The sequence below is a fragment of the Capra hircus genome, unplaced genomic scaffold, assembly GCF_001704415.2.
Source record: "Capra hircus breed San Clemente unplaced genomic scaffold, ASM170441v1, whole genome shotgun sequence".
NCBI classification, from domain to species: domain Eukaryota; kingdom Metazoa; phylum Chordata; class Mammalia; order Artiodactyla; family Bovidae; genus Capra; species Capra hircus.
In genome coordinates, this window is record NW_017190147.1 from 189,150 (window position 1) to 259,582 (window position 70,433).

The following is a 70,433-nucleotide window of genomic DNA, read 5'->3' on the forward strand; positions in this document are numbered from 1 at the left end:
GTAGGCCAGTTAAATTGAAGTCGTGTTTGTTTTTGTTTTAAAGCAGCTGTGTCTAGAGGCTTTGCCATAAAACTCCTCTAGGCGTCTTCTTGAGGCCGGGTGTGTGCATTTCTGGGGAGGAGGACTTGGGGTGAACAATGGGCCTGCAGTGCAGGAGATTTGGGTTCAGTCCCTGGGTGGGGAAGACCCCCTGGAGGAGGGCATGGCAACCCACTCCAGTGTTCTTGCCTGGAGAATCCCACAGACAGCAAAGCCTGGTGGGGCTATAGTTCAAGGGGTCGCAGAGAGTCAGACAGGACTGAGCGACTTAAACTTCCACCTTCCCCTCCACGGGGGGGAGTGCTCTGCAAACAGCTGACCACATGCACCCACCTTCCCCTCCACGGCGGGGAGTGCCCCGCAAACAGCTGACCACATGCACCCACCTTCCCCTCCACGGCGGGGAGTGCCCCGCAAACAGCTGACCACATGCACCCACCTTCCCCTCCACGGCGGGGAGTGCCCCGCAAACAGCTGACCACATGCACCCACCTGCAGGGGCGGCTGGGGCCAGGTTAGGTTGGCCACGACGGGGACCCTTCTTAATGCACCAAACAGCCTGCTCCTAGACACGCCCCCTGACACCCGGGACCCAAAAGCACGTTCACGGAAAACAGTGCATCTCACAGACCCTGGCTTGGGTGCTTATCTGCGGGCAGATACAGAAATCCACAAACAGGGTCTGCTTCTGAAGTAGTCACACACATTTTTAATCTACCCATGTTTAAAAATCAGGCGAGCAAGCGTGTTTTAAAAGCGAGCGCGTCACATTGAGCAGACGGGCCGCCGGGATGGGAGGGGAGTCTGGGGAAGAATGAATCCATGTGTGTGGACTGAGTCCCTTCACTGTCCCTCTGAAACCATCACAACATTGTTAATCACTGATAGTCTGGTAGATACTAAAGTTGTTTTTTTTTAAAGGCTGTAATTGATCCATATACATTATTGATACTATGTATAAAATAGATAACTAAAGAGAACCTGCTGTCCAGCACCGGGAACTCTGCTCAATACTCTGTGATAACCTTATGGTCCCCAGGGGGAAGGATGGGGGGGGATAGTCAGGGAGTCTGGGATGGACGTGGAGACACTGCTGTGTTTAACATGGAGAACCAGCAAGGACCTGCTGCCCAGCACCGGGAACTCTGCTCAATACTCTGGGATAACCTTATGGTTCCCAGGTGAAGGGTGGGGGAGGGGATAGTCAGGGAGCCTGGGATGGACATGGACACACTGCTGGATTTCACACGGAGAACCAGCAAGGACCTGCTGCCCAGCACAGGGGACTCTGCTCAGTGTCACGTGGCCGCCTGGATGGGAGGGGAGTTTAGGGGAGAGTGGGTCCATGTACATGTAAGGCTGAGTCCCCTCTCTGTCTGTCTGACACCATCCCAACACAGTTACTCAGCTAAACCCGAATACAAAATAAAGTCTAAAAAACTGGGCACATGGGTATAGATATTCCATGCTCACACACCTCACTCTCATGAAAATCTCTCTGCTTTGAGATTGCATCGACTATGGACAACCCTCAAGATCAGCCCAGCATTCATTTTCTGTCTCCATCGGTGGTTTTTCCGGGAGACACACAACTGCTGTTGCTCTGTGTGAATGAAGTGCAAACCCCTCGGTGTTTGTAAACTCTGGGGCTGCTACCCGCTTCCCCGGGGAGGCAAGAATATGTCCTTTTGAAAATGAGTTTAAAAGTACGAACATCACGACGATGCGTTATGAGCTCACTTCTTATGAATTCTGCTATTTCTCTCTTAAAGGGGAGGGTGTGGAAGGTTCCAGGGTGTGGAGTGCATAAAATATTCGTGTCATTCCTTGAACCACCAAAGAGAGGCCCAGGACCCCAGCAATGCCCAGGGGAAGTACATTTAGAGACACGTCTGTGGGCAGGAGGCCCTAAGAGCTTTCTCCTCTGGGCTGAAATGTATTAGGCACTGTGCTTGTGATTCTGGAGAAGGGAATGGCAACCCACTCCAGGATTCTTACTGGAGAACCCCACGGACAGAGGAGCCTGGCGGGCTATAGTCCACGGGGTCGCAAAGGGTCGGACACGACTGAGCGACTGAACACTTCACGCTTCTAACATCTCCTGGACAGCTGAGCCGACTGTGCCGCTTTGAGCAAACACCTCAGTAATTCCTCGCATCAGGGGGCCAACATACCAGAGCTTCAGCTTCAGCACCGGTCCTTTATAAATATTCAGGACTGACTTCCTTTAGGATTGACTTGTTGGATGTCCTTGCAGTGCGAAGAGCTGACTCACTGGAAAAGACCCCGATGCTGGGAAAGATTGAAGGCAGGAGGAGAAGGGGACGACAGAGGATGAGATGGCTGGATGGCATCGCCGACTCAAAGGACATGAATCTGGGTGGACTCTGGGAGTTGGTGATGGACAGGGAGGCCTGGCGTGGTGCAGTCCACAGGGTCACAAGGAGTCAGACACGACTGAGGGACTGAACTTACTGAGTTTCTTTCAGGCGATTCTTTTTCCGGTGATTCCCACCCCCTTGTCAGGCGTCAGAGGGGCCAACCAAGACGATGATGACGATGTCGGTGACTGACTGACATCCGAGGGTAGCGGTCCTCAGGCCAGGAGGGGCCAGGAGGGATCAGGGGCCCGTCACGGACAGAGAGCGGGGAGGCGCGGGGCAGGGAACGGCGATGCCGCGTGCAGGCGCCGAGGCTTCCGTCTCCCAGAACTGTCACTTCGGGCGCCTCCAACGCGCCTGGGACTCAGGCCGGTCGGAAGCGCGCCTGCCGCAGGGCCCCGAAATGAAGAGGGAGGAATTAGAGCAATTATCCATCTCTACGAGCCCCGCGTCTCTTGTGTTGCCATTCATGAGGTGCAAAATATGCAGGCGGGATTTTCTGCCTGTGGCGTTTTCTTAAACAGGATTTCACAGGCAAATAAAAATAGATCCCCACGAACAGGCTTGTTTGGGGGAAGCTTTCGGTTGTGGGAGGCAGGGCAGAGGAGGCGTTCAAACAGAGTGGACAGAGACAGGGAGGGTGGGTTTCCGCGACTCTGAGCCCCCCCCCCCGGTGTGTTTTCCAGGCACCGCCAGAAGCGGCTTATCTGCGTCCAGTCTCTGCGTCTCGCAGGGGGGCGGCCGGGCAGCCACGCGTCTTCTCGGCCACGTGTGGTCAGCACACAGCTTCTGCCTGGCTCTTCCTCAGCTGTCTCTTTGTCCAGCCGCCAGTGGGTCACAGAGACAGCTGTCGCCACACTTGTCATTTCATCCAGCTCTGAGATTGTCAACCGTGACTCAGGACATGGCGGGGTTATTGTTGTTGTTGTTGTTGTTGTTAAACTTTTTATTTTGTATTGGGGTGTAGGCAATTAACAACCTATGACGGCCTCAGGTGGGTAACAGAGGGACTCAGTCATCCATACACACATACGCACTCTCCCCCAAACTCCCCTCCCAGCCAGGCTGCCACGTGACACTGAGCAGAGTCCCCTGTGCTGGACAGCAGGTCCTTGCAGGTTCTCCATGTGAAATGCAGCAGAGTGCCCATGTCCATCCCAGCCTCCCGGACTGTCCCTCCCCCCACCCTCCCCCACCTCTGCCACCGTAAGCCCCTTCTCCGAGTCTGCGAGTCTCTTTCTGTTTTGTGCGCAAGTTCACTGGTATCTTTTCTTTTCAGACTCCACATGCGAGGGATCTCATGCGATATTTCTTGTCTGTCTTGACTTCACTCAGTAGAACGTGGCAAAATTGGATGAGGGGGAGATGGCTGTGTGAGCAACATGTTGGAAGAGTTTATTACAGCTCAAGTTCTCAAATGAACAAGCCCGGCAGAAGCACGTGAGTCCCTCAGCTGCTCCGGCCACTCTGCTGCTGCTGCCGCCCAGGCGTGTCCGACTCTCTGCGACCCCGCGGACTGCAGCACGCCTGCGTGACAGGCCTCCCTGTCCATCACCACCTCCCAGAGCTTATTCAAACTCACGTCCATCGAGTCGGCCACGCCATCCCGCCATCTCACCCTCTGTCGTCCCCTTCTCCTCCCGCCTTCAGTCTGTCCGAGCATCACGGTCTTTCCCAGTGCGTGAGTTCTTCCCATCAGGTGGACAGAGTACGGGAGCTTCAGCTTCAGCCCTTCCACTGCTCACCACAGACTGATGACCTTCAGGGTGACTTCCCGGTGGGCTTAAAAATAGGAAGGGGCTCAGAAGCCATCCCCGGCCTGCAAAGCACCTGTTGCTTGTAGCACGAGCTGCTTTTGACTTGATGATGTCATCGGTCAGGGGGCAAATCGCAGGATGGCTGAGCCAAGCGACGATCAGGGTCCTTTCGTGAACAAAGAGTTATGATCCGCAAAGTGCAGTTTTGAGAATTGCTTTAAACTGTCCCAAGGAGGCCCCAAGCCCCGCATTCATCTCCGTCTCTTCCTATAACCTCAGATTCTCCTGAGTCACCGAGCTTGCCCCGAGGGGAACACTGACTCTCTGCTCCCCTGTCTGCAGCTGGGGCTTTGTGCTAACCACCAGCTTCCCTCAAGACAGTGCCCTCCCCACCCCACCTAAGGTCACATCTGGCCTCAGGGCCAGTCTTCCCGTTCTCCAATGAGAAAAACGAAAGAAAAATCCTTCCTGTCTTTCTTGCCTGAAATGTACGCAATTAGCACACGTTCCACGAGCAGAAATTTGCTATTTCTTTTGCTTGGAGAGAGACTGTTTTTGAGAGGAGGGGTGTCTGCCTGCCTCTGGGGTGGATGAGTTTGCAGTTGGTGCCTGAAGGCTCTGTGCTAAAGACTCTCCCTGGTGCTGCAGTGCTGAGGGTTCTGTGCTCTGCCTGCTGATGGCCCAAGTTCAAACCCTCGTCAGGGAACTAAGACCCCGCAGGCTGCAAGGCCAAAAATAAGTGACATAAAGTTAAATGAAATGAAATAAAATCGTCTTCTTGTTGTAGCCACGCGTTCTGGAAACACGCTCACTCAGAAGGATGATGCAGATGGTGGAGTGTACCTGACTACACCGGCGGGCCCCAGGCAGACTCTCCTCTCAGCCAAGGACCCCGACCAGCGTGTGTGGAAACCTTCTATACCCTAAGTGTACGTGCCCAAACCCACCTCCCCAAACTCCCTGAAACGAGCCTGAACCAAGGGAAAAGAAAGATACAATCAAAGTTAAGCCGTGATCTTGTGCCTTAAGCCTAGGTAGTTACCAGTGGACAATCACCAATAGGCCTGTAGTCATGCCCCAATAAGCATGATACAATGTATGATACTATCCACTTACTCAGAGAATTAGGGTATTCTTTTAGGCGATGGAGAGCCCCGGGGCTCTTCCACGGGGTGGGGTGGGGGGCTGGTTTTCCAGTCGGTAGGTCGTTTCCATAGATACTGGGCACAGAGCGCGAAGTCCACAGTCTGGCCCAATACGGAGCTCTGCTTTCAAGACGGAGCGTGTTCTGTCTGTTTCCTCCTTCATCCTGGGACACATTTGGGACACACGAAAAGATAATACCGAGCTGGTGGTGAGAGGTGGACCATAAAGAAAGCTGAGCACAGAAGAATTGATGCTTTGAACTGTGTTGTTGGAGGAGACTCTTGAGAGTCCCTTGGACTGCAAGGAGATCCAACCAGTCCATCCTAAAGGACATCAGTCCTGAATATTCACTGGAAGGACCGATGCTGAAATTGAAGCTCCAATACTTTGGCCACCTGATGCAAGGAGCTGACTCATTGGAAAAGACGCTGATGCTGGGAAAGATTGAGGGCAGGAGGAGAAGGGGACGACAGAGGATGAGATGGTTGGATGGCATCACCGACTCAACGGACATGAGTTTTAGCAAGCTCTGGGGGTTGGTCATGGACAGGGAGGCCTGGTGTAGTGCAGTCCATTGGGTCGCAAAGAGTCAGACACGGCAGAGCGACTGGACTGAACTGAACCAAGCTGGTAAAAGGTCTTCAAAGTGTTGAGTATGTGAGGGAGAAAAAGAATTGGAAAAGTGTGTGGCTGAAACCATCTCTCCCGTATTCTTGTAGGAGCTTCTCTGAAGCCCGCAAAAGCAGCTCTTGGAATGTGGGAAGGACTGGATCCGTTTTTCTGACATCTGGTTAGAAATTCATAGTTTTCCCTCCCTTTTTTTTTTCTTCTTCTTCTTCTTCTATTAACATGTGGCATGCCTTGGTTAACTGTCAAATATTAACCCAACCTTGCCTTTCTGGGATAAACCACTTTTGGCCATGGCGTGTCATCCTTTTAATGCATACACTTTTGAATTCGACTTGCTGGTATATTTTGTTAAGGATTTCTGTATGATTCTGTATATTGGTCTGTAATTATGGTGGTTTTTTTTTTTTTTTGGTAACATCTTTGTCTGATTTTGTATTCACAGTGATTCAAGCCTCACGAAACAAGTGAGGAGTTGTCCCATCTGCGTTATCACTGAAAGAGTGTGTGAAGGTCATTTTTCTTCCCTGTGGTAGACTTCGCAAGGCAGTATGGGCCTGGAGGTTCCTTTATGGCCACGCTATTATTTATGACACCAATGTCTTCACGATGTCTGTCTATTAATATATAACTATCCACATTTTCGAGTTTCCCTTCTGTTAGCTTTGGTAACTTACATCTTTCAAGGATGTATTTCACCTCAGTGATTGCGTTCATTAGTAAAAACGTTGATACTGTTCCCTTGCGGTCCTTTTTTTTAAAAAAGAATTTTTATTGGCTTATAGTTAATTTAAAATGTTGCATTAGTTTCTGCTGTACAGCAAATGAATCAGATATATATACATACATATATAAACTCTTTTTGAGGTTGTCTTCCCATATAGATCATTAGAGAGTAGGGGCTAGAGTTTCCTGTGCTATAGAGCAGGTCCTTACTCAGTTCAGTTCAGTAGCCCAGTCGTGTCCCTCCCTTCCTGAACCCATGGACTGCAGCACGCAAGGCTTCCCTGTCCATCACCAACTCCCAAAGCTTGCTCAAACCCACGTCCATTGAGTTGGGGATGCCATCCAACCATCTCATCCTCTGTCGTCCCCTTCTCCTCCTGCCCCCAATCTTTCCCAAAATCAGAGTTTTCAAATGAGTCAGTTCTTCGCATCAGGTGAGCAAAGTATTGGAGCTTCAATTTCAGCATCAGTCCTTCCAGTGAATATTCAGGACTGATCCCCTTCAGTATGGACTGGCTGGATCTCCTTGCAGTCCAAGGGACTCTCAAGAGTCTTCTCCAACACCACAGTCCAAAAGCATCAATTCTTCAGCGCCCAGCTTTCTTCACAGTCCACCTCTCACTTCCATACATGACCACTGGAAAAACCATGGCTTTGACTAGATGGACCTTTGTCAGCAAAGTAATGTCTCTGCTTTTGAATATGCTATCTAGGTTGGTCATAACTTTACTTCCAAGGAGCAAGCGTCTTAATTTCATGGCTGCAGTCACCATCTGCAGTGAATTTGGAGCCCCCCAAAAATTAAGTCTGACACTGTTTCCACTGTTTCCCCATCTCTTTGCCATGACGTGATGGGACCGGATGCCATGATCTTCGTTTTCTGAACGTTGAGCTTTAAGCCAGCTTGTTCACTCTCCTCCTTCACTCCCATCAAGCGGGCCTGAGAGTCGTCTCTCTTACACACAGCAGTGTGCATGACAATCCCAACCTAGAGTGCATCACTCCCCGTCTCTCATCCCTGGTGACCGCAGCTTTTTTTCCTGCCTCTGTGACTCTGCTCCTGTTGTGTAACCAAGTCCGTTGGTGCCACTTTTTAGGTTCGACATGGAAGAGGCACCATGTGACATGTGTCTCTGTCTGACTTACTTCACTTTGGAGGGCAGTGTCTAGGCCCACCCGTGCAATACTCCATTCTTTTTCCTGGCTGCATAGTATTCCATTGTACACATGTACATCTTCTTTACACAACTCAAAGAGCACACACACACGCACACATAGAAACACACACACACATACACACATACACACATGCATAGACACACACACACAGACACACACACCTGCACACAAAAACACACATATATACATGCAGACACACAGACACACACATGCACACAGACATATACACACACAGACACACACACACACATATACACATGCAGACGCACAGACACACACACAAAAGCACCCACATACCCACATGCATATACATACACACACACAAACACACACACACCACATATATGCATACACATACACACACCACACACAAACACACATACACACACACACACAGACACACACACATACACACATAGACACACACACCACACACACAAACAGACACACACACCACACACAAACACACCCACATACACAAGCACACACACACATACACATACACACCCACACCACACACAAACACACCCACATACACACACAAACACACACACCACATATATGCATACGCATACACACACACACCACACACAAACACACCCACATACACACATACAAACACACATACACACACACACAGACACATGCACACACACACATACACACACACACCACACACACGAACACACACACAGACACACAGACACACCTCACACAAACACACCCACATACACAACTACACACACACATACACATACACACACATACACACACAGACACATACACACACAGACACACACACAGACACACACACAGACACACACACCACACACACAAACACACACACAGACACACACACAGAGCATCTTCTCATCAAAGTCTGGGTCAAGCGTGCAGCCCTGCACTTCCTCCAGAGGGAGGAGATGGCCCTGGCCTCTGACGCCCCTCCTGTCTTTCACCAGCTGTTCCTGCAGCCTTGAAAGTGAAAGCCACTCAGTCCTGTCTGACCCTCTGTAGTCCATGGGATCCTCCAGGCAAGAATCCTGGAGTGGGTAGCCTTTCCCTCCTCCAGGGGACCTTCCCAACCCAGGGATGGAACCCAGGTCTCCTGCACTGCAGGCGGGTTCTTTACCAGCTGAGCGCCTTGGGGGTGCTCTAACTCTCTTGCCCCCCTTCCCTGAACTGTATGCCGAGAGAACAAACCCCGGTGTCAGAAAGACAGAATCCAGGCTCTGCTCCCAACAGGAGGACCTGGGAGGATCCTATCCAGTGAGTTGTGCCCTGAAGCCACAGGGACGCAAACTGCCCCCCTTCTGCTCTGCCCTGGGGCATCCCTCTTCACTTGCACCCCGAAAAGCTGCCTTTCTGATCCTCACAGAAGCCCCAAGAGTCTGGGAAATAAAGGGCAATTTAGAATTGGAGGGGGTGGTGATGGTGGGGGGCGGTGCTCTTCCCTGTCCACATTCCTCTAGCCACCCCCCACCAATCTCCTTCCTTCTCACCATCAGAGTGACAGCGGAGAGGAGGAGGAACAGACCCAGGGGCCACAAGCCAGGTCCAGGGCCACGTCAGCGGTGCAGGGCTGTGCCTCTCAAGCCAAGGCCCTGGCACAGATGGGGTAACCAAGTGTTCACTGCTCAGTTGTGCCCGACTCCTTGTGACCCCATGAACTGCAGCCCAGCAGGCACCTCTGTCCATGGGACTCTCCAGGCAAGGATACTGCAGTGGGCTGCCATGCCCAAGAATGAATGAGTGACTGAGTGAAGAAGTGAACGAGTGAGTGCATCAATGAGTGAGTGAATGAATGAATGAGGGAATGGATGAATAAATAAGTGCAGGAATGAGTGAGTGAGTGGGTGAGTGAGTGAGTGGGTGAATGAGTGAATAGGTGAATGAGTGAATAGGTGAATGAGTGAATAAGTGAATGAGTGAATAAGTGAATGAGTGAATAAATGAATGAGTGGTGAATGAGTGAATGGATGAACAAATAAGGGCAGGGATGAATGAATGAATGAGTGAGTGAATGAATGAGTGAGTGAGTGAATGAATGAGTGAGTGAATGAATGAATAAGCAAATGAATGAATGAGTGAGTGAGTGAAATGAATGAATGAGTGAATGAATGAGTGAATGAATGAATGAGTGAGTGAATGAATGAATGAGTGAGTGAATGAATGAATGACTGAATGAATGAGTGAGTGAGTGACTGAATGAATGAATGAATGAGTGAGTGAGTGAATGAGTGAGTGAGAGAATGAGTGAGTGAGTGAATGAATGAATGAGTGGGTGAATGAGTGAATGAATGAATGAGTGAGTGAATGAATGACTGAATGAATGAATGACTGAATGAATGAATGAGTGAATGAGTGAATGAATGAATGAGTGAGTGAAAGAATGAATGACTGAATGAATGAATGAATGAGTGAGTGAGTGAATGAGAGCGTGAATGAATGAATGAGTGAGTGAATGAGTGAGTGAGTGAGTGAATGAATGAATGAATGAATGAGTGAGTGAATGAGTGAGTGAATGAATGAATGAGGGAGCGGATGAATGAATGACTGAATGAATGAATGAGTGAGTGAATGAATGAATGAGTGAGTGAATGAATGAGTGAGTGAATGAATGAGTGAGTGAGTGAATGAATGAATGACTGAATGAATGAGTGAATGAATGAATGAGTGAGTGAATGAATGAATGAATGAGGGAGCGGATGAACAAGTAAGGGCAGGGATGAGTGAGTGAGTGAAAGAAATGGATGAGTGACCGAGGGAAGGACGAGGCAGCCCAGGGCAGGCCTTTGCCTGCAACAGGGGGAAAGCCCAGCTCCGCACACACCCTTCCGGGCTGGGAAGCGCCAGTGGTGGGGAGGGGGCGGTTAGGGACCCGGGTGCAGGCCCACCCAGGACCCCCAGCTGACCGGCTGGTGCCCAGGCCTGCAACGTGGCGTTTTCGGCCCAGTGGGCCAGCCTGCGGGTACCCTGATCGCGGACACAATGGCCACCCTCCCTCTCTGGACCCCTCCTTCCCCCCGGACCGCGCCTCCACCCGGCCAGCCCGCGGCCCCGGCACCTCCCCAACCCCTTGGCCCCTCCCCCGCGGCCAGCGCCGGAGTGGAGGGGGCCCCTGCCCAGGTGGGCTCCGGGCTGGCGTCCAGCGGGCGCTCAGGCCTCTAGCCCCGGGCTTCGCCGCAGGCCAGGAGGCTGAGCTGCGCTGGAGACGCGCGCGGCCCACGGGCAGTCTCTCTCCCTTCCCGTCCGGGGCCGCCCGCCGCCCCTCCGTGTTTGCCCGGGCCTGTGACTCTGCTCCGCAATTAGCAAGCCCCCCCCTCCACCAAATCTCCGACCCTGCCGCTCCTGGCTTGTCCCTTCCCCTCTGGCCCCCAACCTACTCCCCCCACCCCCGCGATGGCCGACAGGTTCCCCGACCCCAACAGGAAACCCTGGGCGCTCAGCACAAGCTTCTCATTAGTGGGGTGTGGGGGTCGCCTGCTCAGGCCGCCCAAAGCCAGTCCTCACTAAGGCCCTGGTGAGGGATGAGACGCACTCCCACAGGGCGGGCGAACCTGGGGCTGGGAGAAGCCAGTCCAGATCCTGTCCAGACTCAGTCCTGTCCCACTCTCTGCGACCCCATGGACTGTAGCCCGCCGGGCTCCGCTGTGCATGGGGTTCTCCAGGCCAGAATACTGCAGTGGGTAGCCTTTCCCTCCTCCGGGGGATCTTCCCCACCCAGGAATCGAACCCAGGTCTCCAGCGCTGCAGGCGGGTTCTTCCCGTCTGAGCCGCCAGGGTGAGCTGGCTCATTTTTCTAGAGACAGAATCGTCTGAGTCGATGGCCGCCAGGAAGAAGTCTGTTGTTAGGGCACAGCCGCCCCCCGCCCACGGCCTCCCCGAGTTTGGGCCACTGCAGGGCCACTCTTGGTTTTCCTCCTGGGCCGGTGTGAATCGCACTTTGCTGATCCCCCTTTGCAAACTTTGTGGAGGTTGTCTGGAAGTCCGGGGAGCGCTCCAAGGCCTTTTCTGCCGGCACTGACAGTACCGACCGGTGCGTCACGTTCGCGGGCACCTTGGGGACGCCGCCGGCCGCGGAGCCGGGCTCCGGGCAGGCAGGGCCCGCGGGGACATCGCCCGCTGCACACTCCGCCTGCGGCCCGGGAAGGGCTGGACCGGCCATCCCCGCCTCACCCGGCGGTTTCGAGACTTTTTTTTCCTTCCAGCCTTCGGGCCGAAGCAGAGTTCTCGCAGGCGGTGGGTGTGGGACTGGGGTCCTTCTGCATTTTGAGGATGGAGAGAAAAGACCGGAGTTTTCTGAGCCGGTGTTTGGAGCGAGATGTTTGCAAAGCCCTCGGCGACCCGGAGAAGCCAGCCCGGGTGAGGGCGTGCCGGCGGGAAGGAGGTAGGGGCTTGCGTGGCCCGCGCCGAGGCCCTGGGCCACAATTCAGAGCGAAACCCGAAATCCAGCACCCCGCCCGGAGGTGGCTTCTTGCAACATTAATTACCGCAGAAACGCTTGCCTGGGACCGCCTAATGTATTCATCGCGACGGAGAGCCGCTCATTGTTTGTTTAGCGGTGGTCTCTTGGAAGGAAAAAAAAAAAAAAAGGCCCTCTTTAGACGCCCTCCCTAGTACACTGCTTTGCTCCCCGAAAAAATAATGTTTTTCTTCAATAAAACGTAGAGGACCGGGCCTGTGATTAAATCTGAAAGTAAAGAGTTTTAATGTCCACCATATGCTTGCAAAGTACATGGAGAGGAAAAGAGAGAATTCCACTGAAAAGCAAACAGCATTTCCTCCTACAAAATATGTTGTTAAAATTGCCTTTTTTTTTTTTTTTTTGCACTGAGGGTTATTTTAAAACATGTCCTGGCCCCAAGGTGGGATTTATAGCAAACATGAGATGGAAAAAAAATATATGTGTATATATACATTTTGGGGGATGTGTATCTTTGGCAGCTTAGAGGCAGCCCACACTCCAAATAGGTGCCGGAAACCCACCCTGCTCCCTCTTGCCCTTTATTAATATTATAGATGTCGAGTTTGTCGACAGGATCAATCTTATCCATTCAGGAGCTGGATTAACAGAGCCCCGTTGTAATGAAAATCTATTAGCCTCCTGTTTGAAACACGGATGTTTGCGTCAATCAATAAACAGCCTGCTGGAGAATACAAAAGCAAGTTTCTAAATTTGAAAGGGGTGGGGGGAGGAAGGAGAGCCAGCTAAGAAAAGTGTGAAGACCTCTGTAAAATCAAGCCTCTCTGATCGATACTTATAAATAGTTAATGTGTAGGGAGGGGTCGACTGTTGTTAAAAAAAGGGAAAAAAGAAAAAAAACCTCACTCTTAGGTGAAAACCATCAACACCTCCACTCTGTTATTATTTTTGATAGAAATTGTCTTTTGAATTAGGGGCTGAGAAATTGGGCCAAACGGAAGGGGCATTCCTTGAAAATTCCTGTTTTGTGGGCAGCGAAGATGACCCCCGGGGTGGCCGATGAGTCTGAAAGTTGCTGGGCCTTGGGAAGACCAAACTGAGCGGGTGACTCCCACCGCCCCTCCCCGGGGGGCATCGAAGCCACCCACACCCAGATGGCGGCTTCTTGTACTCCGCTCTTAAGCTCACAGCATGAAATTTCATTTCAAGTCAACCGGTTTGGGTCACAGGAGCTTCGTGTCCCTGGGCTGAACGTGAACACTCGGAGCTCTGCCCTGGAAGCCTCAGATGAAGCAAATATGAAACGTCTGAATATTCATCACCTTCCCCCGCCCCGTTGGCCTCCCAAATACAGGGAAACCGGCAGCTGTAGTTCAGCAAGATCCACCTAATTCACATCGGGAAAGTCAGATTATTTCCCAAGATCGAACGTGGCCAACGTCCAGCTCCTGCTGTCCGCAGTCTGTCCCTGAGTCCCTCGGACCACAGTGGTTGTGGGGGTGTTGGGGGGCGGTCAGCTGCGTCTACGGGCTCTTTCCCCAGATATCCCGGGACTCGGGGCTGGGTGGAGGAGCCTGGACATTCACGTTGAAGTTCAGATGAAGGCAGGGAAGTGCAGCTAAGAAGTCTGGGGGTCATTTCTTTTCTGCGGGTGATGGGAGAACAGAGAAGGGGCAGAAACCCCCCACCCCGGGCCACCCCCTGTCCGCCCCGCACCTTGCCCGCTTTGCTCCAAGGGTTCCAGGACGCACACGGGAGGCTGAATCTAGCCGTTTCTGCCCCTGGGGACCAGGGTGTCTGAGCTTTGTAGCTCAGCCTGGGTTCAGAGGGGAAGCCTGGGCGAGCTGGCTAACTGGGGTAACTGGGGGTAAGTGATGGGGTACAGAGTTCCAGCTCCGCACCAAGCCAGTGTGGTCCCTGGCCTGCGCTGGGGGGAGGGTCCTCAAGAATTCAGGAAATCTGACCTGGAAGAACAGGGCCCACATATAATGGTTCAGGTTGGGGACGAGGAGGGTTCGTCCCAGCCAGCCCCCCATCCCCCCTTAGCTCCTGCCAACTGTGGGGGGGGGATCCCGTGGCAGGCTGGCTGTGAACCTTTCTTGGGATATTCACTTCCCCCATCTACCCAGCAGGGGCCTGGGTCTGTGGGCACGCCTGGACCGACACAGACCTGGGGGCGTCTCCAGGCTGCAGAAAGACCCGGGTCCTCCTGCCTTTAGTCAGAGACCCTGCCCCCCTCCGCGGCACAAGGTACCCCTGGCGTTGTTGTTTTGTTCAATTGCATCTGTGTCTGCGTCTCTTCCCAGGGGGACCGAAGGCAGGGGTCGGACCCTGGGACCTGTGTTTGTGCTGTGTACACAGCGGAGGGGGGGATGGGGAACAGTTTCTGAGCAGCGGGTCTCGGATCCACAACCCAGGAGAGCCCCGGGGTGTGCTCCCAGCTTCTGGTGGAATCCACGTTGGAACTTCCGTCTTCTCCCAGAAACCAGATCCCCGACCTCTCCCCAGCCCAACCCAACCCATGGCGTCTTTTTCTTTTCTTTTTCTTTTTTTTAAAAGAAAGCAGCTATGGTTTCGTTTCTATCCACAAACTTTTCTGAAGCCTCTTTCAAAGCTGGCAGAATGCACTGGACACCTGGAAGCATCCACAACTTCCCAAGACAAGTTGAGATTTTTAAAAAGCTCTCTCTTTTCGGGCCCCTTCTTCTCTGGGGGAAGGTGGGGGGGAGTGGAGAGTCTGCAGAAACTGGAAACAAGAGCCCCTTATGCCCGAGAGGGTCTGAGCTCCGGGCAAACCGCCCCCCTCCGCTCCCCGAACCTTGCCCCGGCGGAAACGCAAATGTGACATTTCATAAACCATACCCACCCTGCGGCCTTGGGCACCGACTTGAATTAGCAAAAATATGTGTTCGAAAAAGTCCTTGCCCAGGCTGAAATATGAAAAATAACTCTGAGGGTGGGTTTGGCCACCTCTGGTTGAAAGGTGACAAGGTTAAGGAGCCATGTGTGTGTGTGTGTGTGTGTGTACGCACGTGTGTGTACACACGTGTGTGTGCGTGCCCCTGGCTAGGGACAGACGGGGAGGGGGTTCAGGGGACATCTGGCTCCTCACTCCTGAAAATTGAGAGGGTTTGCTCATCAAGCGAAACTGATTCTGTGAAAATCTTATCACAGGCACAGCCTTGGGACTGACGGAAGAAGCCGGTTGGATGGCTTCCTTCCTCCCAGGACGGGTTATTTCGGAACCAGGTGTCGACTGGGGATCAAATATGGGAATCAAAATTGGGAAGGGGGTGACTTTAACTCTCTCTTGGGCTCGAGGTTTTGGATACCCAGGGTCACCAGCTGGAGGGGACCCCTGGGAGCCGCCTGACCCTAACTCCCAGCGAGTTTCCTCTTGGGTGGGGTTCAAGGTCCCAGGGATGGGGGGCGGCCCTGTTTGGGGGCTTGGGACTTCTCACCCTCTGTTCCCTGCAAGTGAAACTCAGGCCCTGTAAGACCCAGCTGCTGTGTGCCCCCCAGGGGAGGCTGCGTCCCCGGGGAGGGGCCGGGAGGGTCGAGGAGGAGAGGCGCAGGCCGCACGCCGGGAGTCCCTGGGGAACCGGCCTCCTCACCTGAGGCCTGGAAGAGCCACCCTCCCCTCCGAAGCCTCCAGAAAGTGGTCAGGCTTGGGGCCCCGGCCGCTTTTACCCCGCTTCCGCTGCTGTCAGTCCACTGTTCTTGCAAATACCGAGCTCCCTGGTGGGCGGGCCGGGCCCCCTGACCGGGCCGACCTGGAAGACGCCCTCAGTGGGCCAAGTGACCGCGGGGGGAGACCCGGGGCGCGCGACGCGCCTGTGGCCAGGATCCGGAGCTCCTGGGGCCGGCCCGCACCCCCACCGCGCGCGCCCTCCAGCTCCGGCCGCGGCCTTCGGCGTCTCCCCCAACCCAGCGCAGACCCGCGAGGCGGCTGCATGTTTAATACATGACGGGCTATTTGTACTTCTGTGTGACAGGCGCGCGCCTCCGCTTTGATTAGAGCCGCGGCGGTGACAAAGCCCTGTTTGTCAAGTTGCGAGCTCCTCTTTGCCTCTGCGCTTTTGAAGTCCGCGGGGAGCAGGCCACGGGGCCCCCTCCCGCCCAGACTCCCCGCAAGTCTTCCCCACCCCCCAGCTCCGTCCGCCGCACGCGGGGCCGAGCCCACCCGGGGCCGCGCGCAGCGACCCTGCAGGGTGGACCGAGGGCGCGGAGGACCGGACGGAAGCCCGGGGGAGAGACAGGGCGCGAGGCAGGGCGGCGGGGAGGAAGGGCCTCGAAAGGACGGGACGGAAGAGAGAAAGAAGCTCTGCGTGTCTGCAACCCCTCTTCCCCGCCTTCCTGGCGTCCCACCCCCCAGATCGAGGTACCCTCCCCCCCTCGCGAACTCGACCTTGGCCCTGGGGCTTCGCTTTCTTTCCCACCGAAGGAAACGCTGGGCCCCCAGGGCGCCCCGGATCCTGGGTTCTGGCTCACCCGCGCTTCGCAGGATGAGGAACTGACTCAGAAAAATTGCAAAGCGAGCTCCTCCAAAACCCGTACCACCCCCCAGCCCGCCTTCCACCCTCCGTGACCCCTCGTCCCAACTCCCTGGCGGAGGGGAAGGGCAGGTGGAAGGGGCCGCCAGGAGAGATGACAGAAAGCAAAAAATAATAATAATAATAATTTTTAAGCGGGTAGGGGGCAGAAAAGTCACTTTATTTGCGGACGGAACTTTGCATTTTGCAGAACGGATAGCTCCTGTCGCTGCCGTGGTTGCCAAGTGCATTTCGCATTGCAGCTGAGAAAAGGGGGATCCTTTTAAAGCACGTTACAGCGTTCCGAGAGAGGTCAGCAGAACCAAGGCACAAGCAAAAAAAAAAAAAAAGAAAATAGATGTCTCCCCCCGCCCCCAATAAATCTCTCAGACACCAGGCTGACCGCACGGCTCGAACAAGAAGGCTGCGTCGGTCCGGCGCCCCCAAGGACCGCTGTGTACGAACCGGTTCTCCCAGAGAGGGAGCCGCCGGCTTCTCCGCGCCTAGACTCGCACGTCCCAGGCAGCCGAGGGCCGCAGGGTCCGTGTCTCCGGCCCCTCCGAGGTCTCGGAGCCGCTCTGCCCAGCCGCTGCCGCCGCCGCGGAGACTCGGACACCCACGTTCGCCCTTCCTCGCGCTTTCGGGGTTCTCCAACTGTTTCCCCGATCAGGCCGCGTGCGCGCGCACACCCTCTCCGGGGGGTGCTCTGGCGGGTCCAGCCACGCCGTGCCCAACCGCATCGCCAAGTTGGGAGTCAATTCTGCCCCGTGGGATGGCGCATCAGCGCCGCCGCCCCGGGATCCCCTCGGTGGCGGCTCGGCGCGGCCACACCCGGAAGCCGCATCCCGCGGGGAACAGATTCGAGGCGCGAGGCTGCGGCGCTCCTCCTGGTGCTGGGCCGCCGAGGACGTTCCTCACCATCCCCAAGCTCCTCGAGTTTCCTTTCCGCCGGCCATTGAGAGAAGACGGATACCTGTTCGCGGCGCTGGCTCTTTGCGCCCCTGCGCGCGCGCGCGCTCTCTCTCCATATCCGTCTCTCTCTCTCTCTCTCCCTTCAAAAACTTGATCTTTACCGCTCCAGACCAAGGTGCCACAGACGCCAAACAGTGATGAAATCAAAAGAAAACCAATTGCCGGACTGGAGGTGGGGGAGAGATAGCGCCTCCGCGTGCGCCCGCCGCCGCGCCGCGAGGTGTAATTGCTGCAGTCAGAGAGCGTGGGGGGCTGGGCGCAGAGGTAGCCGCGTATAAATAGTGAGATCTCAAATTGAAAGGCATAAATAACAGCAGGAGGGACCTGCCTTCACACGGACGGTCCTCTCCGCGCGCGGGAGGCGTGCGGACCACAGCCCGGCTCCTCGCCAGCCCCGCGGACCCCCGCGGCCCCCCCCCGTTCCCACCCCCAACACCCCCGGGCAGCTATGGAGGAACTCACGGCTTTTGTATCCAAATCTTTTGACCAGAAAAGCAAAGACGGCAGCGGCGGCGGCGGCGGCAGCGGCGGCGGCGGCGGCGGCAAGAAAGAGTCCATCACGTACAGGGAAGTTTTGGAGAGCGGACTGGCGCGCTCGCGGGAGCTGGGGGTTTCGGAGTCCAACCTCCACGACATAACGGAGGCCGGCGGCCACTGCCCGGCGCATCTCTTTAAGGACCACGTGGACACCGACAAGGACAAACTGAAAGAGTTCGGTTCGGGGAGGGCGGCGGAAGGTAAGCCGGGCCGGACGCAGGCTCCGGGCCCCTCCGGGGCGCGGCGCTTCTCGTGGCCACCGAGCCCGGCCGCCCGGCGTCTCGCTCTGCGCCACGCGGAGACCCCGGGGAGGGGGCGCCGCGGTGGGCGCTTCGTTTCACCCCCAAAAGCTGAACGTGACCGCCACGAATCGGACGCAGAAGGGCCCGGCCGCCACCCGTCGCCAGGCTTTTCGTAAGAAAGAAACCGGCCGGAGAACCGAGGAGGCAGGGGCGGATGGAGGCCCTGGATCCGAGGGCGGGCAGCGGCGCGGAGCCCGCGCGCATCGCGTCCCCGGGGGGCGCTGGCATTGGGTGCCAGCGGCGGGCCCCTTCCCCGGATGGAGCGCGAGCCGGGTGTTTGGGCTTGCCAAGGCCGGTCGAGGGTAAGGCTGGCGGCTGCGCGCCCGTATGCCTGCCGGGCTGTCTGTGTGCCCTGGGACGAGCCCCGGAGCTCTCTCCAGGCGCCCGTCGCCTGCCCGCTTCCCCCGCTAGAAATGGGCCGCGTTGGGGACCGCGCCGGCCGGCAGGCGTCGGCCCCCTCCCTCGCCTCTCAGCCCCGGGCGCTCTTAGGCAGAACTTTCCCTTGATGTTGGCTGCCGCGGGGCCCGTGAAACTAAAACCAGCCCTGTGCCCGCAGGTGGCCAGGGTTTGCGCGGGGGAGAAGGGCCCGGGGAGGCTCGGGAACCTCTCTCCCGCGCGCGGCGGCCCAAACCCCGGCCGGCAGGGCACAGCGGGCCCTCCTGCAGGACCTTCATCCTGCGGCTTTTCCTGAAATCTCCGAGGCGTTGGGCGCTGTCCTTGACTGCAGAGGCGGCCGGGAGGGGAGGCTTGTTTACAAGGGCTTTCTCAGCGGGGCGAGATGGTCCCCACCGGGGGCGGATTTCCATGCAAGCAGGGCAGCCGGCAGCTATAAATCACAGGAATAAAACTGGCTGGATTTCTCAGCAGGGAGCGTTTGAAAGCGTCCGAAGGTCTATATGTCTCATGACAAAGCGAGGGGAAACAGAAGCTTGCCATATGGGGCCTGGGTCCCCGTGTCTTCCTCTTGCAGTGTTGAGAGGGGTCGGCATTGGCGACCCCTGGGAAGCCCCTGGGTCCCACACTTCGCTGGGGGAGTCCCCGCACGCGGGGCTTCAAGGCTGGCCCAGACTGCCTTTGGAAAGCTTGACCTTAGGGGAGGCAGAAGGCTGGCGGAGGCTTAGTCCGGATACAACCGCGACCCCGTGAGAGTCCGCGCAGCCTGAGTTCGGATCGTCTTACCTCTGAGGCTCACCCCTTGGCGAGGCCTCACGCACCTGGCCTTGTAATTCCTACAAAGACAGTGTGCTTTGATGGAGGCGCGGCTGTCTGCCGGCCAGAGTCCCGGTCAGGGCCTACTTTTAATTTACAGCGCCTGGCGACTGACCTCCCGGGCCCCTTCAGGGCTTCCCCCATCCTCCTTAAAGGCTGAGTTCCCCCTCTGCCTACCTCGGCTCACCCCTGGACAATCAGGGCAGCAGAATCCTGGCAATCAGCAGCTGGAAAGAGGGCAGAGCACAATCGAAGCCTTTTTATTTTCTATCTTAAATAGGAAGAGAAAGACAGGGCTGTAACAAGTAGAAGCAAGAAAAATCCCAGTTGCTCCTTTCCTGTCTGGCTCTGGAGACCCCTCCCCCCTACCCCTCAGAAGGGCCAAGCCCCCCTGGCCGAATTGGCAGAATGGAGGGGTGGGAGACGCCTGGGGTGTGGAGAGACACGGAGGTGTTGAGTGCCCGATCGAGTGGAACCGCTGAGCCTGGGGTTTCTGCAGAGCCTGCCCTGGGTTCTGCAGAACTTCAAGGCCAGCTTCCCATTCTGGGGTCAAGTCCCTGGGGTTCAGGCTTAAGACACCTGCACGACGGAGTCAAGGCGGGGCTACCTCTGGGAAAGGATATTTTTCCCCGTGGCGAAGAAGTAGGGCATCCTTGGAAAGGCATTCGTCTCAGGAGGTGAGAGGGCATTGGGTGCCCAGTACGCAGGAGCCTTGAGGAGAGATGTTTCAAGACTTCAGTGCTAGAGAGCATCTTAGGAACCCCCGCTGGGGGACAGGCTGGTTTCACTGATTTTCCCCTGGACCCACGGAGAATTGGAGTCTTTCCCCCTTGGCGAGTCTTCGGGCTCATGGCTGAGGGCTTCTGCAGTGCTCCCGGACTCTTTTCAGAAGTTGTGGAAGCCCAGACTCTTTGGAGAGAGTTTACGGAAAGCCACTGTCTTCTCCTTGACCCAGAGGGGACATCTAATGAGGGCGTTGGGAGCCCTTTCTGCCTGCACCCCCGTAGCCCCTATGATCCGAGAACAAAGAGAAAAACAGCACAAGGGCTGCTAAGATGTTGTCACTCTTTGCGACCCCGTGGACCGCAGCGCGCCAGGCCTCCCTGTCCATCACCATCTCCCCGAGTTTGCTCAAACTCATGTCCATCGAGTCGGTGATGCCATCCAACCATCCCATCCTCTGTCGTCCCCTTCTCCTCCCACCTTCAATCTTTCAGCATCAGGGTCTTTTGGCTTCCACCAACTCTGCGACTGGGGAGCCAACTTGTATTTTCAATCCCTGAGTTTGGTGTGGGCCTGCATTTCCTGGAGGTGGAAAGGAGAGGCGTCTGGGTTAGAATCTGGTTGATCCTGACCTTACTGCCCCCACCCCCAGCAAATACAGATGCTCCTGTAATTTTTGGACCAAAGAGAGTTTGCACTCCTGACTTCCTGTTGGGGCGTCCAAGACGGAGGGGCAAAACAGGAAGTCAGGAACCTGTGCGGTTTTGGCTTTGGGGGGCGCTTCCCTGGTGGCTCAGACAGTAAAGAATCCACCTGCAATGCAGGAGACCCGGATTTGGTCCCTGGGTGGGGAAGATCCCCTGGAGGAGGGCATGGCAGCCCACTCCAGTATTCTTGCCTGGAGAATCCCATGGACAGAGGCGCCTGGCGGGCTACAGTCCACGGGCTTGCAAAGTCAGACACGACTGAGTGACTGACACTTTTCTTTTCTTCTTTGCTTTGTTGGTCAGAGGGAGATGAGGTCCCCCCACCCCATCGCCCAGCTCTGTGGCGACCTGGAGGAGGCTCTGGCCTGGCTGGAGCTGCCCCTGTCCTGCTGGGGTTGGTGGAGCGACAGGGGTTCTCCCTGGCCTGGACCCCTAGCCAGGCCTGGCCTCTCCCGGAGCTCCCGCCAGGGACCCCGCCATACTTGGGTGTCTCTGCCTATGCGTGTTTGACTTAATATTTAACACCCCATTCCCTTTCAAAAAAAAAAAAGAGAGAGAGAGAGACAGAGACAGAGGAGGGGGTGTGTGTTAGTTTCTGTCAGTATGTCAACAGAGGCGAAGTGGATAATTGAGGAAACTATTCGGAGATTAGGCCAAGATACACCAGCCGGGCCGGGAATCGGAGTCGTTACAAAAGAGCTCGCCTGGCCTGCGAGTTTGCTTTATCGGCTCCACGCAGCTCTGCGTCAGGGCGCGTTGTCCGCCGAGGCCCCGCGCCCCGTGGGCGCACCCGGCGCTCGGCCACGTGGAGCCAAAGCTTGCCGGGGCGCGGCCTGTTCGCCGCGCGCGGGGCCGGGGTTTCCAGCACGCAGGCCTGGCGGGCCGGCCCCGGGGCGGCGGGGGCCGGCGGAGGGGCTCTGCGCGGCCCGCGGGGGACTCGGGCCCGGGCGCGTGGGGGGGACCTCAGCGCTGTGCCCTCGGCCCGCCCGTAGGCCTGTACGACTGCAAGGAGAAGCGAGACGACGTGAAGTCGGAGGACGAGGACGGGCAGACCAAGCTGAAGCAGCGGCGCAGCCGCACCAACTTCACGCTGGAGCAGCTCAACGAGCTGGAGCGGCTCTTCGACGAGACGCACTACCCCGACGCCTTCATGCGCGAGGAGCTCAGCCAGCGCCTCGGGCTCTCGGAGGCGCGCGTGCAGGTGAGGCTCGCGGCCCCCGGAGCGCGCCGCCCCGGCCTTGGGGGCGCTTTCCGGGAGCGCGCGGCGCCCCGGGGCCGGGGTGGGCGTTCGGAGGCCTCCCCGGGGCCTCGCGCGCTCCGTGTCTGGCGCGCTCGCCCTCCACGTGGAGCGCACAGGGCGGGTGGCTGGGGCCGGTGGCTGGAGCTGGGCGTTCCGGGGCATCCCCGGGGTCTCGCGCGCGCCCTGCCTGGCATCGCCCTCCGCGTCTGGGTGGCTGAGGCTCCTGCCCGCGCGGAGCCGGATTAGCCGGGGCGCCGGGCGGGGACCGGGGAGGGGGCGCGCAGGGGCGGCGGCGCGGGCGCATGGAATTGGTGATGTCCCCATCTGGCGAGCCACCGGCTGCTGGGGGGTGGGGTGCGCCCGCACGTGCGCGGGGGAGGGGGCGCTCCCGGGTGGTTTTGTTGTCGTTTTTTTTTTTTAAACCCCGGGTTGTTGTAAACGTGGAAGTGAAAGGGACGACTTTATTGATGGGGGAGGGTGGTAGAGACCCCCTTCCAGACGCCCCCCCCCCACCCCGCAGGCGCTGTCGACAGTCGGCCCTGCCAGTCGTCCTGGGCTTTTCCGTCGGCGTTGACGGTTCGGGGCAGGACAGCAGAGCCCGAGAGAAGGAAAGGAGGGTCACGGTCCCTGGGCTCCGGGGACTGGTTATTTAAATAAATGGAATTAATGCAGCCAACGGGGGGGAGGGGACCGCGTGCAGCCGGGGCTTTGAAAGAACGGCCTTCTTGTAGCTTTAAACACGACTGGGCTAAGATTGTACGCACGAAACGAAAACACGGAAAGGGTTTTAGAGCCACTGTTTTACAGACGCTTTCGTTTGGGGAGCGCGGGGTGGGGGTCTGCATTCTGCGTCCTTGCCGTTCCCTGCCTGCCGCCGCGGTGACTGGGGTTTCTGAGGCGGGCATGCCGCAGTCCCGCAGCGAGTCCAGGCTCCGCCGCGGCCTGACGCGGTGATGCGGCCCGCATCCCTGGGACCGCGGGCCGGCTGGCTCTGGGGACCGCCTCCCCGAGCCCATTTGTCCCGGCGGCTGTGGCCGAGGCGAGGAGGGGCGCGAGGCGGTGAGGGGGGACTCCTGGCCACTTTTCTCCGTCAAGATGGATGGGGCTGCCCTATATGAATTAATGAAAAGATTAAACTTTTGCTGAAGGGGACATCAACTTTTATGTCATTTCACAGCCTTCCTGCCCGGGATCTGTAATATCTCCCAGGCCTTGATGTACTGTTCCTATAAAAATAAATTACTTGTAATTTAATTCCACACTATTTCTTTCAGTAGTCTATTACTGAATAGCACCTTCGCAGGAGAGACCGAGTTGGCAGAAAATTGCTTCTTGGGTGGCTACAGATCTTGAGAAAAGCCCTAAAAAAAAAAAAAAAAAAAGGTTGGGGTGGGGTGGGAGGTGGGAAAATGGGAAAAGTGAGGCACAGGCCTATTGATCCAGAGTTGGATTAAAATTTAACGATTGTAAATAATAATAAAAATAAACATGGGAATATAAGAAATGAAATAATTTCCGATTGGCCACGGGGAAAAAGCATCGCGTAATAAAGAGAAGGCAGAAAGTGGTCATAAAAACCAATTAGTTAAAACTCGGACCCTGCTGTGCGAAGCCAGTAAAGGGGGCGGGGGAAGGGGGACTCAGAAAGGAAGAGACGAAAATGCAGTATATTTTAATCCTGAGTCTGAACTGTTGGGTAATCCTTTTCCGTACAGGCTGTCCTGTGTTGTTAGAGGATAGTGTTTCAATTTAGAGTGGAAATTTGCTGTAAATAAATTGAAGACCCTTTGGAAGCTGGTCCTTATTAACCTTTTATTTTTAGTGTTGTACTGGAAAACTCATATCACCCAGCTGTCAGGGTTATAATCGAAAGTTATGAGACCACGGTGAGGCGCGGGCGGTAATTTAATTACGACAAATATCTTTGGGTTTATGGCGCAGAGCTAAATTAAATGTCATTATTCACTGTCTGTAATGGAAATCAAAAGGAAATCAGATTACAGCATTTGTGAGAGAAATCAGCGAGTGATCCTTAATGAAGAAATAACTGTCTAAAGCACTGTCGTGTGCTTTACTTAGCATATTCAGGACTAATTGGAATTGATCGTGAATCACCCCAAGACTGATTTATTATCGCCGAACGCAGCGGCTAATTCATCACTTTTATTCTCCGTAATCTTATTTTTTTTTCTTCTTTCCCCGTGCTGAAGGGAAAGTGAGTTTTCTTTCTTAGATTTAAATAGGATTCTGTTTTCAGAAAAAGATGCCCTTGGTGGTGGGGGGTGGGGTGGGGTGGTGGTGCAGAATTTCCGCATCTGGCTCCGAATTTTCACATCCCCTGCTGAGGCTGGCCGGGTACCGGACCCCAGGAAGGGTCGGAAACGGAGAGCGGTCCCAGTCCCAAGCTGAGTGCAAGGCAGCGGCGATTTGGGGCGGTTCACCTGTAGGCATGGAATCGGAGTGCAGGCTTTGGAAATGCAGTCAGGATTTGTGAACCTTCACACATCTTAAGAGGGGGCACGGTTTTGGGAAATTCTTTTTAGAGCAATGGGGCATCCAAATTTGCTAGGCTCCCTGCAGCCTGGTGGGTTGAGCTTTCCCCCGCTTGGGGGTCAGTTCTGTTAGAACAGGCGGGTCGTAAAGGTCAGCCTTGGATGGAAAACAGGCCCTTAAAAGAGGCTTCGAGGGAAAAGTCCTGAAGTCCAGGCTGTTTGCAGCCTCCGTGGGAGCCGAGGTTTCCTGGGCAGGCTGGGAGGCGGGAGCGGCCCCAGGCCCTGGGCTTGGAGCATCGCAGGGTCCCTGAGTTCCCCCCAGAGGTGGGGCATGGCCCGAGTTATCCTGGAGCACCACGGAGGGGATAGGGTGAGAGAGGCTGGAGGGGGCATTTCGGAGGTCAGGAAGGAAAAAACCAAGTGCTGAGGAACCCAGATGGCGGGGAAGCCCTGGATTCCATCTTCATGGGGCTGTTTGGAGGACAGGGGACCGTGAGCATGGGGGAGGACTGGACGGGGCACTGGAGGGGGGGCGTGGGGCCTTACACCCCGATCTTGTCGTCAGGCCTCTGATGCTCGTCGGCTTGGGGCTCAACACCCTTTCAGGAGATTCTGAGCCCCTCCAGTTACACTCCCTGCACCTGAAGTCCAGCGTCTGCATTTTGTGTGTGTGTGTGGCAGGGCCGTGGGGGGGGGGGCAGTGGGGGGCGGTGTGTGCACCAGTCCTTGGGAATCAAGAACGGTCCTGACTCTGGGATGTGTAGCTGGGACCCTCCAGGCTTCCAAGGAGTTGGGGGGATGCCTTGGAGGACTTGGAAGTTCCTGGACCCCAGAGCTTGACTAGGGAGGAGGCTGGTCAGGAGGTGGAAGGTCGGGCTGGAAGGTCAAGTTGGACCAGTGGCCTAATGGGGCTGGAGTGGGGACTGCCGGTACGAAACGATGGAAGGTTCTCCACGGCCACCCGAGGACCCTCTTGGGCCTCCCTGGGGGCTCAGATGGTAGAGAACCTGCCTGCCGATGCGGGAGACCTGGGTTCGATGCCTGGGTGGGGAAGAGCCCCTGGAGGAGGGCATGGCAACCCACTCCAGTATCCTTGCCTGGGGAATGCCACGGACACAGGAGGGTGGTGGGCTCGTCTACGGGGTCTCAGAGTCAGGCAGGACTGAGCGACTAAGCACGGCAGAGAGGACCCCCTGCTCGCATTCAGTCCGTGGGTGCTAAGGCTCTAGTCCCTCTTGGCTGAGGACACTTGTCAGCAGCTCCATGTGCCCAGTTGCGCTGGGGCTGGGGAGACAGGGGCAGGGGAGGGAGGCCTTGAGGGGGCCCACAGGCAGCTTTTATTTTGGGGGGGCCCTGGAACCCGAAGCGCCTTGCACAGCCTCTGGCGTCGTCTGGAAAGTAGGCTTTGCCTGCGCTCACGATGGGGGTGCACGTGTGTCCGCTTCACCCCAGGTATGGTTCCAGAACCGGAGAGCCAAATGCCGCAAACAGGAGAACCAGATGCACAAAGGTGGGTGCGGGGTGGGGGAAGGGGGAGGGCCGAGGATGGGGGTTGGGGCGGCGGGGAGGCCGCCGGGACGGTGGGGCAGGGGCGGGGGGGGGGCCAGGGCCGAGGATGGGGTGGGGGCGGGGGAGGCCGCAGGGAGGAAGGTTCACTTGTCCTGTGCTTGCTCGCAGGCGTAATCCTGGGCACAGCCAGCCACTTGGACGCCTGCAGGGTGGCCCCCTACGTGAACATGGGTGCACTGAGGATGCCCTTCCAACAGGTAGCTCGGTTTTGTATTTTTATTCCCCCCCCCCCCGAGGGGAGCCGCCGCCTCCTCTAACCCGCCTGCGGGGAAGAAAGGGGAATCACTTTTTCAACAGGGCGAGATTTATAATCCCACTGTGCTGTGTGCGTAGTTACACAATCCTGTCCGACTCTTTGCAACCCATGGACTGCAGCACGCCAGGCTCCGCTGTCCGTGGAACTTTTCCCAGGCAAGAACACTGGAGTGGGTTGCCATGCCCTCTTCCAGGGGATCTTCCCCCGCCAGGAATCGAACCCGGGTCTCCTGCATTGCAGGCGGGTTCTTTACCACTGAGCCACGAGGGAAGCCTTGTTAACCCGCTGGTGCATATTAACATCGCGCTATTAAAAAAAAAAAAAACCCGGAGAGTTCTGTTTGAGGGACGGCTAGGACAGAAAGCCAGACACAGGTTTTTTTTCTTTACCAAAGTCAGAGGGAAAACTTAAAAATGCTACCCACCCAGGAAGCGCCCACTCGCTGGGTGCCTGCTCGGGGACAGAGGGGGTATGTCTCCCACTCGTGCGTGAGGCCCTTTCCCTGCAGCCAGCCCGGCCTCTCTGCATCTCAGGGGGCGGAGAGGGGAGTGATCCTTGCCCCTGACCCTCAGAGTTGGGGGGCGGGGCGCGGAAGGGGCAGTCGGGCCCAGCTCGCAGCAGCGCAGGCAGTCCTGTGCAAGGAGGGGGGCGGCCGGGCTGTCGGAGGACACACAGAGGCCCTCGGAGGCCCAGGTATCCCAGGGGCCGCCCACCGCCCCTGGTCTGGAGCAGCCTCGGGTGGGTGGCGGGAGCAACGTGGCGGGACCTGCGGGGGCAGCTGGGCTAGAGGGGGCGCCCCCGCTGCTGCGGGAGGGGGCGGGGCCCATCGTGAGGGTGGCGGCGTGCACGCTGCTGGGACGGGCGTGGCGGGGCGGCGTCGGCCCAGCATGGGGGTGGGAGCGTGCACGCTGCTGGGACGGGCCTGGCGGGGCGGCGTCGGCCCAGCATGGGGGTGGGAGCGTGCACGCTGCTGGGACGGGCCTGGCGGGGCGGCGTCGGCCCAGCATGGGGGTGGGAGCGTGCACGCTGCTGGGACGGGCCTGGCGGGGCGGCGTCGGCCCAGCATGGGGGTGGGAGCGTGCACGCTGCTGGGACGGGCCTGGCGGGGCGGCGTCGGCCCAGCATGGGGGTGGGAGCGTGCACGCTGGGGGGCGGGGGCGGGGCGGGGCGGGCGCCCAGCATGGGGGGTGGGAGCGTGCACGCTGGGCGGCGGGCGTCGGGGTGGTCCCGCCGTAGGAGCAAGCGGGACATGCCTGGGGGCTGTCTCTGCGCCCGTGGGTGCTGAGGGCCGCGAGGTCTGAGGGTCTGACCTGGCCTGCAGCGTTGTCTAGGCGTGACAGCGTGGGGGGCCGTCTCACAGTGGAGGGTCGTCTAGCGGTGACACCGTGGGGGGCCGTCTCGCCATGGAGGGTCGTTTAGGGGGTGACACTGTGGTTTCGGCTGGGAACTCCCGCGGGGCTGAAGGCAGGGAGGGAGTCCGGGGCTGCGGGCCGGGGAGGGGTCGGCACCCTGCTCACTCGGACTCTTCCCCCAACCTCCAGGCCGGGCCCCTCGCCCCCCCCTCCAGCATCCCTGGGCCAATCCTGTAACGGCCCCTGGTTACTACAGGGGCCGCTGCCCAGGCGTGGGGTCAGCGTTGGGCCCTCTGAAATGAGACCATTGGGAGCTCAGAGACTTGGCTGTGCTCTTTCTGGAAGTGGGTGGTCATTTCCTCCTCCTGACCCAGGGATCGAACCCTGGTCTCCTGCGCTGCAGGCAGGTTCTTTACCATCTGAGGCACCACAGAAGCCCATATAAGTTGAAACTTTGGTCTGCATTTTTTACAAAATGCTGTGGCTCAGACGGTAAACGGTCTTTTGGAAGATTCTGACTCTGGCCCGTGGGAAGGGGCTGTGTGTGGGGAGGTGGGGAGGCGAGGGAGGGGGGCGGGGGGCGGGAGGGGGCGGGTGGGGGCGAGGCCTGAGCTATAGGCAGGACCCTGAGTCCAGGGGCACGTCAAACCATCAGCTGAGGGTGGGGTGAGGAGGGGGTACCAGCTGTAGACACCTTGATGCTGCGGTGGGCCCGGGGGATCTATGCAGATCCCCCAGCTCCTTGGCGGAGGGAAAGCCTCCCTCTCCAAAACAGCCAGTGACACCCATCCAGACATCAGGTGTCCAGAGAACAGTGGGTGGTGGTCCCCTGGTGTGTGTGTGGGTGGTCCCCTAGTCTGGGGGGTGGTCCTCCTGGCGGGAAAGCCCCCCAACCAGAACAGGCAACGACCCCCATCTGGACAGCGGGTGTCTAGAGGAGAGTGGGTAGTGGCCCGCTGGTGGTGGTGGTGGGGGTGATCCCCTGGTGGGGCAGTGGTCTCTGGTCTGGGGCGGTTTCCTCGGGTCAGGAAAGCACCCCTTAGAACAGCCAGTGACCTCCATCCAGATATCGGGTGTCCACAGGACAGCGGGTGGTGGTCCCCTGGTCTGGGGGGTGGTCCCCTGGTTAGGGGTGGTTCCCCGGTCTGGGGAGGGGTCCTCGAGGCAGGAAAGCGCCCCCCCTCCCCCAGAACACGCAGTGACTCCCATCCGGACACCGGGTGTCCGGAGGACAGTGGGAGGTGGTCCCCTGGTTTGGGGGGGGCGGTCCTCGGTGCGGGAGAGCCCGCCCCCCGCCCCCAGGTCCTGACTGAGCGCGATCTCCCACCCCAGGTTCAGGCGCAGCTGCAGCTGGAAGGCGTGGCGCACGCGCACCCCCACCTCCACCCGCACCTGGCTGCGCACGCGCCCTACCTGATGTTCCCGCCGCCGCCCTTCGGGCTGCCCATCGCCTCCCTGGCCGAGTCGGCCTCGGCCGCCGCCGTCGTGGCCGCCGCGGCGAAGAGCAACAGCAAGAACTCCAGCATCGCCGACCTCAGGCTGAAGGCGCGCAAGCACGCGGAGGCCCTGGGGCTCTGACCCGCCGGCCCGCCGCCCCGCGCGCGCCCCGGGCGCCGCCTCCCCGTGCGTCCCTCCGTCCGTCAGTCCGTCCGTCCGCGGCGTCCTGCACTCCGCCCCTCCGCTCCCCGCACCGCCCCCCACCCTCCGCCTCGACGGGCCGCACGGACACCCTGGAGCCAGGGGGCAGCGAACTCCCCGCCCCGGGGCCGCCCCGGGAGATCCCTCTCCACCCCCTGCAGGCCTCGGGACGGGGACCTCGGGCAGCGCACGGCACCTCCAGGGCCTCGCGGAGACCGTCGCGGGGCGGGAAGAGCGAGCGGGGGGCGGTTGGACCACCCCAACTGGGCCCCCTCTTCGGGCGGTCCGTGCGTCCTGGGACGACCCTCGGCCACGTGGAGCTGCCCTGCGACCTCGCCTGCGGCTGCCACTTCCCCACCCTGAGCATGCGGCCTGCGCCACGCGCCTTTCCGAGATCTCACAGTCTGGGAAACAAACAAAGATCTGGGGCTGGTCTCTGAAGCTGCCAGCGTTTGGGTGCGCGCGGTTTTCTTCACTGCCACGGACGGAAAAGTTTCATCGGAGGAGCTACGGGACGCCCCCGCCCCAGTCCCAGTGTGGATTTCAGCGTGGACGCGGGCATCCGGAAGCAGGGACTCCCTCCTGGGCCGGCCCGCGCACCCACCGTCCCCCTCCCCTTCGCCTGAAAGGTAGCAATAACGAAGCGCGTTTGACACGGCCTGGCCAAGGTGATGCTGCTCACCGGGGACCTCAGGGTGTCACGTCGAGACCGTCCCGGGGAGGACCGGCGGCCTGACCGCCCCCTGTCGTCCTGCCCGCTTCTGGCCCCCGCGCACCAGATTCAGGATTCCTTGGGCCGCACAACAGGCGACTTGATAACTTTCCCCCCAGTCTTTTCGATTCCCCCTCGAATGGACACTCTTTGGCTGTTCTGCAGAACTCAGATGCGGAAAGGACTTGCAATCGGGACAGAGGGGCACGGTGGTTTAAGGTATAATAATAACTGATGAAGCATCCCCGCTAGTGACATGCAATGACGTGCAGGAAAGTGCAATATTGTAAATATTATAGATTTAAAAAAAAAAAAAAAAGAAAGCTGTCCACTCTTGACCCTGTCACCTCCGGACTTTGAAGGGCATTGCCTCCGCGCCCCCCACCACCACTCTGCATGCTGCGGGCCCAGTGCCAGGATGGCCGGGGTAGGAGGGGAGTGCTCGCGGTGGTGGAAGTGAGTTGGGTGTGGCTTGAGATGAGAACCTGGATGGGGTGGGGGGTGGGGCGCCAGGAAGTGAGGGCGGGGAACGGGCTGAGCTGTTTCTGGGACGCCTCCTGCAGGCAGGCAGTTTTAAGAGATTTTTTTTTCTTCTTTTTTTTCTTTTTTAAGGTGTGGGGCTTTCCTAGCGCTCAGTTGGTAAAGAACCTCTCTGCCAGTGCAGGAGACCCGGGTTCGATCCCTGGGTGGGGAAGATCCCCTGGAGGAGGGCAAGGCAAACCCACTCCAGTATTCTTGTCTGGGGAATCCCATGGACAGAGGAGCCTGGTGGGGCTGCAGTCCATGGGGTCACTCAGAGTCCAAGATGACAGTGTGACTTTCACTTCCTTTCACTTTTCTAGGGGTAGCCAGGTCTAGCCTTTCTTTTTTTCCTTTTTATCCCCCTCTTGTCCACAGGTTTCCCCTCCCCACCTGTTGTGTGAACATCAGACAGCTCTCTGTCTTAGCAACAGGTCAGGGGCGGTGGGGCATAGTCGCTTGACACCGTGTATGCAAAGTGTTGAGGTTCCCAGGTTGAGGTGGGGCGGTGGGCTTTGCTCCTGCTGTGTGCGGTTGGGTTCAGGGGAGTGTGGTGGTGGCTGTGCACCCTGGCTGGGCTTGTCTACCTCGAAAATGTGCGTTTCTTTTTTTTCTTTTTTTGTCTGTTTGTTTGCCTTAGTCAACCCAGGTGTGCCCAGAGAGAACTTGCTACCTAGTTCCCCAGAGCCCAGCCGGTCCACTTTGTAAGCCAGCTTAACAGCTTTTCGGTCTTGCTGACTGTTTTCCCTTACTCCTTCATTTGGGTACATTTCTGTAAGAAAAAAAAAAACAACTTTTTTCCCTTCCGTGTAAGGGAAGACATTCTGCCCTTGCGTTGACCTGAGATGTAGATTCATTTACAACATCTGAAACTCTTTTAATCAAAAGGCCCCCTCAACACAGATTTTTTTTTCTAATTTTGAAATTTCAGCTAAAGCTCTGAGATGATGAAGAGAGAGGCAGGGTTAAAAAAAATTGCATATTTTTAAATCACTTGCAAGCGTCGCTCCCAGCATTCATGGCGTTATGGAATTTGCCTTGTACGTATGTGCAGATCTCCTGAAAGGTTGTGAATTCTTTTTTTTTTTTTTTTAAGGTCCTCTCCATGGGATTTTTCCAGCAAGAGTACTGGAGTGGCTTGCCATGTCCTTTTCCAGGAGATCTTCCCGACCCAGGGATGGAACCTGGGTCTCCTGCGTGGCAGGCGATTTCTTTAACAATTGAGCCAAAAAGCCCCTGGAAGTTGCAACTTTGCTTTACGTTGTTTACAAAATGCCGTGGCTCAGATGGTAAAGAATCTGCCTGCAATACAGGAGACCCAGGTTCAGTTCCTGGGTCAGGAAGACCCCCTGGAGGAGGGGATGGCAGCCCACTCCAGTATTCTTGCCTGGAGAATCCCATGGACAGAGGAGACTGGTGGGCTACGGTCCACGGGGTCACAAAGAGTGGGACACACCTAAGCAACGGACACTTTCAGATGAGCCTTGTCCGTCCTGGAATCGAAGGCAAAGTTTGGAGGTGAAATGTGTTTGTGCGATTTTTTTTCTTTTTGAAGGTTTATCATGCATCCGTTGTAGTTAAACACTGACTCCCCACACATGAGGGCTGGTCTGGCAGAAGGTGAAGTTTTAAAATAGAGCTGCCCGCTGGGAGGCTGGGAGGCCTGCCAGATGGGGATGTCATCTCGTCCTTGTCTCTGGCTTAAACGGAGTGAGCTGAGTGCGCCCCTTCCTGGATGGGGGGCCCCCATGACTGAACAGAGCCTGAGCTGTTTGAGGGGACGGGGGGCTGTGAGAGGAGCTGGCATGGCTTCTTTCTGGGCAGAAAGAAAGTCTGGGGGGTAGTGGATGACTGTTCAGGGTGCCCAGGGTGGACGGCAGCTCCTGGCCTCCTGTGTCTCCCAGAAATTCCAGGACAGAATCGAGCTAGGAGCCCCAGTTGTGGTCAGTTCTGCGCAGCCCAGATCATGTCTGCTTTCTCCCTGTCCAGCAGTAGGCAGGGTGTGCTGGGGTGGGCAGATGCTCTGTGTAGGTCCCGGTCTCCCCGGGACGGTTTTTGGACCATCCTGGTCTCTTCCCAGCGGCCGTGGGGCAGAAAATGTACCGAGGTGGACGTAGTTTGGTTGTTCTCCGTGTTTTCTGAGTAAACACAGGACCCCCTTCTCAAAGTCCTTCATAGCTACTTCAGAGGGAGCACACCAAGTGAGGAATATCGCTTAGAAAGCAAAGTGGACAGGTTTCCTCCTAACAGCACCAGACGTGGCATTTTTGGTTGTGAAAGCCACGTGCAAGCGGGCCCGTGTGTGCAAACGTGCTACCAGATCTCTGCGGTGTTGAGCCCACGGGCTGCAGGGCTGTGTTCTGCAGGATGGGCCCTGGTCCACGGAACCGGTTTCGTTTCCTGAGACTCTGGTCGGAGAGGTCTTTCTTGATGGAGACTCCCGGTTTAGCAAAAACTCTTGTTCTTCTCAGCTGGGTTGTTGTGGTTCCACGTCTTTCTTACAGAGTCGCTCTTGTTTTTGTTTTTTTTTTTTCCTTCTGTTGTGAGGCTGGGAAACTTGCAATTTTATCTCAGTGGGGGAGGGGTTGCACTGATGGGTCTTAGCATCAGACGGGACTTAGCATTGTTGGGCTTCCCTGGTGGGTCAGATGATAAAGGAGCTGTTGCAGTGTGGGAGACCCAGGTTTGATGTCTGGGTCGGGAAGATCCCATGGAGAAGGACGTGGCGACCCACTCCAGTATTCTTGCCTGGAGAATTTCCATGGACAGAGGAGCCTGGCGGGGCTGCGGTCCACGAGGCCGGAAAGAGTCGGACGCGTGGGAAGGGCTGGCAGTTTCACTTTCACCGCCCGCAGCTGAGGTGGTGAAGTCTGTGACTTGGAGAGGTTGTGCTTGCTCAGCAGAGAGGTGCAGAGATCCCACCGGCGGCACGTTCCGGAGGGATCACAGAGGCCATTTTGCTGTTGCGTTTTATAGGGTGACTGTTCCCCGTGACCGAGGCCGAGTGCGGGCTGGCCGAGGTTGCGGTACAGGCTAGCTGCAGACAGAAGCAACCCGCCATGCTTGTAGAATGCCCCCCCTCCCGGAAGTGGATCTTCAGAAGAGCCTCACACGTCCCCGGGGGGTGCAGGGACCCCCCGCCCACCTTGCTCCCATCAGAGTTGGGACCCCTGACCAGCTGTCCCTGACGGCAGGCACTTGCACGCTCGGCCATGAAGTCCGTTCCCAGTGGGGCCATCTGGACTCTGAAACGGGAAGGGGTTGGTGTCTAAGCTCGCGGCCACCCTCGCCCTGCTGGTAACTGCCCCAGCCCACTGTTCCCACCGGTGGGTGTCACTGCTAATGATCCCCCAAGTCAACGGGGGACCCCAAGCCCTGAGTCCCAGCGTCGCTTACAGATAAGCCGACTTCCGTGACAAACATACGTTTGAGGCACTTTGCTCTTTTTTTTTTCTCCCCCCACCCCAAGTTTGGGAGGTTGGGTTGGCGGAGGGGTTATCCGTGGACAAGCTCAACATTAGAAAAAGAAAAAAAAAACCTGGTGCCTAATTTATTAAAAATTAGCTTAGGAATATGCTGACTTTTCAATACAGGTGAACACGATGCAGTTTATAAATGTTTTATTGAAATTTGATATTTAACGAGAAGCCGGTTGAGGAATGTAGAAAAAAATGTTCAAGTTGGAAAGCTATTAAAACGAGCTATTTATTGAGAGGCGATGGTTTCCCCAAGCCAGCCCCGCAGCACGTAGAGCTCCCGGGTCCGAGAGGGGCTCGCCCCTGTGCTCCTTGGGAGTAGGTGTATGTGGATGTCTTATTTATTTCTCCCCCACCCCCTTTGGTTGAAAGTTCCTGAATATGTGCTATCTTAATTATGTTGAGTGTAAATTTGACGTTGCCTTGCCTTTATTTTTATATATTTTTTGAGCCTGTTGCTTTTTCCCCCCGGCCCCGCTTCCTTTCTCCCCTGAATTTACGAGCAGCAACCGTAATTTAGGACACAGCGCCCGAGTTTGGGTTATGCATACAAGGTGTGTCTGGACCTACGCAGGTTTTCAGGGATCGCGCAAATGAAATCACACAGCACCCCCCACCAACCCCGCACCCCTGCTGTTGTGGGGTGAAAAGAAAAACACGCCAAAGGTTTTCTTGGCTGTGCTCGCCGGCAACCCACCCCCCGACCCCGACCCCCCCCACAAAATGCCCTTAACTTTAGTTCCACTTACAAAGTGTATTTTGTCAAACCGTATAGGATGAATGTACAGCTTGTAAAACGGAGATATAAATAAACTTATAAATATTTGTATTCAAGTGTTAAAAGAAACGCGCACCTCTCCCCAGAGGAGACTCGTGTGAGTGGGCAGTGGGGGGGGGCGGTGAATTTCCGAGCCGGACGAGGCTGAAAGTCTTGTTTTCCAGGGGACAGCAGAGTGTGTGTGTGTGTGTGTGTGTGTGTGTGTGTGTGTGTGTGTGTTTATGGTGGCCGTGTGGCTTTCCCTTCATGACTTCTCCCATAACCCTGACCTCGAGGAAAGGTACGTTCCACCCACCCGCCTCCACCCCTCGGAAAAGTGGGGAAAGAAGAGAGAGGAGGAGACACAAATCCCCACTTGCATTCAGGTCCAGATTGGAGGCTGGAGGACTTGAGCAAAGTCCACCTGCTTCGGTTTCCAGTTTAAAATGACCCTTTTGTGCTGTTTCTTTGGGGACTGTGTGAGGGTTCTCCGCCGTGGCTTTGCACTGATGGTGGAGTCCTTTTGGAAAAAAAAAAAAAAGAATAAATGGGGAAAAAAAAGCAATACTTAAAAAAAAAACGAGAGACTTTTTTTTTTTTTCGGCCTGTGCTTTTTATCTTGTTCTGGAGCGGAAGGTTAACAAGGTGATGTCATCCTCTGTGTCGATTAAAAACCACACGTGGGGAGGAAAGGGCAGGCCGACTTGGGGTCGGGGGAGCCGCCTGGAGGTCCAGGGAGGCTGTGTGAGCTGGAGCTGAGGGGCTGGGGCCTGCGCGTTCGGGGGGCCGGGGTGGGGGTGACCCTCCCAAGGGCGTATCCATCACCGCCCAGGTGTGCCCAGAGCAGCTTGGATCCTCTTCTCTCGTTCTTGGTTCCAGAAACCTTCTCAGCCAAGGATGGGAGTTCTAAAGGACCTTCTTGTTGGATGCTGCTGCTAAGTCTCTTCAGACGTGTCGACTCTCTGCGACCCCATAGACGGCAGCCCACCAGGCTCCCCCGTCCCTGGGATTCTCCAGGCAAGAACACTGGAGTGGGTTGCCATTGCCTTCTCCAGTGCATGAAAGTGAAAAGTGAAAGTGAAGTCGCTCAGTCGTGCCCGACTCTTAGCGACCCCATGGACTGCAGCCCGCTAGTCTCCTCTGACCCTGGGATTCTCCAGGCAAGAGTACTGGAGTGGGGTGCCGTGCCCTCCTCCAGGGGGACAGGCTGGTCTCCACGAGACGTAATTGGCACCGTTATTTGATCATTCAGAGACCGTGAACGTCCAGCTGTGTTCAGCAAACGCCTTCGTGCTGTTTAACACGAAGAGACCGGTTTCTCTTCCACACAGAGTCACTTTGCTGCAGATGTAAGCAATCTGAGATGGAGCTGACTCTGTCCTCGAGACGATCCTGGCAGAGCTGAGCCTGAAATGTCAGTTTGTTGGCCCTGAATTTCTTTTTTCTTTTTTTCTTCTCCCCACTGTGGACTGTGCTGAGCCTGTTCCTTGGATTCAAACTGAGTTTTGTTTTTCTTTCTAAATGATTTTGAGTCCCCCACACGGACACACCCTGCAGAAAGACGGGGCTGGGGGTTTCTGGACGGCCGGACAGCTGTTTCTTCCGACCCGGTTCTCAGATCCGTAAACTGAACACGAAGGCGCATTCGCGCTGCGTCCTGTGCTTTCTGAATCCAGGTTTCCGAGGCTTCTGCTGAGGGGTTGCAGGGGCGGGGGCGGTGCCCTGCCTCTCGTAGTCACTTACAGGAAGCAAAAACCACGGACTGGCCGGCAGACGCACCCTGGTGCTTGCCAAAGCGCTCGGAGCAGTTGTTGGGAAAAAAAAAAAAAAGTCGTTTTCGATTTCCCCAGCGTGTCTGTCTCTTCACACGGAGTCAGAGCGCAGATGAGAAATGGCGGTTCTCTGCCTCCAATCCCGTGGCCCTTTTCTGATTTTATGGGTTTTTTTTTTTTTATGACTCCATTCTTTTTTGTTGAAATGCTGACATTCTTTGAATAAACGTAGATACAGAGTGCTTGTTGCCGAATCTTACTTGTTTGCAAGTCAACATTTTGGATTTTTTTTTTTTTTCAATTAACATGATGGATTTTTTTTAGCCATTGATTGAAGTGATGAGGTTTTTCTTCTTAGGGTATATTTGCGTCTGTTGTTTACCTGAAATCACAGAGAATGAGCTTAAAGTCCTGAAAAGGTCTAGCTTTCTTTGGTCTGTGGGTGTGTTGGGGCAGAAATAACTGTGGTCAGAGGGAGTGGAGACCCCGTGGGCGTCTGTCGTGACGTTCCCTTCTGGACCGCCTCTCTTGGCCTCTGTCCTCGGAGATGTGAGGTGACCCTGAGCCCCAGAGATGCAGCAAAGTCGGGCGGAACCGCCGTGCGAGGTTGTCCCAGTTAGAGGAGGCAGGTCACCGCCCCACGCGGGCCGTGTCCGAAGAGACGCAGGCAGGGTGTTTGCAATGTTTAGTAAAAGCGCCCTACCGCAGCAGGCTGTTTTGAGAGTGGGCTGGAGGGGGATAGAGGTAGGGCGGTTCAGACACGCAGAAGCAGTCAAGACAGAGAGCCCTTCCAGAGGCTCTGTCTGAGTGGCCCACCTCAGACAGGGAACGCGTGCAAGGCTGTTTCTCACATCGAGGGCAGCTGGTCCCGGCTCAACTCGGGGGTCTCCAGACCCAGCACACGGTCCGCTCTTAGTTTCATTCCATTTTCTTGAGATGAGGACCCCACTGTGGGCAGCAGAATGTGGGCGCTCACAGGGACCCTCTGCTGTGACGGGCAGGTCGCCCTCCATCCTACGGACTTTGGTGACATACAAGCCGGTTTCCTTCCAGAAGGACGGTGAGCTTTCCACAAGGGTAGCTTGAAATGATGTTTTATCATCAGAACTATTTATGCAACATCTAGAGAAGGAAATGGCAGCCCACTCCAGTATTCTTGCCTGGCCAGTCCCATGGACAGGGGAGCCTGGTGGGCTACAGTCCAGGGGGTCGTAAAGAGTCAGACAGGACTTAGCGGCTGAGCGACAGCAACAAGCTTTTAACAACTGTTGGAAAAATGCCTTATCGTGCATGTATGCTCACGTCCACAGACACACACACAGAGCAGAGAAATGAATCCGAGTAGAATTACGTTGTGTGTTCAGCAAGTTCAGTGAAGCCCGACCGCACACAGACGGGTGGGTTGATTTGACGAGTATGTTGGTGGATGGAGGTGACTTTGGGAAACGAGCCGTGCAGGGACCCACACCAGCTACTCAGAAAGTTTCTGCGAATCTGGGGCTCCAGGTGACCGAGTATCAGAGCGGAGACATGGATGCTGAACTGAGACTTGAGGGCAGGACTCGGTGACACCGGGAGAGCTGTGGGCAGACCCAAGGCTGCAGTCGGCTGGACAGATGTGTGTCGTCTTCTCAACACGTCTTGGAGAGTTCTGGTTTGGGTCATTTTCTGGGGAAACTAGAATGCGCGTTTCTGCACCTTGGCCGAGGGTGAAGGGAGAATTCTACAGAGGCACGCAAGAGACGGAAACCGCTGTCTGGGAGGAGCCACGTGCCTCCTGCCCTTCCTCGGTCGCCGAGGGATCTTGTGCGGCGACCGAGGTCAGGTGGTCAGCAGCGTGTCCAGCCGTGCAGGACCGCAGGGCGTGTGCTTCATTTCCTCCAATTCAAGGGAGGCTTTCTACGTCTGCAGACAGGGCTCCGGAAGACACAGTCAACGCTGGTATGCTGTAGATGCCCCGAGCCTCTCTCTGAGGTTCCTGACAAAGCTTATCCAAGGTGAAACGCTACATAAGAAATCGCTGGATATTTACACTGGAGTCTCAGGGGACCATTAGACACAAGACTCTGAGCGCACTCACTGTACTGGCCACATCTGTGCAAACGACGTCAACGGACGCCCCTGCTCCCAGCAGCTCAGCTCGAGATTCCTTCTTGGCCTCTGACAGAGATGCCAGCAACGCTCACCTGAGTTGAAGGTGAGACTGTGCCCCGTTGCTGACTTGCATCAGATTCAGGCTTGCTTTCCACTGGGACAGTGCGTGGGGTCCCCGGGACCAAGGATCAGAGACCAGTGACTTCAAACCAGAAGCATCCATCCTCCCCCAGCCCTGGGGACCACACGTCTGAGGTCAGGGTGTCCCAGGGCTGAGCTCTGTCCAGAGGCTCCAGGGGAGGGTCCTCCCTGCCTCTTCCAGCTTCTGGGGGCTCCGGGCATCCGTCCCTGGGCTGGTGGCCGCCTCCCTCCCGTCTCCGCTTCCATCTCCATGTGGCTTCTCCACTGCGTCCGTGTCTCTCCTCTTCTGTGTCCTATGAGGACCCTGTCCCTGGGTTTAGGGCCACCCCCATCCAGGAGGACCTCATCTCAGACCTTCACTCCGTCACAGCTGCAGAGACCCTGATTCCACATAAGGTCCCATTTGCAGGCTCCAGCCCTCTCATTTCATGGGGTTCCTGTGTTGGGCCTGTGTAGGTAATCCCGGCTCCCCAAGATGGTGATCGTACCTCTGGGCCGCTGCTTCTCTGACCTGGGTGAACCTTCACGGAGGTTGAAGGAGGAGGTGACAAGTCACTTATTTCTGAGACTTTCAGACACCCGGATTTCTGGACCAAACACACGGCAGGGCTGAGGCTGAGAGACGGGGCTCAGTGGAAAGGTTTTGAGCCGCAGGGAAGTGGGGTCTCAGACCTTATTGCCTGGGAACTTTGCTGGGACTCTGAGCTCCTTACTGAAAGGAAAGATCAGACAGAATCAGCGCGCGGTCTCCACGGAGCGTTCCTGCGTCCTGGCTTAGAACAGAAGGGCTCGTTTCTGCTTGATGCGTGATATATGTCTACGTGTATGATGGCTCACCCATTCCTGCTTAACGTGCACTTCAGAGAAAGGCATAGAGGCAGACGCACCGGGTCGTATGTGAGTCTATGTGTGTGTGTGTGTGTGTGTGTGTGTGTGTGTGTGTGTGTGTGTGTGTGTATTGTTGTGCAGTTGCTAAGTCATGTCCGATTCCGTGAGACCCCACGGACTGGAGCCCAGCTGGCTCCTCTGTCCATGGGATTCTCCAGACAAGAGTACTGGAGTGGGTTGCCATTCCCTTCTCCAGGGGATCTTCCTGACCCAGGGATCAAACCCCGGTCTCCTGCATTGCAGGCGGATTCTTTACCGCTAGGCCATTGTATATGGGAGATGTAGGGTCAGCCCCTGAGTTGGGAAGATGCCCTGGAGGAAGGATAGCAAACCCACTCCAGTGTTCCTGCCTGGAGAATCCCATGGACAGAGGAGCTTGTTGGGCGCCAGTCCGTGGGGTCGCAAAGAGTCAGACACGACTGAAGCAACTTTGCAGCTTATATGTGTATGTATGTGTGTCTGTGTGTGTATATATATATACATATGAATTTTCAAAAATCAAAATTAAAATGCTGTCGGGGGCACAACACTTTTGTATCTGGGAGTTTAAATACAGCTCTGTCCATGCGATGCTCTAGGCAAGAACACTGTGGGTTCTTGGGAACCCACAATGGGAGTGGGAGTGGGTTGACATTCCCTCTTTCCAGGGGGTGTTCCTGACCCAGGACTGGAACTCTGCCCGTGTTGAAGGCAGACTCTTTACCATCTGAGCCACCAGAGAACCCATCATATATGGACGTGAATCTTCAAAAGGCCAAGTGGAAACGCTCACGGCGAGCATAGCTCTTTCTGTGTCCCGCGTTTCAGAGGTACAGACGTTTACACTCTAAATATAGCTCTTGCAAAGGCACGGCCACAGGTGGAAATGTGTGTGCTGGGTAGTTATTCTCGATGCCCAGGCAGTGAGCCCCCGAGAGGGGGCGCACAGCTGCTTCCGGGCCGGGGCGGACCCCAGGACACGGGGGCCCTTGTGTTGACATCTTCCTGGTGCCTGGTGCTGACACGGGGGTCTGTCTGGGTGGGCGTCAGGAGTGCATCTGTTCAGGAACCTCACAGCGCTGTGGTTGCCTTGTAGGGTGTCCCATTTCTGGATGCGGACTGAGGAGCGAGACAGGTGTCTTCTCAGTTCCTCGAGGCGTCACCGCGCTGATGTGCGCTAATGACCGAATTAGTCATGCCCTCTAGCAGACAGGCCTGCACAATCCTTTAAATCTTGATTTTTTTTCCTTCGAAATTTACTTTTTATTGGAATATGATTCCCTAAAATTCACCCAAGTGTGCGGCCCAGCATTTTTTTTTAGCACATTCACAATGCACTCTAGCCATCGCCGCTATCAGATTTCCGGAGATTTTTCTCATCTGCACAGAGAAAAGTCTGCACCCGATACACACTCATTCTCCGCCCCCCCCCCCCCCGCCCCGCATCCTCTTCACCACCGCCGCTGCTGCTGCCAAGTCGCTGCAGTCGTGCCCGACTCTGTGCGACCCCAGAGACGGCAGCCCACCAGGCTCCCCCGCCCCTGGGATTCTCCAGGCAAGAACGCTGGAGCGGGCTGCCATTTCCTGCTCCAATGCGTGAAAGTGAAAGTGAGAGGGAAGTCGCTCAGTCGTGTCCGACTCTTTGCGACCCCACGGACTGCAGCCCACCAGGCGCCTCCATCCATGGGAGTTGCCAGGGGAGAGCACTGGAGTGGGGTGGCATCGCCTTCTCCACTGCTAGGCGGCCACAAATCTCCCTCCTGTCTCTGCCTCTTCTGCACGTTCCCTCTGAGCAGAGCCACACACTGGGCGTCCTCCTGTGTCTGCTTGTCCCACCGAGCAGTGTGTCTTCAGGGTGCGTCCACCCTGCAGCGTGTGTCAGAGCCTCACTCCTTTTCCTGGCTGCGTAATATTCCACCATGTGCCGGACCCGTGCTGTCTGTCCATGCACCCATCCGCCCACCCACTGATCCACCCATCCACCCACTGATCCATCCATCCATCACCCATCCACCCACCCACTGATCCATCCATCCATCCATCATCCATCCATCATCCATCCACCTACTCACTGATCCATCCATCCATCCACCCACCCATCAGTCTATCCACCCACCCACTGATCCATCCATCCATCCACCCACTGATCCACCCATCCACCCACTGATCCATCCATCCATCCACCCACCCATCATTCTATCCATCCACCCACTGATCTGTCCATCCACCCACCCACTGATCCATCCACCCACCCACTGATCCATCCATCCACCCACTGATCCATCCATCCATCAATCCATCCACCCACCCACTGATCCATCCATCCATTCATCATCCATCCATCATCCACCCACCCACCCACCCGCTGATCCATCCAGCCACCCACCCACTGACCCACCCATCCACCATCCATCATCCATCCACCCGCTCCTCACCCATCCATCGACATTTCTGCTGTCTCCACTTTTTGGCTGTTTTGAAAACACTTCCACATACCAGTTATTGCACGGATATATCATTTCTGCTATTTTTCTTCTGAGTTCCATAGAATTTGTTACAATATAGCTTCAATTTTATGGTTTTTTTTTGTTTGTTTTTCTTTCTTTGGCCGAGAGGCGTGTGGGATCTCAGCTCCCAGGTCAGGGAGCAAGCCCGCACCGCTTGCATTGGAAGGCTGAACCTTCACCCTGAACCACCGGGGAGTCCCGGCGACTGCCGTTTTAGACCCCATGCTATTGCGTGTTTACTTCCAGTCTCATGGAGACATAAGCTGTAGAAGCCCTGGGAAGCCAGAAACCTCGAGTGACTCCCTTCATCACGATATTCGCTTTATTGAGGTGATTTGGAACCGAACTGGAGGTATTTCGGAGGTCTCCCTGGATTAACGATGGTGGAAAAATAACGCCCCCACCACTGCGTCTTACCCTTCTAGTGAACCATCTGTTTCAATATTCCTATGTATTTTTCCAGGCTTTGAGCATAATTTTTACATAGTTATAATAATACTTCATGCAATTTCGGGCTTTTCCCACCCAGCACATATGCGTGAGGTCGGGCGCGTTAATTTATATGAAGAAATACGACTGCCACATGGAGCCAGGGCTGTGCACCAGCCAACACAAACATTCATTCTTTCACAGGGCACATCTACTAGGCAGAAGAAAAAAAGAAAGTCAGTTTAGAAAAAAAACACTTAATGTGAGTGGAAAATTGAGTTAAGTTGCATGATACCACCCAGGCTGAAATCCTCAAAGAAATCGACCCTGAATATTCACTGGAAGGACTGATGGTCCTTCACGCTGAAGCTCCAATCCTTTGGCCACCTGATGCGAAGAGCTGACTCATTGGAAAAGACCCTGATGCTGGGAAAGATTGAGGGCAGGAGGAGAAGGGGACGACAGAGGGTGAGATGGCTGGATGGCATCGCCGACTCGATGGACGTGAGTCTGAGCAAATTCCAGGAGGTGGTGAAGGACAGGGAGGCCTGGCGTGGGGTCACACCGTGGGGTCACAAAGAGTCAGACACGACTGAGTGACTTAGTACACACAGCATGTGGCGTTTTCCAGGTTTCAGGTGGGATCTGGCTTTTCCACATAAGCAAGTCCATCTTAACCCATTTATTCCAGGTTGAAGATATATAGATGTTTTCAGGTTTCCAGGACTACGTATTTCGTTTGCGACTGCCGCTGAGGTGGTCATCACACAGGAGGGGGAAATGAGGCATTTATGCAGCAGTCGGAAGTTAGGCTTATTTGTTTGGTTTTTGAGAGTATCTCCCTAGTTGAATGGTCCCTGTCACACAGGCCAGTGACAAAATGCTCGCCTGTTGCTCTTGTCACGATTGAACAGAACGCTGCCATGCTTCCCCTCTGGGTTTTATTTCCATCAACCGTCACTGGCCGTTTTCAGGGGATGTTTTGCTGACGGATGCTGCGGCGCAAACACGTGAAAACTGATGGTGGGTTCTGGGACTGGCCGTTTCGCTCTCCACGGGGAGTGCTCGAAAGTGTCAGTTGCTCAGTCGAGTCTGACTGCTTGCAACCCCATGGACTATAGCCCACCAGGCTCCTCTGTCCATGGGATTGTCCAGGCAGGAATCCCGCAGTGGGTTGCCATGCCCTCCTCCAGGGGGTCTTCCCGACTGAGGGAGGAAACCGAGGTCTCCTGCGTTGCAGGCAGATTGCTAACCGCTGAAGCACCAGGGAAGCCCCGAGCAGCAGTGATTCTGTGTTGAAATAAACAGGAGTGTGAGATTCTGCCACACTGAGCATTATGGGGTGGCATTTAAGGACAGATGCTGTGGTTCACAAAGAACGCCTGGACTGTCTGTTCAAGGCTCCTCTGAGCATCTTTGTCCTTCCGAGGAAGACACAGCAAAGCTGCGTCTGGATGTAGGCGTGGTGAGCACCAGGAATGTGCCTCCCGCCTCTTCCTCGGGTCCATTTATAAGTATTTGTGGAGACAGCACTCTGGGTCAGTGATGGCGGGCACACAGCACCTGGCCCCCAGGTGGGCACAGACATGCAAGTGCGTGGACTTACAGGTGGGGACGTGTCAGGCTCAAAGACAGCCTGAGCGAATGAGGTGATGCCCAGAATCCGGCACGGTCCAGGGTCTACAGGAGACGGTGCACCACGGGATGGAAGGGTCTGTGCTGGGGGTGCGCGTAAGAGGGACTGCTCTACCCGTCGACTCACAAATGTGCGCATCGTGAGAGTTGTGAGTCAAGTTTTATTGGGGGCTAAGTGAGGACTGCAGCCCAGGAGACAGCACCTCAGACAGCTCCGAGAGGCTGCTCCAAAGAGTCAGGAGGGAAGGTCAGTGTGTATGGGATTTTGGTGAAGGCGGAATGCGTGTAATCACGCACATATCTTTGCAGAAGGTTGCTATCAGTCGTGAGGAAACCGTCATCACCATGAAGCATTTCAGTGCTTGTCCAGGGACAGAGGAGCCTGGTGGGCCGCCGTCTATGGGGTCGCACAGTCGGGCACGACTGAAGCGACTTAGCAGCAGCAGCAGCAGCAGCTACATACGAGGCTTCCAAGATGGCACTAGTGGTAAAGAACCTGCCCACCAGTGCACGTAGACGTGAGAGACCCGGGTTCGACCCCTGGGTCGGGAAGATCCCCTGGAGGAGGGCACGGCAACTGCAGTCTTCTTGCCTGGAAAATCCCAGGGGCAGCGGAGCCTGGCGGGCTGCAGTCCCCGGGGTCACACAGAGTTCGACATGACCGAAGCGATTGGGCATGCACGCACACACTACACTTGGAGAGATACCAGAATTGGCCTCATGCACCTGCCGCTTGAAAAAATCCAAGTATCTGAAGACCTGTCCTGCCAGTTCTTCCCAGAGCAGAGGAAGTGTGACGGGTGCTGTCCACCCTGAGCCCCTTTCGGGGGGGTGTTGAAGGTCAGCAGCTGCAAGAGCTCTTGATCTCGCCCTGGATGGCAGGTGCCCATGGCAATGGATAGTTGGCACTTTACCCCAGAGACTTGTCCTCAAGGGGCCAAGGCACGTGCAGATAAGGGACCTTCTTGGGGCCAGGGGGCTAGAACCCTCCTCAGACCGACCTGCCCTCCTTGGAGGGAAGAGCTCGGAGTGTGCAAAGGGGAGTCCTGTTTCACTCACCTGGGACGAGCCCCGGGGAAGCGCCTAGAAACCCACTCTGGGTTTGCCCTGAGTTCACGTCCTGGGAGCTTACCCAGCTCTGAGGCACCTCACCGTTAGCCACGCCTCGTGTAACCTAGGGCCAGTGGCCAAGAACCCGTCTGTCAATGCAGGCAACGTAAGAGACGTGGGTTCAATCCCTGGGTTGGGAAGATCCCCGGAGGAGGAGATGGCAACCCACTCCGTATCCTTGCCTGGAGAATCCTGCGGACAGAGGAGACGGGTGGGCTGCAATTCATGTAGTGGCAAAGAGTCAGATACAAGGGCAGTGAGTTCGCAGGCACGTAGCATGCAGCATCTTCGTTTTCCTTCCAGGGATTGAACTCACACCCCACTGAGCCAGCAGCGCGGAGCCTTAACCACAGGGCCCCCAGGGAACTCCCTGTCTCTGGGTCTTTTGACATTTCCTGCAGGGAAACACACACACACACACGCAGAGTAGAAGTGATTTCAGAAGCAAGGAAGCCAGGCTGCTGTTGACCACCTCAGGTTCCCGCGCCCACCTTCCCCGGACGCCGGAGGGGACAGGGGACAGGGCTCAGAAATGCAGACGACGGGGTGGGTGTGGGGCCTTGGGAAGCAAGAGCTGATTTCCTGCGCTCACTTCAAAGGGCGCTGCTCTCCGCCCACATCATCTTCCCGAATTCCTTTCCCCCTTCGAGAGTCTCTCTGTTGCCTTTTGATTCCTGCGTGAACTCTCGGCTGCACACCCAGTATTAAAAAACAGAGATGCCACAGCCGGGGAAATCACGCGCGCACACGTCTGCCCCCTCCCTCCTGGTTTCAGAGGACAAAAAAAAAAAAATTCATAAGCAGAGCCATGCTTTTCTAATAAAAATTCATTAAATAATGGTTATAAGGGATGAAACTCGGGCGGAAACAAAAGCAGACGATGGAGGGGCTCGCTTTGAACTGTTTTCCTGTAAAGACAAAGCAAACACGGGCTCTGCCTAGAGCTGCCCCCCACCCCCAGGAGAACCAGCCCCCAGCTCCCCGCCCCCCGGTTTCTGCGGGTGGAGAGGAGGCTTGGCTAGAAGCTGACCAAAAACTGGTTTTCTCTTACGTTCCCTCCTTCGATGCCCACAGGTGAGACTCAGAGAAGCACAGACACCCAGTTACGGTTGTCTCTGGTTTTAAAAAGATTTCTTTTTTTAATTAGAGGATGATTACAATGTTGAGCTAGTTTCTGCTGCACAGCAACGTAAATCAAACTTGTGCTTAGCCGCTCAGGCGTGTCTGACTCTCTGCGACCCCATGGACTGCAGCATGCCAGGCCTCCCTGTCCATCACCAACTCCTGGAGCTTGCTCAAAGTCAGGTCCATCAGGTCGGTGATGCCATCCAACCCTCTCATCCTCTGTCCTCCCCTTCTCCTCCCGCCTTCGATAATTCCCAGCATTAGGGTCTTTTCCAGTGAATCAGTTCTTTGCATGAGGTGGCCAAAGTGTTGGAGTTTCAGCATCCATCAGCCCTTTCAATGAGTCTTCAGAGTTGATTTCCTTTAGGATGGACTGGTTGGATCTCTTTACAATCCAAGGGACTCTCAAGAGTCTTCAACACCACAGTTCAAAAGCATCAATTCTTCTGCACTCAGCTTTCTTTATGGTCCAACTCTCATATCCATAGATGACTGCTGGAAAAACCATAGCTTTGACTAGACAGACCTTGGTCGGCAAAGTGATGTCTCCGGTTTTTAATTAGCCGTGTAGGTTGGTCACAGCTTTCTGACGAGATGGATCCCAAACACGAGATGAGACCCAAAGGGGCTTGCTGCAGTCTGGCCTCACGGGTCCCCTGCAAGGTGACGCCTGTGGTTATACCAAAGCCTGTGTGCGTTTCCGGCCACACAGCTGTTCTCATGTCTGACTCAACAGCAGGGCCAGGCTCGGGGACCCCGGCTCGGGGACTCCGGTGGTTCACCTCCCCTCCGTGGACGCAGGGGCTCAGCTCATGGGCTGAACGGTGTCTTCTCCTCTCCTCTCACCGCCCACACGCCACCAGCTCTGGGAGGAGCAGGGGTCGCGGAAAATCCATAGAAAATTCCAGGTCCAGTTACTGGCTCCTTTTTCTTCCCCTCTCTTGACTGCCAAGTATGAGCAGTTGACTCAAGTTGACGACTCTTGGCTAAATGGATCCTGTTAACGGCGTCTTCGAGAGGACCCATCCGTCTTGAGGATTCTGTCTCGGAACCGAGGTCCGAGTTCAAGGAGCATAATGGAGGATCGTCACTCATCCAGGGACGGGGTGAGCGTTAGAGTGTGTGCCTGCTCAGCCGCTCAGTCATGTCCGACGCTTTGCAACCCCACGGACTGTGGTCCACCAGGCTCCTCTGTCCATGGGATTCTCCAGGGGAGAATAGTGGAGTGGGTCCCATTCCCTTCTCCAGGTGATCTTCCCCACCCAGGGATCGAACTCAAGTCTCCTGCATTACAGGTGGATTCTTTAGTGAGGTGCTTCCAAAGGCAGCTGACTTGGGATGTGCCTGTTGGGGACACTGTTCCTGAGCTTTCAGTGTCCTGATGGAGATTTGAGAGGGAACAGTACAAACCTCCAGTGGTCACACGCAAACATGAGAGTTGGTCTGTAAAGACTGAGCGCCGAGGGATTGATGCTTTTGGAGAAGACTCTTGAGAGTCCCCTGTACTGCAAGGAGATCCAACCAGTCCATCCTAAAAGAGATCAGTCCGGAATATTCATTCAACAAACCCATGTGGAATTCCGAGCAGGCAGAATTGTTTAAAGCCAGCATCACTCCAGGGTCTTGGCAGGGACTGGAGCAAAAGGCAAAGGCCTTCCTGCCATCCTTCTGTGAAGCCCAGTCTCTACGGAGCTTTAAAGCCCACACGCAACTCACGATGGTCGCAGAGAGGGGCCCCTGGGCCTGGGGGTAAACCCTCCAGTGTTTCCGCAGCCCCCAGCCCCGCCCTGCTGTGGCTCAGAACCCGTGTGGGGGGCGTGACTCTTGCTATTACCAGTCGCCCAGCAGACTCACTAAGATCCCACCAGGCCTGGACACCAAGAGACCCTCGGACTTTTTTTTTTTTTTTTTTTGAGGTTGTAAATTTTTTTTCTTCATCTGGTTCTGTTCCACCCTCGATTTGATTAATTACCAAGGCGTTCGGGAAAGCGGGGGACTGGGGGCGGCGGGCAATTGATTTACAAAGTGTGTACACGTGATTTCCTTCAAGGACTGTAAATTCACACCCAAGGAGTCGCTGGAACAAGAGCCGCGGGTCCTTCAGGCTTTGAGGTGGATTCTGAGCGAAGCCCTGGCGTTTGGGGCTTCGTGTCGCTATATCTCTGGCCGCTGAACCCCGGGTAGCCAAGGGCGCGAGCTGAGGGCCTGGAAGCAGACTCGAGGAGCCGGGGAACTGCAGACGCGTCTGTTTGTTGTGTTTCTCTCCTGGTTATCACCGCAGCCACAGAAGCAGGCCCGGCTCAGCCTAAGACAGCACAGCCTCCTGCCGCCGGGCGCAGCGTCCACGACAGGCTCGTCTCCTGGCTGGCGCAGCACCCGCGGCAGCAGAGCAGCGGTATTCCCGCCTCTCGCGGCTGCCCCAGCGCACCCAGCCGGGGCGCAGCAGTCACACACCCCGCCTTCTTTCAGCGGGACTCACACGGGCGTCCAACACAAAGAGGCCATCTCCAAGCGAGGCCCTCCTGAGGCCAGGGTGCCCCGCTGCGAGCGATCTCAGCTGTCACGTGGGTGCTGTTTGCAGACGTGCGGCAGGGAGCCTGACCTGCCTGCCTGGCTCACTGGCCCCCTCCCCACCCTCCACCCCATCAGGGTCTCGGGCCTCGTGTTTGGGCGCTCTCCCTCTTCTGTGATGCTGCCTGACCGGATAACGCTGACCCGTGGGTTGGCATCTGGCATCAGAGGTGGAAGCTACAGCAAACAGTGGCCGCTTCCACGCACAGCCAAACCCAGGGCCACGTACCATTGGAAGTCACGTTGCACCCTTGCCTGCTGGGGCTGGAAGAACCGCCCACCACAGCTGCAGTGCCCTCACGCTCCAGGGCAGCGTCCAGTCCACTGTCTGTCCTTGTGAGGTGGCAGGGAACCCTCCACAGGGGCGACTCCACCCCTGCGGGCTTTCTTGTTAAGGACCCACGAAACCCTCACAGGCACCGGGCCCGCCCTTTCAAGGGGGGGATTTTTTGCAGTGTTCACAGTCCACCCATGTGATTACATTTCTCTATATCTGAGGGCACAGCCTTTACAATCCTGAATCTACATCACAGGACGCAGTGTGTACAGTAAAATCTATCACAGGACACAGCCTTTGTAGTGCACGGCCCTAAGTCCACATCACGGGACACACTTTAACATTACAAGCTCCATCACAGGACACAACCTTTATAGCACATGGTCCTAAGTCTACATCACAGGACACAATCTTTCCAGTAAAATCCACATCACAGGACACAGCCTTTACGTTACAAGCTCCATCACAGGATGCGGTCTTACAGTCACGGTTCCACTAAACCTACATCATAGGACACAGCCTTTACAGTAAAATCCACATCACAGGACACAGCCTTTACGTTACAAGCTCCATCACAGGATGCGGTCTTACAGTCACGGTTCCACTAAACCTACATCACGGGACACAGCCTTTACAGTACCCTCTGCACAAATCAGCCCACGTTTCCCTCTGCGTGTCCCTGGTGGACGCTCTGTGGGGTCTTCACCCCCCAGAATGGCATCTCACATGCCTTCCCTGTGTTCCCCTCCAAAAGGACCCTGAGAGCCCCCCACCTGGCGTTGGGCCCACCCCCGTGTCCCAGAGTCGCAAAAGCCAAGCTCTCAAGGGCTCTCCTAGCGTTGCTGAAACTGCTTGCCCAAGTCACCCCATTCCCCCTGAGTCCAGACGCCATGACGTCAGTCACGCTGGGGGCCCCTTGAGGATCCCCCCACCACGCTGGGCCATTGCTCATGCTTCGCTCTCTACTGGACAACATCCCCTCTGCCAAGCAGGTACCCCCTCATAACCTTCCTCATCACCGCCTCTTACCACCTTGCCGTCAGAGAGGCTGGGTTCTCCAGGGCCACGGGGTTCTTGCTCTAAGGCCAGTACATGTGGCTCTGGTTTTCCCAAGCATCTCTGCACCTGGTGCATCAGCCTGGCATCACGGAGCGCTCTGTCCATACTGGCCTTCAGGCCAGTCCGGAAAACCCACCCCACAGGGCCAGCGGCAGTCCGTGCTGCTTCGTCCGGCAAACAGGAACTCACCCGCCCATAAAGCCTTTTCAGTGCTGTCTGGGAACCGCCCACCCCAGTCTCCCGCCGAGAGAACCTTGGCTACTGGGTACCACGCGCCCTGTGCTGGCTGCTGGCTTCCTCCATCCAGGGGAGCCTGGGGCTCCCTTGCCTGCTGCGTATCCTGCTGACAATGCCAGCTGTACGCTGTATCTCCCCGTTCGCTGAGCCCAGGGTAGGCAAGGTGCACGCTCAGGAAGGAAGCTGCAGACACCCTGGAAGGAAGCTCGAGGAGCTGCAGACACATTTCTTCTCTCCTGGCCGGCGCAGCATCCGCAGCAACAGACAAGCCACAGTCTCTCCTGCCGCGGCTGACCCGGCGCATGCAGCTGGGCCCCAGCACCAATGCCCCTGCTTGCTCCTCGTGGAGCTCACACAGGCGTGCCACACAGAGTACTCCGTGACCGAGCGAGGACCTCGAGACGCCTGCGCGCGGTGCTACACACGATCTCAGCTGTTGAGTTGAGTTCAGTTCAGTCGCTCAGTCGTGTCCAACTCTCTGCGACCCCATGGACTGCAGCACGCCAGGCTTCCCTGTCCATCACCAGCTCCCAGAGCTTGCCCAGACTCATGCCCGTCAAGTCGGTGGTGCCATCGAACCATCTCATCCTCTGTCCCCCACTTCTCCTCCTGCCCTCAGTCTTTCCCAGCATCAGGGGCTTTTCCAATGAGTCAGCTCTTCGCCTCAAATGGCCAAAATATTGGAGTTTCAGCTTCAACATCAGTCCGTCCAATGAACACCCAGGACTGATCTCCTTTAGGATGGACCGGTTGGATCGCCTTGCAGTCCAAGGGACTCTCAAGAGTCTTCCCCAACACCACAGTTCAAAAGCATCCATTTTTCAGTGCTCAGCCCTCTTTACAGTCCAACTGTCAGCTGGTACATAGTCACTATCTACAAACGTGGGGCCAGGGAGCCTGACCATGCCATCTTGGCTAATTTGCCCTCTCCGCACAGGCTTGAAGACCTGTCTTCAATGTGGGGGGTGTGGGTGCATGTTGGGCTCTGCACCGAGGCATTGGGGCTGAAATCCTGCCCCTTGTTTTAATGCGTGTTTCCTTTTTTTTTTTTATCCTGTTCTTTGACACCGCGGCCTCTCGGTTCAGGTTGGGAGCAGGGGTAAAAATCAGCTCCGTTGTGGAGATTTGGTGATAAACTGGTTCAAATAAGGTTGAAACTGGGAAGTCTCCCCTCTCAGCTCACCTCCAGGCAGGGCTGTGTCCGGCTTCTCTGGGTCTTCCCTAGCGTGTTCCTGTAGGCCAGGGGTCCGCGCCCCTGGGGCTTCCTGGTGGCGCGAGTCGGAAAGAGCTTACCTGCCAGCGCAGGAGGCGCAAGAGACCGTTCCCATCCCTCGGTCGGGAAGGTCCCCTGGAGGAGGGCACGGCAACCCACTCCAGTGTTCTTGCCTGGAGAAGCCCATGGACACAGGAGCCTGGGGGGCTACAGTCCATGGGATTGGACAGGATTCAGCACGCATGCACACATGCCCTTGACTTTGGGATCTAAGGAAGCATTTTATACCCAGGGCGTGTCATGACTTTGCACGTGAAGCTGGGTGTACACAAAGAATTCGAGGGTGTCCCCAGAGTCATAGCTCATTAGGGGTGATGTGTAAGGGTCAGTTGACTCCTTCCTGGGTTCCTGGCCCGCGCCTCAGAAGCACTGAGGGGACGAAATATTGGAGTAACAGAGAGGTCTCAGCAATGCCCCCGGGGGATGAATGCAGACATGCCAGGTGGAAGCATACAGGGCCTCTGCTCAAGGTGTGCGCTCGGCCAGTGCGCAGGACTCAGAGCCCGCCCAGAGCACGTGAGCCGAGGGCTTCTCAATCAGGGCTTCAGGAAGATTGTCAGGCAGCTTCCCGGCCTCGCGGTTCTTGCGACAGACACAGGCAAGGACCTTGCTTGCATTGATTAAAAACGACTGGTAATAATGGCGAGAGGGTGCTCACAGCCCCGGACCATGTGTCTTGGATTTCCAGGGGGTCAGGATCTCATTAATCTTCCCCATGTACTTACAGCTCCGTGCCAGTTTACCTTTAAAAGGACACGGTTTGATGAAGGCTGGAGGTAAATTCCCTCCACTGTAGGGCAACCTCTCTCTCTCTCTCTCTTGCCCTAAGACATTCGACGGATGGGGGTGGCGTGCCACACATGTCCCTTGGTGAAGATAGAGTGGGATTCAGTATTTACTGACATTTTGCAAACAGAGTCAGCATGAAACAGATGATGCATTTTTTTCTTTTCAAAGCGGTCTCTTTGTGATCTGAGTATTTAGCCATTTTTGCAGAAGGTTGTCCTGCCCAAATCCATCCCTTCTTCTTCTTTTTCTTTTTTTTTTCTGAGCACAAGATTATGCTGTGTTTTGCGGCCCCTTCTGTGTTGGGTATTGCCCTGTGGCCGAGTTCTTGGTGGTGAAACAGGAGTGGAAGTGGTCACAGCCCCACCTGCACCTGGACTCTTAAGACAGGGTCTTCTCTGCACGCTGTTCTCTGCTCACAAGATGGAAGAGCTAGAGAGAAACTTCCAGCCACCAAGACCACCGTGGAGAAGTGTGAAGGGCTGGGCGGACGGAGCAGGCAACCCGAGTCCCTCAGCGGCTGTGTGGAGCAGACGCCCGTCCCCACGGACGGCTCCCTCGGAGCTGTGCAGAGAGACAGAGACAGATGCTCTGGGTCGTTCCTGCATCCGTGTAGGACACAGACTAGGACTCCAAGCCCTATTCTTGTGTTTGAAGTGAATGCAGGCTGGCTGTTCCTGCAACTCACACTGTCAAAGTGAAAGTCGCTCAGTTGTGTCTGGCTCTCTGCAACCCCCTGGACTGTAGCCCACCAGGCTCCTCTGTCCGTGGGAGTCTCCAGGCAAGAATGCTGGAGTGGGTTGCCATTTCCTCCTCCACGGGCTCTTCCTAACCCAGGGAACGAACCTTGGTCTGCCTACATTGGAGGCAGAATATCATCTGAGCCACCAGGAAAGCCCCCGAGGACAGAATTAATTTCAGCCAAACAGTGTGCAGGTTTTGAGGGCAAGGGTGGATATCTAAGTCAGCTTTTATATCTCTTTTGTCTCAAAGGATCTGCTCATTTTATCGGAAAATCATTGCTAATTTTATTTTCTGTTTTGTATAATCCTTTATTTTAAAAAAGACTATTTGCCACTCAGAGGTTGGGCGCAATCCAGGGCTATATTTGTCTTCAATGTAACTAGCTTCCTGCCGCACCTCTACCTGCTGAAGGCCTGCTAAAGTAGGGAGATCACCATCCTGGCAGTCATGTGTGTGCCCCTCGGAGACACCCTCCAGAGACCAGAAGTCAGCCTGGCATGCGCAGCCTGAGTGTCTCACTCCCGGGCATCACTGCTAACCTGAAACTACAGTAAGACAGGCCACTTCAGCTTCAAGCCCCTCCCCCAAGTTCCAGGACCCCGGGAGATGGTGATGGGTGAAAGACTCTTCCCAGACACGGCGCTGCATGGGCCGTCTTCACAGAAGAGAAACTGTCTCACTCTCATGCGCCATGTGTGTCAGCTTCAGTCCATATTTGGAAGCCCCGATTCTCCACGGGATGGTGTTAGCAGGTGGCTCTTTGGGAGAGGTCTAGGGATCGTTGAGGTCACAAGGGTAGGGTCCCCATGATGAGATTAGTGTCCTTGTAAGAAAAGACCTTGTAAGGAGATCCAACCAGTCCATCCTAAAGGAAATCAGTCCTGAATGTTCATTGGAAGGACTGATGTTGAAGCTGAAACTCCAGTCCTTTGGCCACTGGATGTGAAGAGCTGACTCACTTGAAAAGACCCTGATGCTGGGAAAGATTGAAGGTGGGAGGAGAAGGGGACGACAGAGGGTGAGATGGCTGGATGGCATCACCGACTCGATGGACATGAGTTTGAGCAAGCTCCCAGAGATGGTGAAGGACAGGGAGGCCTGGTGTGCTGCAGTCCACGGGGTCACAGAGAGTCGGACACGACTGAGCGACTGAAGAAAAGTGAATAATGGCTCCGTGTCCTCTCTTCTCTTTGTGTGTGGGTGCTGAGTGCTGAGTTCTCGGCCCAGGACATCTCGGAGAAGATGTACAGAAACTTACAAAGAAAGTATCCCCACCCCGCACCCCGGCCCCTGCTGTTTTCTCCAGCGACCCGACAGCCCCTTTGAAATGTCCCATCCAAACTGAGGCTTCCCTTTCCTCCTCCACCACCCTCTCCCACCAGGCACACAGCTTCCCTGATTCTCGAGATCTAAGTCCTGCCCGATCCAAGACTCCGGCCATCAGCCTGCCTTTGTGGCAGACCTTGCGCTTTGACTAGTGCCGTTCAGCAACAGCCTGGAGAGCCTACAGGACGCATGTTTCGGGCCGAACCGCAATGGCAGGGTTTTGTTTCCCTCATAACGAATGAATTCTCCCCCTCGATTCCGAGGAACGGAGGTCTTAAAGGAGACGGTGGCGCGTGCTGGGCCGTCGCGGGCTGCGTGAAGGTGGCCGGCGGAGGGGCTGGCCCCCCGCGAAGCACGCGGGCCAAAGGGAAGGGGGGCGCCTGTGTGTGGAGGGGAGCGCGCTGGGCTGCCTCCCGCTAATGGCGACGCAAGTGGCATTTATGGGCCTAATTTACAGAGCACTCCTAGGAGTGGGGTCGGGGTAAATCATCTCGATATCAAGATTTATGTCTCGTGGGCCAAGGACTAATTTCCATAAGGCACTTACCAAATGCATCTTGTCCCCGGAGGCTGTGATGAGTGGGCGCCCCGGCGGCCCCTGACCCCGCGGCCCCTCCCCGCGCTGGCCGAGTTCCCTGTCTCTTCTGCCCTCCCTTCCCTCCTCCTTTCTCTCTCACTGTCTCTCCCGGCCCGCTCCCTTCTCTCTCCACTATCCGTGCCTGTCTGGTCTGTAGTCGGCGTCTCCAGCCGTCCGTTACGTGTGCAGGCTGAGTGGCTTCCGTCCTGCCCGACTCTCTGCGCCCCGTGGGCTGTAGCCCCGCCGGGCTCCTCTGTCCGTGGGGCTCTCCGGGCAAGAAGACTAGGGTGGGCTGCCACGCCGCCTCCAGGGGGCCTAGGAGCCGAACCGGCGTCTCGGGCGTCTCCTGCCTCGTCAGGCGCCAGGCGGGTTCTTGACCACTAGCGCTGCCTGGGAGGCCCTCCAGCAGATGTGCCTGCCACCTGCCACCTACCTAGCTGTGCGCACACTTTCCCTCCACCTCTCCGGCTCTGCATCGCGCCACGTATCTGCGGAGCTGCCTCTTGGCCTGTCCTCTGTCTGGCTCCCCTGCCCCTCCCTCTCGCCTCTCTCTGTAACTCTCTGTCCACCCACCCGGGCCCATGTATTCTCTAGTCAGCCTACCATCCAGCTATTGATCCACCCATTTACTCCCTGCCTCCTCTCCTTCCCTCCCTGCGTTCTCTCTCTGTACCTGTGTCCATCTGGTCTATCGTCTGTCTCGCGTCCAGTGTATCTGCCATCTGTCTGTCCACCCACTAATCTCTACCTCCTGTCCTTCCGTCTCTCTGTGCTCTCTCTGTATCTATCTTTCTATCTCCATCTGTTCCATAATCTATCCATCCTTTATATCTACCGTCTGTCTGTCCATCCACTAATTTCTACCCCCTGTCCTTCCGCCCGTCTGTTCTCTCTCTGTATCTGTCTATCTGCCTGTGTCCATCCATTCTACAGCCTGTCTATCACCCAGTATATCTGGCTCCTGTCTGTCCATCCACGTCTCTCTCTCCTCTCCTTCCCTCGCTCTGTCCTCTCTCTGTATCTGTATCTATCTATCTACCTATGTCCATCTGTTCTATTGTCTGTCTCTCACCCAGTATATCTGCCATCTGTCTGTCCATCCGCTAGTCTCTCCCTCCTCTCTTTCCCTCCCTCTCCTTCCTCCCCTCCCTCCTTGAAGCCAATCGCAGAAGCCGACGAGCATCCCAGGGCTCACGAGCGGGACACACACACGTGCCTCTTTCTCTTCGGGCTTGTGGCCACTGGCTTCCTCCAGGCCCTGCAGGACTCCCGGGGATCTGATGCCCACGTGGAGCAGCAGGGACACCCAAGGGAGGGGCAGAGGCTGCCCTGGGCCGGGTCCCAGCCATCTGATCTCACCAGCCCGAGGGCGCCTCGAGAAACGGGGGGGCGGGGGGAGTCCTCACTGACGTTCACAGCGACATCAGAGGGAACAGAAGGGGAGGATGTGGCGGAATAGCGCATGTTTCTGAAACGGGCTGTACTCACCATGCTGAGACCTCAGGCATGACCGGCCGGGACACTGCCCCACCTGGAACTGAATTTTATCTGGGGGAGAAACAGAGTTCTGTCTGTGAGAGCTGGACCAGAAAGAAGGCTGAGCGCTGAAGAATGTATGCTTTCAAAGAGTCACGCTGGAGAAGATTCTTGAGAATCCCTGGGACAGCAAGGAGATCAAACCAGGCCATCCTAAAGGAAATCAGTGCTGAATACTCATTGCAAGGACTGATGCTGAAGCTGAAGCTCCAGTCCTTTGGCCACCTGATTGGAAGAGCTGACTCACTGGAAAAGCCCTGATGCTGGTAAAGATTGAAGGCGGGAGGAGAAGGGGATGACAGAGGATGAGATGGTTGGATGGCATCACCGACTCGATGGACATGAGTTTGAGCAAGCTCCGGCAGTTGGTGACGGACAGGGAGGCCTGGCGTGCTGCCGGCCACGTGTCAGTAGGACACAGTTGAGCGACTGAACAGCCACCTGTCAGATGGAGGACGAGGACCCAGGAGGATGGCTGGAGACGGAGCGCGCAGGAGCTGCACTATTTCCAGTGGGATTTTTCTTTGGCCGGCCTCCTCCACCCCATTCAGCGCCTCTAGTGGTTTTATCCAGCTTTTGTTTCATAAGATCTTGGTTCCCACTCCTTACTGAAGACCAAAGTGGAGTATTTTAAGGACACACCAAGCTGAGGAGCTGTTCTAAATGCCGGGTGAGGAGGAGATTGGGTTGGCAGCGCCGAGCTCCAAGTGGTTAAGTATTAATTCCCAGGGAAACTCAAAATGAGAAACAGAGATGGTGGTGGAGAGAACACCGCCCAGACTGGAAGCTCGTCTCATGCGAGCCGGCACGTAAAGCCTCAGCGGAAACCTCTAACTTCGAACTCTGCAGGGGAGTCGGAAATCTCCTACGAAGAAAGGCCTTGCTTACCTGTGGCTAAGGAAAACAGGGCGGCTGGTGACTTCACACGTGTGCTTTAAAACTATATATGGACTCATGGAAAAGTGCACTTTTAAGAAGCTTTCTGGTGGTCCTCAGACTGCTTGTCCTGAAACGAGCAATTATATTAAGAATCCAACCTTACGGAAATTGCTCATCTGCCTTCCAGCTCCTCTCTCTGGCAAGTGTAGATGGACTGTGACTGATCCGATGCGATGGTGTGTGCCAGGCACAGTCATTTATGCCTTGTATTTACCCCCCCTTCTTTTAACGCTTTTCCCCACCTTGGCTAAGGCAAGTGGAAAATCAGAGTAAAACGTCTTCTGCTGTGTGCTTTCCGAGTGGACCCCGAGAACTTGATGAAGTTTGTCATACACCAAAGATTTCTAATCTGACTTCCCACATCAACTTGTTCTCTCCCTAAAAAGCCAAATCATGCTGTCAGCGTTCTAGGAAATTTCAGGAAAAAGGTTAAGCTGAATTGGCTTTGAGTATCGGCGATATGGGCTTGCCGCATGGCGCTAGTGGTAAAGGACCCGCCTGTCAATGCAGACGTGGGTTCGATCCCTGGGTGGGGAAGATCCCCTGGAGGAGGGCATGGCAACCCACTCCAGTATTCTTGCCTGGAGACTCCCCTGGACAGAGGAGCCTGGCGGGCTACAGTCCATGGGGTCACAAAGAGTCGGACATGACTGAGCGACTGAGATTGCACACATGGAAACTCTCTTCATGGTTCATAGATGGTGTCTTCTCGCTCTGTCCTTGCCTGGTGGAAAGGTCAAGGTAGCTCCCTGGGATCTCTCTCATAAGGGCACTAATCCCCTTCATGGGGGCTGCACCCACAGGACTTCATGACCTCCCAAAGCCCCCACCTGCTAACATCATCACCTTGGAGGCTGAAGCGTCAACACAACATTTTGGGGAGGACATAGATATTCAATCCATAACAGTGAAGAAATTTTTCAAAATATTCACCTTCATTGCTTGGAACACACACCATATTTTCTCAACCTAATGATAACATGGCTGTAAAATAGACTAGTGACTTGAAAGAAAGGGCTTTTTTTTTGTAAAAAAAAAAAAAAATCCACCCTGCATTACATGCCCATTTGTTTTCTAAAAGACATTTTGATTTCAGAAATGTTAAGATACAGAGAGTGCTTGAGAGTTAAGGACACAGCATGGTGTGAGTGCGTGCATGTGTGTGTGTGTGAGTTGTTCAGTAGTATCCCACTCTTTGCGACCCCATGGACTGTGGCCCACCAGGCTTCTGTCCATGGGATTCTCCAGGCAAGAATACTGGAGTGGGTTGCCATGCCCTCCTCCAGGGGATCTTCCCCACTCAGGGACCGAACCCACGTCCCCTGGTGGACTCTTCACCATCTGATGTCTAAGGGAAAGCCAGCTGCAACCTGTGACACGGTCTGCGCTTTTGTAAGACGTGTCCTTTCTATACGGTTGGATAGTGGGACGTGGTTGCGCTAAATAGTATGTGATTTATGTTCCTTCTGCAGGCTGGCATGGGGGAGAGAAGAGTGTGGAGGTGCGGAATTTGGACTGGAATCGCGTTTGATAAAAGGGTGTCATCTTGCACGGTCTCTTCAGCGAGGGGAGGGCGCGAGGCTGGTGAGTCACCGTGCCGAGTGCACGCCGACATCTTTCCCCATCACGGTCCCATTTATTAAATTACGGTGGCGAGTGAAGCTCACAGGAATAAAGGATCATTTTTTATGCTGTTTACACATTACGGGGCCTCCGGGGACTACTTACGTGGGGTTATAAACGCATCAGGCTCGGCGTCTAACCTCGCATGATTGCGGTGTTTCTGAGCAGACGGGGATTAATTGATTTCTAATGGAATATGCAGGGAGCTTCAGCGGGGAGCCACGCTGGGCACACGTCTCTGAGCGCGGGGAGACCATGTTGCACACATCAGGAAATTAAATCAAACACGCCCCTCCTACAAATCATCCCATTCTTTGTTTTTACAGCAAAAACCATGGCCAAGGGGGGTGGGTGGGGGATGGGGGGATCCTTGGGACTCAGCTCTTTCATGGGTTAAAACACGTGTCCTTGTGTTTAAAAACATGCTCAGAAATTTCATTATTTTTCATGCAAAGTTCAAAGCACATTGTCTTTCCTTCCTGACCACTTTCCCAGTCCCTATCTCTTTGAGAGAGACAAGCTTCATCTAAATTATTTCATCTGACTGAGGACTGTCATTGATAACTTTTTTGATATTTCTGTCTTGCGTATTCCTTTGGAAAAGGTGTATGGATTCATTACATATTTGAATGTACTGTCTCTAGATTATCAGATAAAGTCAAGCATGTACCTGCTGATAATCTTTTAAGTTGACCTATCTTTATACGTAGAAACATCTCCTAACGATAGACTTCCCTGGTGGCTCAGATGGTAAAGAATCTGCCCGAAATGCGGGAGACTTGGGTAAGACATCTAGATTGGTAAGATCCCCTGGAGAAGAGGATGGTGACCCACTCCAGTAATCTTGTCTGGAGAATTCCATGGACAGAGGAGCCTGGCTGCAGTCCATGGGGTTGCAAAGAGTCAGATGACTGAGCAGTTAACACTCACTCAGAAATTTCTAGGTAGGTTATCCAGTTGCTGGCCCTCCCTGGTGGCTCAGATGGTAAAGAATCTGCCTGAGGTGCAAAAGGCCTGGGTTTGAGCCCTCAGTCAGGATGGTCCCTTGGAGAAGGAAACGGCAGCCCACTCCAGTATTCCGGAGAGTCCCATGGACAGAGGAGCCTGGTGGGCTGCAGGCCATGGGGTCACACTCAGTGACCGAGACACAGATATCCAATGGTTCTTCTCTCACACCAGTAGGTAATTTTACGGTTACGAACTGCTGAAACTTTTCAATAGCTATCACATGGGAAAAGAGGATTCAGTTTATTTTGCCGTCTTGGAGTTTGCCAGTGGTCCAAAGTGGGTGATGAGGATGCCCCCCGGTCACAGAGCTGGTGACGTCCATCTGTCCTTCTGCCAAGGCTTTCGATGGGCACCAGTCTTGTCAAGACACTGATGTGTACATCCCTGGCTGTGGCCTCCCTGCTCCCCTGCAATGCTGCGGGCACGCGTGCCCGAGTGTTCGGTGGTGTCCGACTCTTTGTGGCCCCATGGACTGCAGCCCGCCAGGCTCCTCTGTCCACGCGATTCTCCAGGCAAGAACACTGGAGTGGGCCGCCATGGCCTCCTCCGGGGGATCTTCCGACCCAGGGATCGAACCGGAGTCTCCTGCAGTCTCCCTCCTGAGCCAGCAGGGAGGCCCCCACAGTTACCATTCAGCTGGAGTTAATTCTGGAGTTAATTCCAGTTGCCTTGCTGAATTTCCATTTTGAATCTTCTGCTTCTGGGAACGTCATTGAATTCTTGCAATTATGCATACCTTGTGCAACCTCTCAGCTTGGGAAATGACCAATATTCCCTGACGTTTCCGTTTCTAGGCACCAGTGAAAGCGATGGCTAAACAATTCGGTAATGATCACTTTATTTGTGGTGAGCTAAAAGAGAAATACTTCTGACAGATGGATTATATTTCCCTCAAAATACTCATGGGCTTAAAACTGAAGGAGAACACTTTTTTTTTTTTTTTGGAAAAAAAAAAAATTGCACTTTGCCAGGACCAAAATGTTTGAAAAAAAAATAGTGGTTGCTATACATATATATATATGTTTTTTTGCCAAATCCCACACATCACCCAGTGTCGCCTTGCCTCGGGGCCAGGTCTGAGTGTTTCTGGCTAACGTAATGGACCACATTTTCACATGTCAGTTGTGGAATGTCTGCTCGCTTCTCACAGGGAAATAACCCTCTGAAACACCACTGCTTAAGGCTTTGTCTGGGCTTCCCAGGTGGCACCAGTGGTAAAGACCCCGCCTGCCCAACGCAGATGTAGCGACACGGGTTCGATCCCTGGGTTGGGAAGATCCCCTGGAGGAGAGAATGGCAACCCACTCCAGAATTCTCACCTGGAGAATCCCATGGACAGAGGAGCCTGGTGGGCTACAGTTCATGGGATTGCACAGAGTCGGATATGACTTAGCATGCAAGGCTTTCTGCCTTTTAAAATTTGCAGTGAGTTTTGCAGGCAGGCAAGAAGCGTAAGGACCACATCCGGGCATCTAGCTGAGATCTCACTCTCGCGGGTCTATGACGTCACCCACGTTGACGGATGTCAGGCGGCCGCCATGATGACCTACGGAACTCACGAGGGGACGAAGCGGGGAAAACACGTTGTTACCCCCTAATGGAGAAGGAGATGGCAATGCACTCCGGTACTGTAGCCTGGAAAACCTCATGGACAGAGGAGCCCGGTGGGCGACAGCCTGTGGGGTCGCGAAGAGTTGGACACGACTGAGCGACTTCGCTTTCTTTTCACTAATGGAGTCGCAGTCTGAAAACACGGCTGATGAGTCTGTGAATGTCTGGCACCATCTTGCTATTTGAGACGGAATCTCAGATGTGGAAGCAAACAAAACAACCCCAAATGAAAACCTTTCTTACCTGACCCCAGCGAGATGATTGATTGAAACTGAATGTGGATCACGTTGAAAAAAGTCTTACTCATGATTCTGTGATTTTAAGACGCCTGATAGGATTTGGGGCGGGTCTTGTCCCATCACTGTCATATTACATTTTTCTCTTCACGCCACAAACGCTTTCCAAGCAGTTGGCTTCTTTTGGCCAAAGGGACTGGACCACTAAATATTTTGACTGAAATTTAATGTTATTTGGAAATTTGCTGAATTATATCTTTATTCCCCCCGTTGGAGGTGCAGGGAGTTGCCAGGACGTCACAGTTAGTGGTCTGGAGCATCTTTTCTGCAGTGATTTTTTTTTCTTCTTCATTCCAGGAACGCTTCTTTCTGGGAAGGGATTGGTGTAAGCAGCCAACGTTATCTTTTATTTCTTTGTAAAGATGTGTTTCACATGTGGACCGTTTCTAAAGTGGTTACTGAATTTGTTGCAACGTGGTTGGTTGGTTAGCTGCTGAGTTGTGTCCTACTCTATGCCACCCCATGGACTGTAGACCGCCAGGCTTCTCTGTCCATGGGACCCTCCAGGCTGGAATGCTGGAGTGGGTTGCCATGACTGTCTGCCAGGGGGATCTTCCCGACCCGGGGACTGAACCTGGGTCTCCTGCCTTGGCAGGTGGATTCCTTTCCATGGAGCCCCCTGGGAAGCACCTCTGTCTGGTTCTAAAAAATTCCATCACCCTGAAAGGAGACCCTGTCCCCGGGAGCAGTCACTCCTCTTGCCTCTTTCCCCCGGACCCTGACAACCGCTGCTCTGCTTTCTGTGTCCATGGATTTGCCTGTTCTGGAGGTTTCCTAGCCATGGGCTCACACACCGTGTGTCCTTCCGCATCTGCTTCTGTCGCTGAGCGTTGTGTGCTCAGCGTCCATCCACATTGCAGCCTGCATCAGAGCGTCACTCCTCTTCGTGGCTGTGAAGCTCCACTCCTTTTCATGGCTGCATAGTATTCCACCACACGTGTGGCCCTCATTCACCTGTTGATTGCATTGGGTTGGTCGACCTCTTGTTATCACCTCTTCCAGCCACTGTAGAGCAAGAAAGGCGGGGGCGGGGCACCTGGAGAAAATTCAAGGATGCTTATGCCTGACCCGTTGGAGTGAAGCAAGCATTAGTTGCTCAGTCGTGTCCGACTCTTTGCAACCCCACAGACTACAGCCCTTCAGGCGCCTCTGTCCGTGGGATTCTGCAGGCAAGAATACTGGAGTGGGTTGCCATTTCCTCCTCCTGGGGATCTTCTTCCAGGGATTGAACACCACCAACACAGAAGGCAGATTCTTTACCGTCTGAGCCACCAGGGAAGCGCATTGGAGGAGGCTGTTTGGCCGTGGAAAACCCAGGGCGATGAGACATCTCAGGCACATTCTGCCCCATCGGTTTCCCTTTAGATCTGCAAACATCCATGTGATATGAGGGCTCACGCTTTCAACTCGGTTTGAGCCGGCCCTTCTCATGCCTAACCAGCACAGGGTGGCAGGTTCCACGCAACGCTCGGACAGTGAGACACCCCTTCCTGTGGGCAGGCAGACACCCCTTCCCGTGGGCAGGTCTCCAGTGCAGACCCGTCACCCCAAACCGCAGAAAGTCTAAATGGACAAAATCTGATGAAGTTTCTGGTTGGGCGGTGGGGGGGGGGGTGGTGGTCACCGAGACCCATGTTTCAAAACCACAGTCCAGGAGTCAGTCTGACTTATTTTGCAAAACGGACCTCTGTCTCCTTGTGGCCTTCTAATGAATCAGATGGCATTCGGGGTGTGTGTGTGTCTGTGTGTGTCTGACATGCATTCCGGCCACGAGACCCCGCTTGCATACTGAAACCCACCTCTCGGGGGGGGACGGAGGAACTCGTGTCTGTGGGGACATCGAGGGCCGCCCCGGCTGGGTGAGATACAAAGGAGAAGAAAAAAATAAAACGTAACGCGGGTAACAGCTCGAGTTGATCACCACCATCGCCCCTTGTTTTGAAATGATTATATTTCTGGGGAATTTCAGCCCGTTACATGAAAAGGAGGATGGTGGATCCAGGGAGCTTTGATAGTCAGGTTATGCTAATAACAGGGGCTCATGCAAAATGCATAAGGTGAGTCTTGCTAAGGAGACATCGCTGATAATTACTCCATGTGCCTCATTCCGAGCGGACTCGTAAAGACCCCTTCACGTCGTAGCCTAATTACTTATAGACAGTTGAGCGCAAAATCACTTTCATCTGCTGGGCCGTGTTGGTCGGAGAGAGAGAGAGCTGGGAGGCTGGGACGGGCACCTTTCCACACAGCTGGTCCCCAACAGAGGAATGCAGCCTGTGTTGTGTGGCCCTGATTGCAAAGTGCGTTTCTGGATAATTAGATCTATTAAAGACAGACAGGACACCGGCTCCACGCTGCAAGTGAAGAAAATACTAATAATGGCACGTAGACTAAATGACAGAGGCCCTGGTGGCCTGGACCCGAGTCCCTGCGTCACGGATGGGTCTGCAGCCCTGGGCAGGTGACCGAGACGCTGCATTCCAGGCGAGGCGCGGACCTTTCCCTGAGCCCCCGGCCGGCAGGGACTCCAGCCGCCTGCTCTGGACGTCCGGTTTGACCCTGTTGGCTGGTTCATTCCGGGAGCGGGCATCTTAGTGATGCGTTTGCCATCTGTTGAATGGCTTCCCCTTCAAGTGGCTGAGGCAGTGTCCACGTGGGAGGCTCCTACCTGGGGGATTAGGGTCTGCAGGTTCAGACGGTCCTCTCTGGGAGGCGAGGGCAGCAAGGGCCGTTCCTGGGTGTTCCTGGTTCATTGAATCAAATCCTCGCGGCCAGTGGGCAGTCATGCCCAACACACGGCTGAGGCAAGGGGGTGAAGCCGGAGCAACAGACGCACCAATTGTGCTGTGCAGAGGTCTACAGGCTCAGTTGGTGTTGTGACTTTCCAGGGGTGCAGGGCGCATGGCTCTGGGAGGGGGTGACCACACGTTTAAGGTTGTTGTTCTTGTTCAGTTGCTCGGTCATGTCCATCTCTCTGAGACTCCATAGACTGCAGCACACCAGGCTTCCCTGTCCTTCATCATCTTCCGGAGCTTGCTCAAACTCACATGCATTGAGTTAGTGATGCCATCCAACCTTCTCATCTTCTGTTGTCCCGTTCTCCCAGCGTCAATCTTTCCCAGCAGCAGGGTCTTTTGCAGTGAGTGAACTCTTCGCATCAGGTGGCCAAAGGATTGGAGCTTCAGCTTCAGCAACAGTCCTTCCAGTGAATATTCAGGACTGATTTCCTTTAGGATGGACTGGTTGGATATCCTTGCTGTTCAAGGGACTCTCAAAGAGTTTTCTCCAACATCACAGCTCAAAAGCATCAAATCTTTGGTGCTCAGGATTCTTTACGGTCCAAGTCTGACATCCATCCATGACTAATGGAAAATCCACAGCTTTGAGGTTGAGATCCTTCCGTCTGAATGCTGGGGTGGGTGATATCATCACAGCCTGGCGTGCGTGTCTGTCCTTCGGGGCCTTGGGGAGGGCTCCACGTCATCTGGACATAATCCTGTTCCCTCCCTCCCCTGGCTCCTCCCTGGTCTTTGGTCCTGCCCTGGTCCCGTTTTCAGTGTCAGACGCTAAGGTGTGTCTGGTTCTTTGGGATCCCAGGGACTGTAGCCTGCCGGGCTTCTCTGTCTATGGGATGCTCCAGGCACGAATACTGGAGTGGGTAGCCTTTCCCTTCTCCAGGGGATCTTCCCGCCCCAGGGATCGAACCTGGGTCTCTTATATCTTCTGCATTAGCAGGCAGGTTCTTGTATCACTAACGCCACCCACGAAGCCCGTATCTATCCCACTGACTGGTGCCATGTAGGCCTTTGGTGCTCACCGAGGGAACAAGAAGGGACAGGAAATGTGGAAGGAATCTCCCACGATGGGCTTAAAAAAAAAGCATCTTTCTGTTGCCATGGGGGCCGGGCTCCCACGAGCAGGATCCTCAGGGCTGCTCTGTCGCCCGGCTTCCCTTCCCCTCCTGCTTGAAACACGTGCAGATTTTGAGCCTTGAAACAAACAGATACAGGAGGGGGAGTGCCGGCGCGGGCGGGGCCTTGCACGGCTGTGTGCACGGCTGTGCGCACGCTGACGCCTCTGCCTGCCTACCAGGGGCTCCATTGATCGCTAATAATTTAATCCTCGTAACAGACTGGAGAAGCCCATTATCCCGGACTCGTTGCGCGATCGATATATTTTGCAAAATAAAGAGTCTATTGGGTGCGCAGTAATAAAGCAAAAGCAAGCAGACCCTCTGGGTTTAATTTAGTGCTTCCCCGCCGCCCCCCCACCTCCTGAAGTAGCAATTGCTATGTCGCTTCAGTCTTGTCCGACTCTGTGCGACCCCACGGACTGTCGCCCACGAGGCTCCTCTGTCCACGGGACTCTCCGGGCAAGAACACTGGGGTGGGTTGCCATGCCCTCCTCCAGGCGATCTTCCCCAGCCAGGCAGTGAACCTGTGTCTCCTTTATTGTAGGCAGACTCTTTACCGTCTGAGCCACCAGGGAAGCCCAGAGATAGGGATGCCCTGGAAGTTTCTGGGCCTGCCAGACTTGGACAGTGTCCTTGGTTGAAGAGCATTCTCCTCAAAAATTCATGTTCACCTGAAACCTCAGAATGGGGCCTTATTTCAAACTGGGTCTCTGCAGACGTGATGGAGTCCGAGATGAGGTCCTCCTGGATGGGGGTGGCCCTAAACCCAGGGACAGAGTCCTTATAAGACACGGAAGAGGAGAGACAGGGGCGCAGAGGAGAAGCCACGTGGAGACGGAGGCGGAGACGGGAGGGAGGCTGCCACCAGCCCAAGGATGGACACCTGGAGCCCCCAGAAGCCGGAAGAGGTGGGGAGGACCCTCCCCTGGAGACTCTGGACGGAGCTCGGCCCTGGGACCCCTTGATGTCAGATGTCAGATTTCAATCAGCCTGCAGACTAAAAGTTCAAGGCCAGTGTAGGTTAGCATCCACCCACTGGTCAGCTCAGGACAAAGAGGGGTCTGGCCTGGCCTAACTAAGGATGCATTTCCCCAGATGAGATGGTTAGATAACATCACTGACTCGATGAACATGGGCTTGAGTAAACCCCGGGAGTTGGTGATGGACAGGGAGGCCTGGCGTGCTGCAGTGCATGGGGTGGCAAACAGCTGGACACAAATGAGCGGCCGAACAGCAACAATGAATAGAGGCTTTTGTACCAGTCTTCTTTTCTCAGGGACAAACACCAAAGAATGTAATAGCTCAAACATAGGGTTGTTGCACATTGAGCTTTTTTAAGAAACTCCCAAGGTGTGTTCAAGAGTGGCTGTTCCACTGAACTTTGGACGAGGGATTCCATTTTCTTCCCAAATCCAGAAAGAATGGTGATGGAAAATGGCGAGTCCTTTTTAAAGTTTTACCTTCGAAAAGACCTGGAGGTCAGCTTGCGGTACACTGGGTGGTCCCGTGAGTCAGCGTGTCCTGGGCACAAATGCCCACTCAGGTGATGGAATCTGTTTTCATGCATTTGCTTTTTTTGGGGGGAAAAAAATGTGTCTTTCTGAGATGCAAATGTTAGAACAGTCCTGTACTGACTGTGAGAAGGAAACACCCTTAAAAAAAAAAATCAACTGGATTTTTTTTTTATGGCAGTTTTAGCTTCACAGCGAAAGTAAGGGGAAGGTGCAGAGATTAAGAGGGATTGCTTCAGAAACCAACACAACATTGTACAGCAAGTATCCTCCAATTAAATAAATAAAGAAATACATTTTCAAAGAGGGAAACTTTGTACCAATCATCCTTCCCATCTTCAGCTCTACAGTCCAGGCCAGCACAGGGTTTCTCATGACATTTTATATGCGGTCGTTAGCGTCTAAAATTAACCAGGCTCAATTAGGGCTGCCCCACGGGGCGGCCCAGGAATGCATCATTATTTATCATCAGTGGATTCATCATGAAACAGGGTCAGCTGCAGTATTTTTAGCTCAGAACACCGAGACAGAACATAATGTGATCGTATATGTCATAAAGATAATATATAATTCCCAGACTCAGGTTGCTTAGGATAAAAATGAGGTCTTTATGAACCAGGAAAGTTGGGGGAGGCATTAATTTATTTCAGGAGAAATAGGCATGTTTTCTTTTAAATTGATAAACATTTGTTGAAATCTTACCCTGAGCGGATGAGGGCTGGGAGAATTCCTTAACGGAAGATATGGCCAAGGGTTGGGTCAGGGGTGGGATAGGGTGGCGGATCAGAGACAGAGTTTGGAAGTGGTGGACAGGTGGCCACAGCCCAGCAATAGATGTGATCTGTGTGTCTGTGTGTGTCTGTGTGGGTGGGTGGGTGTTGCAAAGTCAAGGTTCAGCAAACCACAGCCCTGGGCCAATCCGGCCCCCTGCTTAATATTTTCAATAAAGTTTTATTAGCACACAACCGTGTCCATTTATTTATATGTGGCCTGTTAGTGCTTTCCTGCTTCATCCCATGGATGAGTAGCTGTAACAGACTCTGCTCATTCATGTCCGACTCTTTGCAACGCCATGGACTGCAACCCCAGGCGCCTCTGTCCATGGGATTCTCCAGGCAAGAATACTGGAGCGGGGTGCCATTTCCTTTTCCAGGGGATCTTCCAGACCCAGGGATCAGACGCACATCTCTGGAGTCTCCTGCACTGGCAGATGGATTCTTTACTGCTGCTGCTGCCTGGAAAGTCCGTAACAGACTCTGCGTGGTTGGGAATACTGCCCATCCAGCTTTTCACCTAGCAGTCCTAAGGAAATCGACCCTAAATAGTCATTGGAAGGACTGACGCTGAAGCTGAAGCTCCAATGCTTTGGCCACCTGATGGGAAGAGCAACTCCCTGGAAAAGACCCTGATGCTGGAAAAGACTGAAGGCGGGGGAGGAGAAGGGGACGACAGAGGATGAGATGGTTGGATGGCATCACTGACTCAGGAGACATGAGTTTGAGCAAGCTCCGGGAGGTGGTGAAGGACAGGGAAGCCTGGTGTGCAGCAGTTCGTGGGGTCACAAAGAGTTGGACATGACAGAGACTGAACAACACCACGCCTTTTAGCCAGAAAGCTTGCCCAACAGTGACCAGCTGACTCGGGTTAATTTATTGTTTAAAAAGGGAGCATTTCCAGGCAGGGCAGTGAAAAGGCTTTGAAATGAAGGAGACCAATTGTTTCCCTGTTCCTTGGAAACGTGAGCTACAATGCAGCATCTCTTTTGCAGGACAAAGGCTTCTAGAAGGGAGGGTGTGTCTTCCTGGGGGCCTTTTTGTGATGGTGTCAAGCTTGGAGCTCTGGGCTGAGGCTCTGGCCCTCCTGGAGGTTGACAGAAGAGCTAAACTCATTAGTGACTTCCGAGGACAAGTCACAGCCTCGAGGGGACCCCACCTCCCCATGGCCTCATCTTCCAGAAATGCTCTTGCCTTTAACTTCCCCGGTGGCTCAGTCCGTAAAGAATCCTCCTGCAATGCAGGAGACGTGGGTTCGATCCCTGAGTCTGGAAGATCCCCTGGAGAAGGGAATGGCAACCCACTCCAGTATTCTCGCTTTGGAAATCTCAGGGACAGAAGAGCCTGGCAGGCTACAGTCCACGGGGTCACATGAGCTGGACTCCACTGACTGACAAAACCACCACCCCCTCTTCTGAT

General features: G+C 55.2%; 1 protein-coding gene and 1 non-coding gene across 2 annotated transcripts; one reads left to right on the forward strand and one right to left on the reverse strand.

Moving 5' to 3' along the window:
- The first annotated feature begins 18,210 nt into the window (after positions 1-18,210).
- Positions 18,211-29,750, forward strand: LOC102177969 (short stature homeobox protein). The gene is made up of 5 exons (XM_018045110.1): positions 18,211-18,522; positions 22,256-22,464; positions 26,448-26,505; positions 26,673-26,761; positions 29,505-29,750. The coding sequence occupies exons 1-5, from the start codon at positions 18,234-18,236 to the stop codon at positions 29,748-29,750; spliced, it is 891 nt and encodes a 296-aa protein (XP_017900599.1). The 5' UTR covers positions 18,211-18,233.
- Positions 27,020-27,090, reverse strand: TRNAC-GCA. The gene has a single exon. It is a non-coding gene; the product is annotated as a tRNA-Cys (tRNA).
- Positions 29,751-70,433: the final 40,683 nt, after the last annotated feature.

Coding starts and splice junctions, on each gene's coding strand:
- LOC102177969 (XM_018045110.1), top strand. CDS start 18,234: ATGGAGGAACTCACGGCTTTTGTATCCAAATCTTTTGACCAGAAAAGC. Junction 18,523..22,255: donor TTCGGGGAGGGCGGCGGAAG/GTAAGCCGGGCC, acceptor GCCCGCCCGTAG/GCCTGTACGACTGCAAGGAG. Junction 26,506..26,672: donor GGAGAACCAGATGCACAAAG/GTGGGTGCGGGG, acceptor GCTTGCTCGCAG/GCGTAATCCTGGGCACAGCC.